This window comes from Primulina eburnea, chromosome 1, assembly GCF_022965805.1.
Source record: "Primulina eburnea isolate SZY01 chromosome 1, ASM2296580v1, whole genome shotgun sequence".
Taxonomy (NCBI): Eukaryota; Viridiplantae; Streptophyta; class Magnoliopsida; order Lamiales; family Gesneriaceae; genus Primulina; species Primulina eburnea.
The window spans coordinates 1,501,498-1,561,387 of record NC_133101.1 but is presented as its reverse complement, the minus strand read 5'-3'; the positions used below and the strand labels follow the sequence as shown (position 1 = coordinate 1,561,387).

The following is a 59,890-nucleotide window of genomic DNA, read 5'->3' as shown; positions in this document are numbered from 1 at the left end:
AAATCAACCTCATAAAATTAATCAGTAAGATGATCTCACAAAAAAAAATTGTATAATAATAATGCTCCCATCGGATTCAGCTGTGAAATTAAGTTTGCATGTTATGATTTTAATATTTCAATTGAAGTTCTGTTGCTACGAAATTTAATAAAAGATCTTCGTTACAATTATAAGCTCACCAACACAAAAAGCAGGAAAACAATCAATATAATTTCTAATTTTTATAATAATAATAATTTATGACTCTCACCAATACAAAACCAAAACAGTCAATACAATTTATAAATAATACTAATTTACACCAACACCAAAACAATCAATACAATTTATTTATTTATAACCATACATCACCAATAAAATAAATAAATACAATTTCTGTATAACAATCATTTATAACCATCATTAATACAAAATGTCAAAAGCTACCGATGGAATTTCTAATTTTTTTTAGTAATGTATATAAAAACAACCGACTTTAATTACATGCACATGCAGAGTACTATTACTCATTTACTTTATTTTCATGATCAATTATTCTCATTTATTACCAAAAATATCCTTATTTTATTTAATATTAAATTATAAAGAACCTCTATTTTTGTAAATTCATTAGCATACAAACCTAGCTAAATTTTTTCAGATTTAAATAAACATATCAGTTTTCATCTAAAAAGTTATTCTAAATGCATTAAAATTTTATTACAAACATTATAAAATATATGTCTATCTACAATATTATTAGAAAAGTATAATTTGAATGTATGCATTGTGTGCCAAGAAATACTAGTTTATATTACATTCAGAAATTCTTAAAATTTTCATTATATTTAAACAAAAATCTTTAATCAATAGATTATATTTTGAATTAGTTATTCAATTTTTTTTAGTACAACTCGGGTTGGGTTGGGGTGGATGTGGGTTGTTCGGGATTTGATTATATTAGATGGTACAATTTAAATAAGCTTTCAAAATTTATTTTCAAATCAATTAATGTCAAAAGTATCTTTAAAGTTTAACAAGAATCTTACTAGAATTATGAAACCCAGCCCACTTTTTTGGTCAAGATTTGTGCCAAAGTTTTACATTTAAATCCATCCCATTTGAGTATGACATTCGTACAATTCCTAGTTAATTAGACAGATAGAATATGAACTTGTGGTTCGACGAGTGCCATGGATAGTTGCACATGACATACATAGACTCGAGCGTCTTATATTTTCAGATATTCATTTCAATCCTAGGTATACAATCATCTCTTTAGAGTGTAAAATCAAAAGTTTGTACTTTATGAAATATTATAATTAATAGCAAACGTATAATTCTAATATTTTGAATCATAGAACCACTTAACATGAAAATGGAAATCGTAACTTTGACTTTGATACAAAGTATTTGCTTACAATAGCCTAAACATGAATGTTTAATCGCTTTTATAGATAATTATTACACCAAAACAATTTTTTTCATATCTTTGTTATCCATGAAAATCGAACATATGATCAACTTAATTCTGATATCAATTATTCTAAAAAACAGTAGGCGGATGGTTACCCACGACCTAGCGCCTAGCTGCTAGACGGTTTTTTAAGTTAACTTTTGTAATATTTAATAGCATTATATATTAATAACTTTAAGTTATTTTTTGTAGAACCGAGTGCCTACCGTTTTACTAAAAGCGGTAGCTGGCCGGTGGTAATTATGCAACTCAAATCTTTTAAACCGCACAGCAGCATAAACACCACGATTCGCTCTACCAAGCAAGGACAATTATTACGCCCAACATTCTCCCTCCCAATAATTACACTTTTAACAATTAATGAAAATCGAACCCATGACCTTTACTCTGATACTAATTGTAGGACCGAGCGTTTGCCGCTTTACCAAAAGTTATAGCTGGTGGTAATTGTGCAACTCAAATCTTTTAAATCGCATAGCAGTACAAGCACCACGATTCGATCGCTCTACCAAGCAGAGATAATTATTGCACTCAACATTTTTTATTTAATTTTTATTTAAGAATCTTAAATTGTTTGATAATGTAGTGACCCGTTCCAGAATCACCTACTAGTCAAAAACTAAGCATGCAAATAACCTAATCAACAATAATCAGAGATAACAGCGGAAAAAGTCGACAACTATAATTATACAACCCAATCGAAGTCTAGAATAACTCAAAATAAAATATCCAATACAACCATATCGAATCAAAACAATACCGATAAACTAAACCAACCAGCTACTCAACGTCCTCCTCCTGCTCCTCCTGAGCTGTCCAACCTGAGGCCTGCCCCGTGGGAATGGGGTGTCCAAGAATAAACAAAACCGAGGACGTGAGCGATAAGAACGCCCAGTACAAAAGTATGAGTATACAAACCTATATGAAATGCACATGCTATGATATGATACCAGGGTAGTCAAGAAACAGGAATCACAAAGGATCTCAAAATGCTCAGTCTAGAGGCGCCAAGTGGATAGTGCCGCGCGGTACACCTCTGGGTCACTGCATCCACTACAAGACAGACGTGGACCTAAAATGTCCCGGACCACCGAAGCCCTCCCGACCCGTCGGCCACTGTGTACTCTCGGTGTCCATGCGTCCACAAGACAGGGCTGAGCGGCCCCAAGATATAGCTTATCTCGAAAGAGATACAGCTCAACAGTAAAGGCTATCTCGAAGGAGAATACGGCTCAACATGAAATGCAACGTGCAGTAATAAACGTGACATAATAGCATGCATCATATGACATATATCAATGCACCACATAATCATGCAACACATATAAGAATGTATACTCAACCAGGATATCTCGGATAGTACTTTCGTACCTCTATCACAGCAATCCTAATCCACTGGAACCACCAGACAACAGGTCTAATCCAAGCCTATTCATCAAGTGAAAACCATCACTAAACTTATCTACCAGACTTGACTAGATAATCCTGAGATAAATACTGATAAAATTCCAAACCTTCGTCCGTCGCTAGCCCGCTGATGCCGCTAGCTCCCAACTAGAGCACAGCTCTGCTACAAGACCAGCAGCTCCCCGCTAGTGCCCAAATCTCGGAACAAGACTAGAACCTGTCAGAAACGACTGAAATGCTATGGAATTCTCTGAATTGGCGAGTCAAAATGAGGAAATCCGACCACTATTTATAGGCCATGTTCGGATCCTCCGAACACCACTTCGGAACGTCCGAATCATCGAACCCACTTCGGACCTTCCGAACTCTTCGGTGCTTCCGAACCATCTTCGGTCCGTCCGATCATGACTCGGTCAAAATTACACATTAAACCTTCTTAATCACCAATACTCCGTTAATTACCCAATTTGGAATTCGGGCTACTACAGATAAAGGTGAGTAACACCACTAATAGAAAATAAAATGAAGGTTTTATTTTAGGATATTAATCATTGTTTAAATTAACTCAATAGCATTGTTGGACATTCCTCCTATTTGGATTCAAAATTATCCTCGTGAGTGGTTACCACTCTATATTGCATACGATGATAAAATTGATGTTTTAGAACAAACAAATAAATTATATTTTTTGTTGGACTTTCATTTAGGGTCTATAAGAAATGACCTTTAGTTTTTTTAATTAATCTTAAAAGACCAAAAACCTTTTAAAACAAAAACAAAAAAGCCTTAATCACCTAGGACCGTCCAGGACCGCCTAGGTAGTCTTGTCGCCTAGGCTGGCCGACTAACATCTCCCCATTTTCTTAGGTGGTCGGCCACTGCCCCGCATCTAGGCTCCGACTAGATCGATTTTTAGAACAATGATTATAAGATGATGTGTTTGTTATTGTATCAGAAAATATAATTTATGATAATGGTGCAACTCTAATTTTAAATTTTACAATTATCAAAACACTACGATTAGATCACTATCTGAATCAGAGCAATTATCACACCCCCACAAATATCAAAACAATAACACCCCCAATCTACCTAATGGATGGGAAAATACAACGAGACCGTAGTAAGGTTACCTAGGCGGATATTTGACCTCTCTCCTTAAAATGAAACTTTAGACCCTTTAAAGTGATTGGCATGAATAAACGAATGAATTAAATTACGTACATTATTTCTTAAACATACACAAAATTTCAAGTTTATATATCAAAATTCAATTCATAGCCTATTTTTTTTATTTTCCTTCTTAATTTTTGACGACGTCGACGTTTGTTTTTTGTTTTTTAAATATTTAGTAGAGCATGAGTTAACCAATACACGCATGAAATAACCCTTTAGGATCGGGAAGGCCAGCTGATTACATAATAATTTGATATTAAATGTTATAATGTCTTAAATGATCTCAAATTGTTTTTATAAAATTGTTTAAATTTAAATATAGAATTAGTTAAATAACAATGGTCACAAAATTAAACTTCGTCGAAAGTCCTTACATAGAAAAGTCGATCATACTAAGGTTATCCAAGCATTATTATTACCGGTCTTTGCTATTAGTCAATTATTCTCAAGTCAACTTTTGAATTATTATTACACATTTATGAAGTTTTTTTTTTTTTGTAAAAAAGACTTCGTGAAATAAAATAAAATGCATATTTATATTATATTAATTTTTTTCTAGCTTATTACTAAGAACATGAGATTAGAGGATTAATAATTTTTATTTTTAAACACATTTTGCTTCCCAAAATACAATAAAAATCAATTTATTATAGAATAAAGTTATTATCATTTCGCAATAAAAAAAATATTGTTTCTTGAATTGTTTGCAAAATTATTGTATACAGAGCATTGACTCGATTGATATTAATTTTAGCTCTTATTTTCATTGTATCTATATTTTAACATTTAATTTATGGAGACCAATTTTTTAACCATTATTTTTGGTAAACCATAATATTAATTATGTTCCTAGAGGTATTAAATATACTTCTTTCTTCTCTTAAATAATTATGCCTGTACAAAGTGAGATTTGGACTAGGGATGAGAACAAATACCGAATTTTTGGTATACCGAAGATTTCGATACAGTACGGTAGATAACAATACCGAATTTTTCGGTACGATAACGGTATACAATTTGAAAATTTCGATATGTACCGGAATACCTATATAAAAAATTTAGAATATATAACATTTTAAAACAATAAATTTATAAAATTTTAAAAATATAAAGTTTTTCGGTATAAAATAATATATCGTACCTAAATTTTTGGTATATCGTGTAATTTTGGTATAATCTGTGCGCTGATTAAAAGGACATGAGGTTAGAAAAACTCCTTTCAAATAGTGAAACATTATTTACTTCCAAAATCATTATTTCAAATTTGTATACATGATACACATATTGTTATACATTTAATATTTTTAAAAAATAAAATGAATTTAAAATAATATAAATATAGAACATGAGACTCATGAAGACAGATAATATAAAGTATATATTAAACTATACAGTGGGTATTAATTTGTGGTGGTTAATAGTTAGCGCTAGCTACAAACAATTTTAATATTTCCAAATAAATTATTAAAAATCATAAAAATTTAATTTCAAAATTTGTAATAATACTTTTACCCCCCCAAAAAAATATATCAACTGAACATGGATACATTCAATGTGTGCATTTGGGGATAATATAATAGAGTAGGTCTCTTGTGAGACGGTCTCACGAATCTTTATCTGTAAGATGGATCAACCCTATCGATATTCAAAATAAAAATTAATATTCTTAGCATAAAAAGTAATACATTTTCATGGATGACCCAAATAACCGATATTCACAATAAAAAGTAATATTCTCAGCATCAAAAGTAATATTTTTTCATGGACGACCCAAATAAGATATCCGTCTTACAAAATAAGACTCGTGAGACCGTCTCACACAATTTTTTGTCAATATAATAATAATAATAATAATATTTGTGTAAGCTTGTACCCTTAGGTCCCTTACTGGGAACGGAAAAAAAAAATATTTAACATCTTCTGTGAAATGTTTTGTTTAAAATAAAACTATTTTAAATTTATAATAAGCACATGATTTCAAAGTCATACGCTTTATTGGAAAAAAAATATATATATTTCTATCCTTTTATTTTAAACCAGAAAACTCGTTCGTATATATAGTAAACAATCGAGTCTTCCTCGTAACTTTATCTCCACTCAAAAACTATTACTGTTTAAAAATTAGTATTTATTCTTCTTCTAATATTAACATTTAACACTAACCCACCAACAACTTAAAAGGTTAAAAAAAGCATTAAAATACAACAACATTATTCAATTCCAAAATCATTCTTAATAATTTATAATTAAAGTAAGCGTAATGTTCCATGCTTATAAATTAATATCTTAAAAACATAAAACAAATAAAATGAAATTACTATAATAAATATTACAATTTAATACATTTACAATAATAAGTAATGACTTATACGGCCGATGGGCAATCGAAGTCATTAATGCTTTATTTTTATATAAAAACACTTCTTGCTTATGAACCTTCTCTCATATTTTAGTTAATAAAGCTAAATTCGTCGAAATAATTATAAAATCGAGAAATAATTCATTTATAACCAGTGGTACCTTACGTGTTGCATATGCATAATGTTTTTTAGTTCGATTCCTTTGGCTAATTCAAACAACTTAACATGATTCGCCTCAACCATTTTTATACTAATTTATTAGATTTTTTTTATTTTTCAAAATACTTTTCATATGTTTTCTTCCATGCTTGATAAAATGAAATTAATGAGTTTATGTGAGAAAGAAATTAGTTTTTCTACTTTTTTGTTGTTATTTTAGAAGGGTATTTACGGAATTCTAAATTTGGTTTCATCATCCGTAACAAGGTATTTTCTGTATGTCAGTCTCAATTAATATATTAAGAATTAGCGGTTCGTGACAGTAAGGTGTGATCCGTAGACAAAAAAGGAATTAGTTTTTTTTTTTTTTTAAAAAAAATAAAATAAAATGAAAGTTATTAATTTTTTTAATTAAAAGAATAGAAGGTAATATATGATTATAAGATGACAAGAAATATATGAGATAAAATTATGAAAAACTTCACCGATATATTTTTTAATATAAGATATTTAACTTCATTTAATTTAACAGAATGCTCAAATATTATAAAATAGTATAGATAAATAAATATCATTTAGGTAACGATTATTGGTGCTACATGCGTGTCTTACCTTAAATTCCTGATAATTGCATAAATTTTTTTTTTACGTATTTTTAAATTTGTAAATTAATGTTTCCCTATTAATAAAGCTCTATATTCGGCATATGTATTTCATATGTCTGTTAATGAAGTTTACCGTGTTTAGAATATTCGAAATCGATTATGTTTCCCTTGTTCTAAGGTATGTCAAAATTTTTACGAGGAGATTGTAAGAAAATTGTCGTCAAAAAAATAAAAATAGAGGAAGAAAATATTATTATATTTTGTTACACTCGAAAAACATTTTCGACTTCGAATAATCTAATATTGGTATAATTTGATATATTTTAAGTTCTTGACACAATTAAAATAACATCACTTCACTTAAAAATTCCACATGAAAAATTTGAATTGTATATATGTATATATAAATTAAATAAAACACACCCAATAAACTTTTTTTTATAATATTTATAATGGAGATAATAAATGTAAAAAAACTTAGGAAGTGGCTCGTCTCTCCCACCCACCAGAAGCGATGGTGATGAGCTAGAGCCCGCCATCTCCATTTTCACGCAGTTAGGCACATCTAACATCCCACGTCTAACCCAATTAATTAATGCTAGCTCCTTTCGTCAATTCTCTTCTCCATATTTTGTTTTTTTTTATTGTTCTTCCTTCACTTTCTACTATATATATGATTTATTCCACCAATTAATACGCTCGCCAACCATCGATGTATTGTGAAGAATTTCTTCTTCTTTTGATTGTTTCTCATATCCCGTTTCAGATTCATCGTCATCATGGATTATAAATGAAGGGTTTATGTCCATCTGTCGCATTTCTTTTGGTAGATGCTTAACTGAATTTTATTGTTTAACCACCGCCCAACTTCCAGTTAATTAATTCGTAGGATATAGTCATGGGGAACTGCCAGACAGCGGAGGCGGCGACGACGACGGTGGTGATACAGCATCCGGGGAACGATAAGGTGGAGAGGATTTACTCGCCTGTGTGTGCCAACCAGGTCATGAATTCGAACCCCGGGCACTACGTGGCGCTTATCCGTGAAAGCGTAGGTGCTCCTCCGGGGAGGCAGCTGAAGCTTCTCCGGCCTGATGATATCTTGCTTCTTGGACAGGTTTACAGGCTTGTCAGCTTTGAAGGTTGGTTGATTATCCATTTCGAGTTAGTTTATTTGGTATTGAGTTTCCGGGTTTGGTTTCTTTTGATCAAGTCTTCGGCTTTCTTGAACGTGAATGTACAGATGTGCTGAAAGGGTTTGCTGCAAAGAAATGCGTCGAAGTAAGAAAGCCGTTGCAGGAGGGAGGAGCATTTAATGCGGGGCAAAAGAAAACCAATTCAAACTCCAATCTAAAATCGGCAAATTCTTGTTCCAAGAAGGTAGCTTCATTCTCTTTAATTGAGGCGAATCGTTGACTTTAGTTCAGAAGTTAATTTTCACTATGCCAGATACTTTTTCAGACGGAACACCAAGATGTACACCACCTCGGCAGTAGCAGTGGCGGAGCAATCATCGGGAGCGGCCTGGGAAGGTATCAGGCCAGCGGAGGCCAGTGGAGACCATCTTTACAGAGTATAGCTGAACTCGGAACTTGACTGACTGATTCAATAATAGTAACAGCTTTCTCGCCTTCCCACAGTCCCTTATTTTCTTGCCTTGCATGTTACATGTAAAAAAACACTTCTTTGTTGTCGAGTGATTTGGAAAAGTTAGAATTAATAAAGTGGGTTATTAAGTACTGGATGTGATTCTAACGCATGTGAATCATGATCAGACATCAAATTAAATTATAAAAATCCACTAGTACTGATTTTATAATTGTGTCTATTTACAAAAATGATCAAATTCAAATTACACAAAGAGCTCATAACTCCAATAGCTTCAAGCAGAAATCCGAAGAATCCACCCTAAGCTTTCCTATTATCCTTCCAAGATGCCAGAATCTCATATGCAGAAGGCATGCCCAATTCTTGAGAATCATCTCCTCTCTTAGGTATTACAAGTTCAAAGTTGAACTCACCGACATTTGACAGGATCTCTCCATTTCCAGCATGTTAAGATTCTTGGTCATCATAATCTGACAGTACCTCTCCATTTTCTACATGTTCCAATTCTTGGTCATTATTATCTGATTCTGATATGTCCCATTCCGGATCATCGTCCAAAAACTGCTCAACAAGTTCTGTTACACCGGCACTCTCTTCCGTTTCTTGATCCTCCCTGTTAAAGCTTGTTTTGGCACAACGCATCCTATCGTTTGAGTCTCCCTGACGAGTATAATCATTGTCTGCTAAATCTGGACCGGCAATATTATTGCAAAAGTTAAGAAGGATTGTGCTTTCACTGCTATCTGATTCTCCATCACAGCTATCTGAAGCAACTTTACCTATCATTGAACCATGGTCGTGAGATCTGCATATGTATCGCAATACTCTGGACAAATTTAAGTCAGTAGCTTCTTGCGCTAAACCTCGACTGATAAGGGTTTCTTGAATCTCATTTAGATTGGCACGATCAATCATATCCGCATTTTTCTCAAAGAGATTGACCCACTGTTCAAAACCAACTTGAAATGGAGCATATAGTGGGCCATTGAGTTGATAATACTCACAGCTCGTTTATAGTCACATCGAGCAGTGGCTTGACATACCTTTCACTGAAATGAAAAATGAAACAGGAGGTATCTCACCAGCTTCTAAGATTGTGTCAAACGAGTGCTCCAGTAAATGCCACTGTATCAGAAAATTAAAACCTCTTTACCACCACTGGTCCTATTCTAGGTAGCAGAAAAATTTGATCAGAAATAAGATAGAGATAGGTGAGTAAACTAGTAGAGTACCTTTCCAGCTAGGGATGCTTCCCATAATTACGCAGAATGTTTGGCAAAATCTATATTTTCACCTGCGAGGGTCATCTCTTTATACGCATAGTCAAAGAACTCCCACTAGTGAGCACAGGCCTCAAGCATAGAACCAAAAGTGTATACATCGTTTTTGGGGGAAGAAACATGACCTTTGACACTTGTATCTAAATCTAAACTAATTTTCCTTGTCTCCTCGAATAGTTATTTAGCTTCATGAAACATATCATTCTGACCACAAACTTTCAACGTGGCATTGATGATTTCATTATCAGGAGCCAAGAGGGTCTTGCAGTGCTCAAAGATGGATACGCAATCTTGAGCGTGCCCACCATTCACGGCAGACAATCTAATGTCTGAGAAAGTTATTGCCAAAAGTAGAGCAGGATGAAGCATTCTTAGCTTCTCAATCTGCAGAAATTTTCACAAGAATTGAATTTATGAAAAATGAAGTTAGAGATTAACATAGAAAAAAATATTGGATTTTATTTTTTTTGGTCATAGAAGCAACGTTCAGGTGTCAAGAAGTCCACAGAGTTTCTTGAAAGAGCTCAAGACATGGTAATGATGTTTTTTCATAAAATTGAAGTACAAATTATCGCTTCTACTAAAATGCCTCAAAAGGGCCATCTTTGTCAAGAACAGAATCGTTACCAAATATCGTGACTTTTTCCATAAAAAAAAAATATACCTGCTCTCATACTGTCTAAAATCCTTCAAGTTATAAAGCCATTCCACCACAGACAATGCATGCCTCCACTGTCCTCTATACCCTAGCCCTTCTACAATCTACTATCATCAGTATCCGCCCTTCTGTAAACTGCAACCCTGTCTGTCTGACTGTCTCATCATACGTGAGAATTTCCAATCTTTCATTCTCAATTCTGTTTCACTTAGCCTAAAGTAGCAATCCCAATAAGCAGCAAGAAAATCAATGGAAATGACAAATGACTAAGCAAGAAACAGAAACCTATTTATCAGAAACTTGATCTATTCAGCGTCGCTGCGCTTACGCGGGACCCAACCTCTGCAATTTTTCTCAAACAATCCATCTTCAATCTCGACATCATCATCCAAAAGCCAAGAGAATTTATCCCTTTCACATTCAATTATATCACTCAGCTCCCTAAAACGCTCAGGCTTCAACTTGTCACCACCACACTCCAAATTCTGATTCGCCAGCTCTCTCAACCGGAGCTTCTCCAACCCCTCCCAAGGCATGCCCATCATTTTATTGTTTTCTTTCATGGATTTCGCGAACTTCTTGTACTCATACTTGATTATCTGGAAATTGTTTCTTCTGCAATCTCCAGTTTTTGCGCATCCGTAAGGGGTAGGGGCTGCTTCGAGACTTCTTTGGCGAGCCGCCGGTTGGATTTTTTGAGTTTTGGGAGTTGGTTGAATTCCATGTTTCAAAAGTTTCTGCTTTGTGGCTTCGAGATTAGGTTGCGGTCGGGGATTTGGAAGGTTTGGAGGTGCTGAGGCCTCCATGAAAGAAACCATTCAAGATTATCTTCCCTTCTCTATTTTTTTTTCAGAAAATTTTATTATTCTTATTTATTCTTCCCATAAATAAATTTAAAAAAAAAACACATTAAGACGTGAATTTTGATTATTATTATTACAAAAATCGAGTTTCTATACAAACATGATATAATTTGCTAAATAAAAATATTTATAATCATAAAATTTGTCGTATGTATCTAATGATATTCAATTAATTCAAATTCTATTATGGGATTGTTTTAACTTAGTTTGGTTAAATTAAACCTTAGGTGTGTTTGGTTGGGTGGATTAAATAAGGATAGATTAATAGTCCAATATTTATCGTTAAATTTAAGTTGTTTAATAATCATTTTGACCCGGTTTAAGATCTAATTTTATGGATAACTATTTGATTAATAAAATTGGATCTTAAACCGGGTCAAAATGATTATTAAAACATCTTAAAATTTTAACGATAAATATTGGACTATTAATCTATCCTTATTTAATCCACCCAACCAAACACACCCTTAGGTATAGATAGGTAAGGATAAGTGATGGAATGATAAATAATTATTTTTATTTTATTTTTGGTATTTTTTTAAAAAGTTTATGATAATATCATGAGTCTTTGATAAATAATTTTTTAGAAGGATAAAATGTCCTTTCTATTATGTGTGATAATTTTAATTTAATAATAAAATACGCCACAAATAATTTAATTATCCTCAATTTATAAAAATCTTAAACCCTATCCTTTGATCTGGAAACCCTGGTTTGGAACGCATTGGATTTTTAATTTGTTAATTGTAGTAATTTTGGTTTTTTAGAAAATAACCAATATTAGTTTATTGTTTTTCAAAATTTTTGAGTACTTTGTTTGTTTTATGAGTGTCACATGTAGTTCTAAATTTAATAAAGTACATGATTATTTTTTTTATTTTTCTTTCTTTTTTGCCATAAATTTATAAAAATAATATGATATTTAAATTGTCAAATAAATTTTTTAAAATTGTAACGCTGATTTTGAAATTGTAATTGTAAAATTTATTATGAACATATAATTATAAATTCAAGCAACAACTTTGAAATTATAAAATTTATTATGATAAGATTAATTTTGTCATTACAATTTAATATATAAGTTTAATCACTCTTGTTAAAATCATACCAAACATTAAATATAATATCATACATCTTATTTATCATTAATTTATCTTTATGTGGAGCAATTAATTAATCTTTATATTATATATCACATGTTTATCCTAACATATGTATCAAACTAGTTTGAAATTTAGTTCAAATAAATTGAAAGGTAAAACACTGAAAATAAAAAAACAAATATAAAAGAAATGTTATGCATCATTCCTCGCAAGCTTGCACTTGCAAAGGAAATATTCCAACACAAATATGTTTCCGCCGACAATTCAAGTAGAGAATGAATTTTATCCTAAAGCCAAATGAAACTATTCTGTGGTAAGAATCGAACGTAACTAAATATACATAACACTGCCAACTTTGAAGAAAGCAGCAAGCCAATTAGACAAAAAAGAAATCAAGAATGTACAGATTCTGTATCAACGAGAAAAACGATAGAAATCCATTATGGAACTCATACTCAGCTCCTCAACCTCGAGTGCTTCACTAGCCAATCAATAACCTGGTCGATATTGGTCGAGTTCTTGCACGAGATCATATAGCAACATACCTCTCGCCCTGTTAGAGATTTCAAATCCCTGCACGACATTATCCTACTTTTAGATTACGCAAAACAGACTATGTAAGAAAAGTACACCCAACACACACTGCCACTCACATTTGATCAGTTAACTCCTGTTTAGACACGACTTGAGGATTGTCGATCTTGTTTCCTACTACCAGCAAAGGAATACCGCTGAGTGATTGTTTACTCAGTAAATCATGAAGCTCTTGTTTAGAGATATTGATGTTGCCTTGATCGGCAGCATCAACTACGTATCTGCACCAGAAGATGTTCAAGAATCGGATTAAGTCAAGAAACATTATTCCAGTCTTAAATTAACATAGTAAGTGGCGAGTTTCATTCAAAATGAATGCCCTTAAAATAATATATGAGTTTCATTTAAAATGAATGCCCTCCAAATACTAAAAGCACTTGTATAAGAAACTGAAGATGGCGTGAGTAGCGTACACAATGGCAGAAACCGCGCGACAGTATCTCTCCCACATACTGCGAAATCTTGGTTGACCTCCAAGATCCCACAGTTTCATTGTGACATTTCCTTTAACGACTTTTCGCATATTAAATCCCACCTGAAAAATAAAAGATTCTCTAAACAGATATTTTGAAATACATCTATAATCCAGAATAGAATCACAGGTAACTGAATTTTAAAAATTTCAGACCACACAGAACCGAAGGAAACTAACCGTTGGGATCATGTCTTCACTGTATCCACCAGTCTAGGAAAATATTAAAATGCAAAGCTCGGTTCATTGATGAAGTTAATGAAAAATTTATGCTAAACTTGCAAACTGGTGTATGAAAAGATAATATATATTAACTTACAGCGATAACATTAACGAGCGAAGTTTTTCCTGCATTCTGAAGACCAATTAAAGACAGTTCCATTTCTTGCTTGAAGAAGAGGCTGCAACCACAAAAGCAAAATGCGTTCTTGTAAATTCAAAAACAAAATCTTCTTTTAAATAACTCTTCCAAACAAAATTAAATATTCCATCAGGTTCAAAATTTTGTGTTTTGGTGGGCTTCTTTCTTTTGAATTGGGGTGACTGATCCATCATTCAGTGCCGCACTTGTCCTTTTCCCAAGATACTCCAAACAAAATCCTTAGCATCAAGCAATATATGTAGCTATCATAGTAAATTTTAAGGGAGTCGAAGCCATGCTTTCGTTAATGTATCATGCATAAAAAGTTATGAATCTATAAAAATATTAAAAACGGAGGCGGCAACTGCTCCTGCTACCCCCTTGGGCCCCGCTACCTCCATTCATCTCAACCTCTAATGGTGTTTAGTAAAAAATGGAAGCAATTTGAAAATCCATCACAGATGATAAGATAGCCTTTTGAGTCAAAGATGTATGGTCTAAGGAGCATTTATGATAACATCCAACCCATTTAACCTAAAAACCACAAAACTTTATCCTCCAAATCACATATCCTTGAATCCCACACGAATCTCAAACATAAATCAAAAGCTCCACGCACACAAAGCATACGCCAATCTTCTTATCATTTCAGTAAATCAAACAAAAAAAAAGTAACAAAAACAGCACCGAAACACACCACTACGCAAAACCTTCAAAAAACATATCATTCTCCATTTATGATATACAAACACCAGAAACAGGGGTCGACCCAGAATCCAACCCAGTACATCTTCACCCAATTCGCTAAAAACTAATCATATTACAAACTTATGCATAGCTTTCGAAAATATTTCAGATACCCGGCAATGAATCACCATGAAAGATTCGATTTTCATTCAATATAAAGGCATTGCACGCGAAAAAAAGAAACGAGCAGAGACCTTCTCAGCCAATTGAGAAAAGCATCCAAGAGACCCATTGCTACGATCGATTCGCGCCACTGGGAAACGTGACGGATCTCTCCTCTGTCTTCTCCCAATTGACCTCTCAAAATTTTTCTTTTTGCCAGACCAGTCTCAGCAGCTGATTGATTCGATTATATATGGTACGATGATGTACACCCATTAGGAATCAAATACCTGTAACAGTATTGGGCCCAGTGTTACGATGAAATTACGGCTTTGGCCCGGGATTATCATCGAACAGTAATATGGACGGGGGAGAATTATGGAAAGACGAATCATACGCCGAGAAATTTGGGACAGCAACAAAAATTATCATATTATATTGTTTATTATAATGATATAATATTTAAATTTTAATACGGGAATTATTCAATCATAATTAGAAATATAATTTTTTATTTATAGGAATTTAATGTCTTTGTATTGTGATTGTTCACTAGGACAGTTATTTTTTTTTAGCTTAGAGTGATATTTATTATAAGTGAATTTGGAATCTAAGATTCTGTTTCAAATTTAGAATATGGATGACAATTTTTTCGAATCTGACGGAGAATCCGATACTCGATTCGAAAAGAGGAAGGTATATTAGTTAGATATAATGAAAAAAATATCGTATAAAATTATGCTATTTTGTTGGATAATGATGTTAAAATAAATTGTTTCAAATATTTTGTTATTTTATGTAATGTTTGATTTGCTATTTTTTTTTAAAAAAAAATCTTATTGTTCTCAACGATTTAGTAAGTATTTATAACTTACTCGAAATAATTTAAATTTGAGAAATATAAGTGGTTCAGATATTTGGTTAGGGTATGATATCGAATTTTCCGACGAATATGAAGCTGAAGATGAAATTGTGAAATCCAACTCAAACATGACTCGTTGACATGCCTAATTTAGAATCTTTATATCAAATGAGAGACGTCGAGCATAGTAAATTTTTCCCATATAATTGTTGATGAGTGAAGGTAGGCGAGCTCAAATATTTTGCCAATTATTTATTGTAAATGTACAATTATGGTAGAGTACGTCCCTTATATTGTAAGCTTACTGAAAATCATTTTTTCCTTTAACTAAAGTTGACTTTCAATTATATATATATATATATATATATATATATATATATATATATATATATATATATATAATATGGTTGTATCATCTCTTTTGATTTAAATTATATTTTAAAGATTATATAAAGTGATTCCGACGCCAATCCAAATAAATTTTGTAGTGATCCGATATCCATATGTATATGCATCTGTATATGTAATATAGTGACCGTGTTATGTATATTGCCGAAGTAAAAATAATAGCATATTATTTCAAAATTATATAAAATTTATATATATATTTTTAAAAAAATTGGACCCACTCGGACTTCAATATTCAAAATTTTATAGTCCAAATGAGGCAGTCTTGTCATCAAGCCATACAAACACAGTACGTAAAGGGCCATTTATGCTTATATTACAGTGTAAATTTGGACGTTTCCTTCCATGTAACTCTAGTTTCTTTTTTAATTTCCAGATACATGGTAAATCTTATGGTCGTTTCAGCCGACCTGGTGTCTTTATTTGCCGGATTAGGTGAGTTTTCGACAACTAATGCTTCATCGATTGTTGGGATTCAGACATATTATATGGTATATGTGTGACGAAAAACAACTTGAATTGGTTAGACTAATGGATTGCTGCTCTGGCTCAGTTCTACTCCCTTTGCAATATCGTTCCGTTCTTGTAGTGTAAGTGACACAAAGTTTGTACATCAGACCAAAAACGTGTTCATTATCAAGTGCTCTTTTTGCTGCGTTTAAGATTAATCTTTTCTTGTTGGATTCTAACAACGATGAGCTGGATTCTAACTGGTATCGATTTGGTCCTCGATATGTAGGCGATTGTGAACTTCATTGTACGCAATTGCTTTACTGTATCATTTTTCTGCATAGATGCTAATGGATTGAATTTTGTTCACTTTCATTTGCGACACCTGTTCAAGTTTGAAGGAATTTGGGCAAACCCCACAAAACAACAGCTTAGCAGACACGCTTCCATGCCCAAAATCCGCATTTTCCGACCGAACCTTAATACAGATTGGCTACACAGTTCACAATTTCAAAACTCAGTTGCCTAGAAAATTTTGAAGTAAAAGTCAAGTTTCATTCTCGACACCGCTTACATATTCGTTTTTCTCATTTTTCCCTGGTCATGAACAAAGATAAACTTAAAGATTTCGGATCTGCGCATGCGTGAAGTGTTCGTAAAGAACGAGAGTAATGAAGATCGAGAAATCCAGGGAGTTTGTGACCCTTTTTCCGGTGCACCTAATTACACCTATTCACCAGAAAATTGAGGAAACAATTGTACTCAAGTAGTAGATTTAAGGAGAGTGATAAAAAGAAAAAAAAATTGGAGATTTACCTACTGTAGGTATTTTATACATGCTTTTTTTTTATTTTGTTCGTCAAAAACCTCAAGCTAACAATAGGCGGGCTATGCATAAGAGTGCCCAACAAAAAAGGGGAGTTACATACTACTAGCTTTTCAAAATGTACCATTTCAAGAAACATTCCAAGTCACAACTAAAATACACGAATCCTCACTTCTATCGCGCAGATTATGTCAAGATTCGTCTGTTTCGAAGCCAATTCATCAGGAAATTGCGAAATAGATGGAAGATTAATCCTCCCGGTAGGAATATATTCCATGACTCTGGCTTATTGCCAATCAGTATAGTACCTAAGGAACATATACCTGGATTTATCGAAACTGGTGAGTTGTTCATATGTCCAAGAAGCATTCTCAGACATTGTTTTGCACAAATGTGGTCCAATGAAACTGCAAACTAAAGTACTATGGTCAGCAATGCTAAGCCTCTCCATTTTCATGGTGATTTTGGTGTGAAAAAGCCATTCAAGATAGAGGAAGATGCTACAGTAGGTGGTCCATTTTCCCTTAGGCCAGTGTAAATATTAAGTACAAAAGTTGCCCACAAAATAAATTTGCAGGAAAATCACCGACTTATGGGACACAAAAATTATGTAATGAGGTTGGAACTTGTACACTGTAGGAGTTGGAAATTTGGGGACAAGTGTTGTACAATTAAAAAAGGTTTCGCATTCTCATGTACATTTACACTGATAAATAAATATAGTTTGGTAGGACGTTTTAGTTTTGCATTCAGTATTTATTTTTCAAGTGGAATGTATAGAAATTATTGAGTTAACTATATGTTATACCTAGAATAATACACTCTCTATATTTTAATATGATATATTCAAATGATCATAAACTTCATGTATTTTTATTTTGAATTTAAATTATGGATGGAACATATTATATTAAAACATAAAAAATATTCTAACCATATAATAGAAAAATACATACTCTAAATATATGATAGAATAATATGAATAAATAAGTAGAAATGGAAAACAAAAATACAATCGTGAGTATTTTGATTGATTTCCGAGCAGTAAATCTGGAAACCAAAGCATCCACCAGTAATTGGAATGCCCAAATTCACATAAAGATTCGAGTAATTAATACGCTCGTAATTTAATTGTTCCATGGACCATCTACAGTTAAAGTTCCAAAATTTAGTTTCCTTGTTGCAATAACTAATGATCTTATCCAATCACCATTTTCTCAAAGAAAATTCAATCCAAATTTACCAAGTGCTAATCCACAATCCTAGAAGATAAATACTAGACTCATCTTCATAATTATCGCCGTAAAAACGGCAAGAGTTCCATTATAGGTTTCAAGTCATCATCGTCGTCGTTGTCGATCAACTCAAGATCCAACAAATAACCAGAACCCAGTTCAAAGTTCTGACTTTTTCTCTGTACTCATCAATTCCCTTCAAAATTATCTTGTTGTTCACGCTTTTAATTTCATCTGCTTAATTAAGAATAAAGTCTAAACGGGGTTTCTCCCGGAGGATACCGTGTCATTTGTTTGAGAAATTTAATGAAGGTATGCTCATGATATTGAGTGTTAGATATGATGAAAAGATTTAGGAGAGCTATCACCGCCAAGCCCTTGTCGAGAAAGTTCTTCCAGTTTCTGACTGCGGGTGAGCTTCTTTGACTTTCGGGTAGACCTCATGGTTCTCTAGTTCTTGCGTTTCTTGATTTTTCTACGTGATTGTCGTTATTTGGACTTTTGTTCGTGGTATTTTATTGGGGCTTTTCTCATATATTGATCGAGCTTTTCATGGATCTGTTTATGGGTTTCTGTTATGTGAAACTTGTGCCGCTGGTTGAGTTGAATCTTGCTTGCGAACGGGATTGTTGGGCTTTTTTATAATAATCTTGTTTTGTCGGGGATTTCCGAAAATCCTTCGTGGCTTAATTTTGAGGAAACCTTTAGTTATGTAATCTGAGTATTCTTCAGGATTTGTGATTCGAAGCTCAGTTTTTTAACGATGATAGTAGCGATATGAGACTTGCATTTACCCATGTTCTTTCAGTTCGCTGTTCATTGTGAAATGATCGTAATTAGTTAGACAATTTCGCTGCTATGAAACTTGTTTGACAAGATTGAAGCATGAGTTCATTCAGTCTTCAGAATTACCATTGTTGCACTTTAGTTTTATTAGGCTGTGTGTCGTGAAAAGCTATTTGGTTTCCTACGGTTTCACTGACCTTTTGGTGTGCTCACATGTTTTGATATTGCATAGAAAACCGTTCAACTATGTTCTAAACACAATGAGTTTTGTGACTTTAGTTTTGGACCTCCATGGGGTTGAATGTTCCAAATGCAGCATTATCCTGGACTACTGGAGAATGGAGATAGGAAAACGAAAAAAATGAGTATGAGGAACAAATATCGGAAACCAACTACTTTACATTGCAATGCAGGGAACAGATGGTCAATTTTAGTGTGGAGCCTTGTTGGTTTTCTTGTCATCCTTCATCTATACACTTTACTAGCGACACAGATGCATATAAACGACAGATACATAAAAGGGTGAGCCACTATCAGCTATTTCGCGAACTAGAAGAAGTCGAGGAGGAAAATATACAGATGCCTCCACCAAGGAGGCGATCCCCACGAGCTGCTAAAAGAAAACCTAGGCGCCCTACTACTTTGATTGATGAATTTCTCGATGAGTCTTCTCAAATAAGGCACCTCTTTTTTCCAAATATGGATACGGCTATGAATCCCATGAAGGATGCTGGCAACGAGAGTTTATACTACTATCCAGGGAGAATATGGCTCGACACCGAAGGAATTCCTATACAAGCCCATGGAGGTGGTATTTTGTATGATGATAAATCCCGGAATTACTATTGGTATGGTGAATATAAAGATGGTCCTACGTATCATGCCCACAGAAAAGGAGCAGCAAGGGTAAGTTCGGAATTTTCTTCTACGTGGAAAATGTTTTGTAACGCATTTGTTAGTTACTTAGCATTGGTGTGTGATCAAATGAAGATTACAACATGGCCATTAAATTTTACTCTTGCAAATCGCAGGGTCCAACTTTGGAAATGCATCAAGATTCAATCTTTACTTCGCTCATACTTGTTCTCATCCTTACAGGTGGATGTTATTGGTGTGGGATGTTACTCATCGAGTGATTTGTGGACATGGAAAAATGAAGGCATCGCCCTTGCAGCGGATGAGAAAAATGAGCCTCATGACCTTCACAAGTCAAACGTGCTGGAGAGGCCTAAAGTAATTTACAACGATAAGACCGGAAAGTATGTAATGTGGATGCACATAGACGATGCTAACTATACCAAAGCCTCTGTAGGAATTGCAATTAGTGACCATCCAACCGGTCCCTTCAGTTACCTCTACAGTATACGTCCCCATGGATTTGACAGCAGAGATATGACCATCTTCAAAGATGATGATGGTGTCGCTTATCTCATCTATTCATCTGATGACAATAGCGAGCTTCATATCGGTCCCCTCAACGAAGAGTATCTTGACGTCACACGAGTTGTGAGGCGAATTCTTGTGGGACAGCATCGAGAAGCACCAGCTCTGTTTAAGTACGATGGAACATACTACATGATCACCTCAGGATGTACGGGTTGGGCCCCAAATGAGGCTCTTGCCCACGCATCTGAATCGATAATGGGGCCGTGGGAGACAATGGGGAGCCCATGCCTCGGTGGGAACAAAATCTTTCGACTCACAACATTCTTTGCTCAGAGTACATTCGTTCTTCCTTTACCAGAATTACCCGGTTTTTTTATATTCATGGCCGACCGTTGGAATCCAGCCGACTTGAGGGATTCGAGATATGTATGGTTACCTTTAACCATAGGAGGAGCTGCAGATCATCCTCTTGATTACAATTTCGGGTTCCCGTTATGGTCTAGGGTGTCGATTTTTTGGCACAAGAGATGGAGGCTTCCTGCTGCGTGGAGGGGGACAAAATTCTGAAGATCTGGAGAGGCCAATTCTTGCATCACAACGCTGCCCACTCTGTTTTTATGTCGTGTTATTGTCTCCAATTTTCTTGGAATCTTCATGTTTACAGACTACAGTCATGAAAATTGGTGTATATTATTCATTCCCAGTTATGATGTGTATAGGGAGTATAGAATGAATTAATTTTGATTACTGATCATTTTCTTGTTGCACTATGTCATCGGCTCACAGTTTGATAAATTCATATCATTGGGCTTTAATAAATTTTATGGGCCAAAACTTCTACGCAGAAACTCAAAGGAGAATTGGGTCCATCAATCACACTACACACTACACAAATTCGTTTTTTTTTTAAAAAAATAAAAATTAACCTTTATTTGATAAAATAACCTTGTGCAATTGATGGTATCATGTTAATTAGTCTAAGAAAGTCATTTAAAAAAGAAATTGAAAGAAAGATTATAAATATTTGTAAAAATTACAAATTGTAGTCGGTTTATGTCCTTTGAAGTTTGGACAAATCTAGGTCTTCGGACCCCCAATCGATGGGGTTAATGTTACAACGAACGAGACACACATGATCAAATAATATTATATGAATACACTGTTCTTTATATATATATCTCTGTGTGTGTATTGTGTAAATTTTACATGGTATAATAACATTGATGCACATGGACCAGAGCTAAATAATTCAAAAGGTATAATAAGCAATTGCTGTCAGCTTGCACCTGGACTCCATCAACAGAATGGAAACAGCTAGTCTTCGTCAATGCTCATATCAAACAAAATCAAAGCTTTTGGAGAGAGCAAAGGATGAATGGAAATTTTTTTACTTTGTTTTATTTTATTTTTTTGTGTAAAAATTTATTAAAATCTTGAAATAAAGAGCACTGTATATTATTTTGGTAACATATTTTTAAATGAAAAGAGATGATAAAAGGTAGTGGGGGAATGTGTAATGTAAAGATGGAGGGAGCATGGCGAGTCTCATCAAAAGATAAAGATGTTAACCATTAAAAGAAGTTCCCACTCAAATATTTATTCCCTTTTGGTGGGCCTATTTGCCCTACATTATTATTATTATTAATACTATTATTATTGTTATTATTATTATTAAGATTTTATTATTTTTTATAACCCTTTTTTTTTTTACATAAATAGAATTTTTCATGAAAAAAAGGATTCTAAAAATGAAATAGGGGTATTTTTGGATTCTAAAAAAAACATTTCAACTCTTTTGAACTTTTATCTGGATACTCGCTTCAACTTTTATTTTGTTAATTAATTAGTTGATACAAATGATTTAATATGTTCGCGAGATCGAGTCATTTGAAAAATATTCAATAAACACTTTGTTTTTCCTCTCAAAATCAAATTAATCTATCGAATCCCGATATTGTAATGAACTTGGATTGAAGAATATCAAGTCAAAGATTTTTAAATTTATGATACGAATGCGCTTCATATAATTCAGATTCACACAAGATAGAATTATCTGAAATCCCACTATCAAATCTAAATAATTCCATCCAAACGTAACCTTCAATGTTAAAGAAAAGCATGACATGGGGGCCTATACTTTATTCGCTAATTAGTTGTTTTGAATCACCTTTGTAAATCTATGTATAATGAAATAAATATTTATATTAACTTCAATTTTGAGAAGGATCCATTATCAAATATAGATTAGATTGTCCGATGTAATAATTTATTTTTGTTCAATAGAATAATCGAAACACGACACTTGAGTTATTGTATTGTTTAAAAAATTTGATTTGTAGAGTTGTTACCAAATATATTTTTTGGTAAAACGACAAGTACTCAATCATATAGTCAGGCAAAAAGCACACGATAATATTTATTGAAAATGATTCCACGAGGAGACAACCATATTGCCACAAAAGACTAAACACTTTTAGATAGAATTAGATTTCCAAACAAGAGCCAACTCCATTGCCGTCCTAAATATTTTTCTATAAACTCATGAAAATGACTTCCTTTTTTAAGTTCGAGTGAATTTAGTGATTAACTACACTTTTTTTAGCTCTCAATATTCTTAGTGAAATCATCTTTAACCTAATACCAACTCCATTTAATTAAAGTAGTACATTATTAAAATTAATGTCAAATCAATTTACAAAAAAAATAATAATTAAAAGGATATGTGTGTAATCATCACTATTAATATATTGAAATAATTGTTTGCCTTGCAAATGGTGTTTGATTTAGTGTAGGTTGAGATATATTAATTATAATTGGAAAGAATTCATAACATATATTGCATTCTTGAAATTGGCAAGTAACATGTGGGAAATATTGCAAAATAATCACAAGTACTTGGGAACAAGATTACTAAAAAGTAGATTAATTCTATCCAAATCCAAATGGGAGAATGATAATTAAAACCCCTCAAAAAAAAAAATTATAGAGAACAATAATACCTTTTTTCATATTTTTCTCCAAGAAATTTCACCAATTTTTACACAAATTCTTTCCATGCACGTGCCAACTAAAACCCGAGACACACGTGTGGCTGGCTCCTCGTGAGCATTTTCTTGTGGGAAGTTCTCTCAATCATCAAGGCTTCCACGCACTAGCCCATACCACCAGCTGATCCTTCCAGGAAAGGAATATTCCGGTGGAATCTGAGCCCTGTATCATCGACCATCCATCCTTGTACCTCCTCAACAAGGCGCGCACATCATCGGATACCTCTTCGTTGAAAGAAACCGGTCTAAATCCGCCACCTTGCAGGCGGTTCGACCACCTCGCCGCCGTCTCCCTCCTCTCCACAGACTCATCTTGAGGGCACGCCACCAGGTCCACGATGGCGCACCCGGCTGCCCTTTCAAGCATCAAACGCTCATTGCTTGTTTTCGGGAAGCTCTCATCCAATGCCTCGAAGTAAACCCTAAACCATCTCAGACTTTCTTGAAAACCCCTAACGAATTCAAGCCCATCAACGCCGATATCAAGATCAGCTTCTTCTTCAACAACCGTCACGATTCTAGGCTGCATCCTCCTAAGAATGGATAGCAACAGATCCCTACGATTACCAACTGTTGCTACGGAATGCAATGCCCCCACACAATTTATGGCGAGTGCTTCGTCTTCTTTGATATCTAATTCAGCTAAATTCAGTTCAGATAAATCACCTGCATGGTGTATGACATTGAACTTAAAGGGCACGCCCATCAGTCTAGCAAACTTTTCCATCCTGCTGCCGATCTCTTTCATAACCTTTTGCACCCCCGCCGCGCCACCGTTTGCGCCTCCAGATTTTCTGACCAAGACGGTTGTGATCCTCAGATGTGGGGTTTCGTCACTACGAGTGGCTATGGCTTCGAGAAGAGTAGGCCATTGCGTGCAAAAGGTGTTGCTAATGTCAATTATGTGTAATTTGCTCTCACCTTCAAATGCTTCGATTATCGCACCGTTGCAAGCAACATGGCCGAACGTAGTCCACGGGCTAACTTCTTGAAATTTCAGCACCATTTTTCTAGTAGAGTCGAAAGAACAGTTCTTCTCGGACGCGGAGATCAGTGTCCGGTACGTGCGCTCGCCGGAATCCATCATGCGGCTAAACAAAGCTTGGAGAAAGTAAGAAGCAAGTTTCTGATCGATATCTCCGTAAAGCGATCCGAGCTCGTTGAGCATCCACATGAGTTGCTGTACGCGAGTACTGTTTCTGTCGGCTATCGCTTTCGCCGTTTCCAAGAGAATATCAGAAGCCCACCTGCTATTCTGCCCTGAAAGTGAGGCAGCGAATTCGAGGGTCACGTCACGTGCCGGAGAATAAGAGAATTGATCGGCAGACTGATCATAGACATGTTGGTGGGTCGGGGTGGCACTGCCGGTGGTGGTAGTGGTGGTGGGAGTGGGCGTATTCGAAGCAGTATGGTGCTGCTGCTGCTGGTGGAGTTGGTGGTGGGGATAGGGATTATAGTGTTTGGAAGAAGAAGAAGAGAAATCTTCATCATCCATGAAAATGTTGAAGCATTCTTCGTCTTCTTGCTGATAAGGGTTTTGCCTGGAGGATCTCGAGCTGCTGGAAGTTCTGCTGGAATTGAGAGACTGATCGGATTGGAGGCTTACGAGTCTAAACAAAGTATCCATCTAATCAAGAGGATACCCGCACATCAAATAAAAATTCAAACTTTGGCTTTGGTTTTGTGATTCTGTTGGAATATATAGTAATATTGTTGAGTGGAGAAATTAAAGGTGAGAAAGATGGAGTTGTATCTCTCTGTTTTTCCTTTTTTTATGTAAGTTTGGTGAGAAATAGGATACTGGGGAATTGAATTAAGTAAAGAGGAGAATCTTGAAATTGGAATTTCTCTACGTATAAAGCTTTTTGGGATTTTATTTCCCACTCTTTTATGGTGGAATCCATTGGAAGAAATGAAATGGAGTGGAATGGTGAGTTGGATAGATGGTTTTCAAAGTCTACTCAACATTTGATATTATACTACCACTAATATCATTGCGTACCACATGAAGAAGTACTACTCTTAAGGATTACAACACTCAAATTCAACATATAGTTATCCAAGTAGCTAGCTAGATTTATAAAGATGAAGAAAAATTTAAAAGTGACAAAAGCATTTGCATCAAGTGGCTCAATGGATGAGCTTTTCATAGACCCCTTGTAGTGTGTGTGTGTGTGTGTTGTGTGTGAAGGAAAGAGAAAAGTCACCCAAGACTGTGTATTTTTTTGTGGAGATTTACATATATAATATTGGTGGAATGAGTGAGTGGGAGTAGGCGTGACAATGGGTTGTGAAAGAGACACAAGAAAAAGCTGCCGGCGTGCAGTATCATCACCACCAACACAACAATTCACCCACATTCCCTGCCCCCCAATCCCTCTCCAAACTCTGCCAATAAATCTCCCACTTTAATCTCCTTTTTTATATATAATTATTACTACAAAAAAACCCATCATTCTTATATATTTGTTATCTCAATATATATCATTTCATATATTATATTGGTTTTCATATAAATCTCCCCAAAATCTAGGGCATGCTCTTCACTTTTTCACTCCACCCTATGTTGTATATTGATGGCTTATTTCCTCGAGCAAAGTTGCAAATATTATAGTGCGTGCAAAGTTGGTTCATCTACTTGATTTAGACTAAGACTCCCCAACGGTTTCGTGCGTTTGACCAATTCAATTGATATTTGATGTGCTATACTTTATGCAAATTTTGATTCAATTTTTAACAAAAAAAAATGTTATATTTTATAGATAAATATTGGTGATGGATATGAATATGCAAGTCTTACACCACAAGTTCGATTAAATTATTCCCTTAATTTTATTTTCCTCTATTCTTCCAATCATTGCACCAAATTCCTTCTTTGGACTATTGTTGTCTTCTTCGAGAAATGAGTAAAATACATAGTATTTCGTTTCAAATGGAGACAAAATGTGAAGTAAAAGGTTCCAAATTCTTCATCGGTCTATTTAGGCCGGTCAGGGTTTTTTAAGTCATTTTATTAAATTGGGTCCAAATAATTTCCCAAGAATTTTTCGTTGGAAATAGTCTCAAACTTTAAATTTAGGTACCAAACTCTTTTGGCCACAAATAAATACCAAGAAAACAAAAAATGGTGAATCGATGCTTCATGCATGGGTAGGTTTTTTCAATTCCGAAAATTTTCAACGAACCCCTCACTTTTTTACCCTAATTTTATTTACCACAGATTTAATGCGACGACAACTTCGTTCTTTCGATGTGAACACTTGATATAAGAAATAGAATTATATTCGATCATCTATTTATTTATTTTACATTAATCTTAGGAACATGATTTGTCCTTGAAACTAAAATTTGGAAGAACTTCCAAAAGTAAAATAAACAAAAAATTTCTAGGCCGAAAATGTCAAGAATGAAACCAAAAGGATGTAAATGCAAAATCACCAAACATTTAAGGTAGCCGATCGAACTCAACTTTCCACCTATCTCAACTATATTATATAATTAGAACTTAGAAGCATTGAGTTATAAAATAATATTATTATATTATATAATTATAAATTAGATGTCGTGTCATTAACCACCAATATATAATAAAAAAAATCTGGGAAAAAAAAAGATAAAAAAGAGAAGACGGCAATATGTGAAATATCTTTTGTTTGGAGAGTAACAACAAAACCTTATTAGAAAGTGCGTCAAAATGACAATGAAAGCAAAAGTCTTCATCAGTTTAAATTTATATTTTAGGCATTTAAAATTCCACACGAAATGCAAATAATTTATTATTGGAAGCATTAAAAAATTTTGATCAAAAGACTGGTTGATCATGTATTTTTTTTAAAAAATTACATTTTATGAAATATATGATATTTTTGTCCATATACTAACCATTAGAATAAATAAAAAATAAAAAATTCCATTTTTTTATGTTTGTTGTTTTTGGATCCATGGAGTTGATGGAGCTTATTAATTTTTAAAATCCAAAACTCTAATTCTTCAATATATAGCTACAAAAGTAGCTAAAGACTCTGAAATTATCCTTTCTATCTTTTCTTTATATATTTTTTGAAGGCAATTTGAGATTCTTTAAGACCGTTCATGATCGAACAAAATCCTTAGATTCACGCTGTAGTCTATCTTATATATAATTTATCCTATCCTAAAATCTACCCATTACCCTTTATTCGATCTATTTCTAACCAAACAAAACCTCATAAATTTAGCTACACGAGGCATCCACTTCCATAACTCATGATACAATTATTTATTGGTCCCCATTTGATGCTTGACCAAAATAGAATGATAAGAAGAACAAGAATAATAAGTGACATCAAACTTTTTACCCCATTTTCGCTCAAAAGACACTCATATTTATGTTCCAATATTTTCATGTATAAAGTAATAGATCAAAATCTCTTCATATGTTTAAAAATACATAACTTTTATGTACAATATTTTCAAAATTTTAGAATTACAACGTAACACTTTCATCGGTTAACATATCGCACACAACGTCAAAATCGAATTTTTTTGACTTCGGTGCCTACCAGAAGGGATTGTTAGATTATTGATATTTGATATTAGGATAGAGTTGTCAAATCAAATGAGTCAAACCGTCGGATTGATACAAACCATCAAAATTCGGGTTGAGTTAAGATTTTAACAACCCTTTTGGTAGTGGATGGATTGGTCCGCCTGACCCACAACCCGAGTTGGACACATTCACACAGGTTTTTCTAGCCCACCAGATTGGTAGGTCATCCCGCACCGACGTATGGCGGCTCAATACCGTTTCAACATCTCTAGAATTTACAGTTAGTTTCCTAAATTAGTAATCCCCGATCTCCGTAGTCCTTGAGCTTCTCTTTTTCTGGATTGTACAATTACCACCTCAATGGTTTTGCTTGGTTTGTCAAGTCTTATACCCATCTTAGTTTGTCAAGTCATGTACCCATACAGACGAAGATTATGATAAAATTCGAGAGCAAATATTGTCAATATTACATTAGATCATTGGAGAGGAACCATAATATCAAAAGATATGGTAAGAAAATTTGTTCAGAATCTGATTCAGCACATTGAATGGTCGGAAATAATCGTACTACAATACACGAAATATATTTAGCACGACACTGAAGAACCAAATCAAATACAACAAACGCTTTATTTTGCTTAATGAACCACAATCAATCTGAGGATTGATTGATCAAGACAGATAATTCAATCTATTACAATTCATAAGTACGCAAGATAAAAAAATAAAATTATAAAAAATTACAGGCGAACTAGTTTCTAATCAATAACTAGTATAGATTATTCACAGACTAAACATTGATGCACCTTTCAGAAGTTGGAAATTATTTGCTCCTCAGTTGATTGATCAATCAACTGTGCGCTTTCACTGACAACGAACATATTTAAATAAGATAAATTTGTTGATGGAACACATAACACACACAGAACATGCACAAATAGACTGGGGATTCACTCATCAGGCATGAGAGGTTGAGGCTATCAGGCCTCGAGGTGACCTTTTCTTTCCAAGAACGAAACAATGACTTCAGCCAAAACAGTTGGAGAATCACACTTCTCTTCGCTTTGCTGCAGCACTATCTGGAAGAAAAAGAAAAAGAGATCGCTTTTGAAAACCATGTTCTATAATTTTCTTTCATAAGGCATTATATTGTAAAATCGAGGATCATGTTTTAGAACAAAAGAAACTTGTTATGAAAAGCTAATTGAACATAATTAATCATGGTAACACTGAACCAACACAATATTAATGTGGTAACATAGTAGCTTCAAAAGCACAAGACGTATCATGTCACATGGCTATCTTAGAATGAGAAAAGACTTTAGCGTGTAAACATTTGTTATTGAATCTAGAAAAGTACATACCTCAGCATTCAAAGGTGGCTCATATGGATCATCAACACCGGTGAAACCTGTTAAGAGCAAGGAAGTTGATTTCTCGGAAAATATAAATGCAATGGAGGGGCTTCAATAAATCACAGGAAACATACGGCTTTGGTTTCTTCCTCTTTAACAGTAGAAGAAGCTAATTTAATTTCAAGGCCCTTAAAAATAACAACATGAACAATTCCCCGAAGGGTAGTTGAAGCCAGAGTAGATAGTGCTTTCATAAGGCACACTCGCTCGAAGAGATCAAACAAAAAATCACATGATATTTTGTAAACGGGATTGGAGAAGAGTGGAAAGAAAAAACAATATTTAGTTGCATCCTTCAAACACCAGAACACCTGTAGTGGTGGTTCAGTGGGTGGTTCGTGACGTCTTTTTAGAAATAAGATTTTTCCAATTTCCATAAAGTATGAGATTAGGCATAATTCAGCTCATTCAAGTGTCAGATATAAACGTTAAATAACTTTGTGATCTTGTGATTCTTGTATGACTCATGAGAGGAGTCTTTACTAATATAGTAGTCATGCACTACTCCCATCGTTTCCCATGACAATCAAGAATACTTCTTCGTGTACCAATCATTTTTGAAACTTAAGATTCTGTAACTGTATACCATGCTGAAAATACTGATTAAATGTACCAAAAAATAATAATAATGAGTCAGGGAACCGCTGTAGCTTATTCGCTCTTATGTGCCTTAGATGTATGCCATGTGGAAGTGGGTCGGGTCCAGTCTCCCAGCAGACCAAGTGCTTGTAGCTTGATACTTGCTTTCTTGAACCAAAATTTGTTCAATGCATTTATAAATAAGGCATAAGTGCGAAGAAGCTAGAGAAGAAATTGGCCAGGGAACAGCTACGCAAGGACTTTAATCTCTAGGACATAATGACAAAGTAATGAACTATGGTAGATAAGAGAAACCATTAATATTTTTAGAATCACAATCTTCAGCTATACAACACATACCTTTGATTTTTCCAGCTCTTGCAAGTTTGTACAATCCCTTCGGATCCCTATTCTCACACACTTGTACAGGAACATCCATATATACCTGCATATCATCGTACTTATATTCAGTAATTCGAGCTATCATTTTCACAACTTTGCTTGCCTGCCCATAGAAACCGGAGGCAAATCAAATCAGCGGAACAAGTTTCCAAAGACAATACCAACCTCAATAAAATCTCCTTCAGGAAGTAAAGCTCGACAGGCATCCCGGTCCTTTCTGAAGGGAGATATTAAACTTGCAATGCTAATGACTCCAGCATCCACAAAGAGCTTTGCTACCTCTCCTGATGAAGTAAATCAATAAGCATTTCAAATTGAAAGAAACGAAAAGTTGTTTGAAAAGAATAATCATAGAAACCAACCGATCCTTCTAATGTTCTCAGCACGGTCTTCAGCTTTAAAACTAAGATCGCGGTTAAGACCATGCCTGCAATTATCCCCATCAAGGATATAGGAGAGCTTTCCTCTACTGTGTAAGGAACGACTTAAAGCGCATGCCAGAGTACTCTTTCCTGAAGTAAGAGATTGTGTAAAATAAAATAAAATACAACCACCTACTTCCTGCTGCCAAAACCACCAGCACATAAAGGCCAAGCATGGCAAAAACATGTGAGAAGTTACCAGTAATGATGAACCGTATTTATATCTAGAACATAAAAGAAAGACAAGAGAGGAATTTTAAGGCAAGAAGAAGAAGAACAATTTATAACACAAAAACTAGAAGATCATTTGCTGCACGAAAAAACAAGAAAATAATCACGCTGGACCACAACATGCATATGTACCATGGGATGAATTTTTCTGGAGACTGAGGAATTCTAAAGAATAAAGTCACAGTCTTAAAATTTTCCTTTTGAGAAATTTCAGCCTCTGCTGACGATTTGATATGACAAATAAAATTACTACACAGTTCACAAGACTCGAGAATTTAGGAAAAAGTCAATATAATCGATATTCCCCTTATTAGCTAAATCCCTGTTGGAGTTAAGTCAAAGAAATGCTCCAAGAAACCGTCTTTTATCATCTTCAAGTCAACATCTTCAGAGCACACACTCAAGAATAACGTGGGACTATTTTAATCATTCCCATACCCAACAAGTAAAAACATAGAAACAATCTCTTGATCACATGAAAATAGTGCAGCCACACATATCATGGATCGATCAAGAACGTAATAAGCTTCCAAAAACACTAATGTCAGCGGATGCTAAAGTGCCAATCCCATTGCTATACAAACCTGAACCACTTAATCCCGTGATCCAAATGACACAGCCTTTCTGATTAAGCAAGTGCTGCCTATCAATCTTGCTAACAGGACAATTGTGCCACACAATATTTGATGAATTTCCAATCGTTGACATCTCGAGCGTGCTTTTATCTGTGCATATAATTATCAAACAAATTAATTAGGCGAAAAAGATTCCAAAAATATCTCAAACAATAATTCCCACGACCTAAACGATCCTAAGGTGGAAAAAGGAATAAAACGGCAAAAATAACGAAATACCCGTGAAACCGCTGCAGTCCTTGGTAAGAACATCGCCGGCTGAATCGCGTTCGACCCCCTTCGCCTGGCCATTGGCATACGTCATCGGCTTGGAAGCTTCCATCGCCTTAATTGGCGCCAAAAGGCTTGATCTTCCAGCTGCTTTGTAAATCCCCAATTTCTTACCTTTTCCGTTGCACACCGCCACCTTCACAGGCGTCAACCTGGTGTATAATGCCTCGGGAGAGTTCAAATCTCCCATTTTACCCAAATTCAACTTTTGACAATTAACCGCGGTCATTTTTTCCACTTTTAACATTAATAAAAATACACAGAAAGCACCGCTAATTTATATCTCGTAATGCAGCGGAGAGTAACACGTGAAAGAACACTCGCATTGCATCGCATTAAATCGGAAGCACCACTGAATCACTCAAGAAACAATTCGAAACACAAGAGCATCTAGAATTCAAATAATTTTGTAGAATATCTCAGGAAAATTGGATTTTCTCTGTAACCGAATCAAGAAACAGAGAAGGAAAGGCAGAATTTATAGTGATGTTGACATTGGTGGGAGAGATTGAGAGGGAATCAGCAAACGAATGCTTTATATACAGCTTGAACCATGCAATTTCATACCACAAATATAGAATTGACATTTCTTTGAAGAAAAATATAATAAAATATTAATCTCACAAATTCACATAACAAATTATCTTAAATGAGTTTTTTTAAATTATATTATATTATATTATATTATATTCATTGGCTAATCTAATATATTTACGGTATGAAAAACCTATATCGTATATCACAAGCGATTGGGATTTTGTGGTGAATTTTTTGTTTTAGTTATAAAATTAAATATGACATAAAATTTAGTAAGAATAATTTGTTAACATTATTGATGACGTCACAACATATGTTGCTAAAAGAACATTGCCATCTTATCTTAAAATTATTTATGTTGTGTTTGAATAGAAGGATTTAGATTTGTGATGATGATTTGAAATGTGTGAGTTTCAAATGAACTAGGCTGAAAAATCAATTTGACTTTGAGATATATCTATAGTTTTACCATGTTGCACACTTGTAAGCACCGATAAGAGGCGAGCATCGAATGTATACAACATAACAAAATTTTATATTTTATATACACACACTTGTGCAACACAAGAAATTTAAATTCTTTTAATTTGTGTTTGAATTGAACAGATATTTGAATGGAGGATTTCAAATGACTGAAACACATCTCAATGACTCAAAATAAAAATTAAGTGAGATTTGAAATTTATTCTCAAGTGTATTTTGTCAAACAAACTATTAAATTTATTAATTAGTATTATGTATTTTAAATCTAACCTCAAATATTATTCATCCATATGTAATTTTGAACCTAAATTTATATATTAGATTTGAGGATTCTGTGCGCTCACCCATAAGGACCCCGATTCTTCAAGCCCAATATAAAGTAGCCCAGCCCAACTATTTATGATAAATTCTACAACCCTAACCCTCGACACGGCCCGCAGCAGCAGCCCCGCTCTGAGAGAGGAAGGAGAAGGAACCATCCGAAAACCCTAAATGAAATTCAACCCCCGAGTCTCCTCTTCCCGGCGCAAGAGCCGCAAGGCTCACTTCACTGCGCCTTCGAGCGTCCGCCGCGTTCTGATGAGCGCTCCGCTCTCGGCTGACCTCCGTACGAAGCACAATGCCCGGTCCATGCCGGTCCGAAAGGATGACGAGGTGCAGGTTGTTCGAGGGACGTACAAGGGCCGCGAAGGTAAGGTGGTACAAGTGTACCGCAAGAAATGGGTTATCCACGTGGAGCGAATCACCCGTGAGAAGGTGAACGGATCCACTGTCAACGTTGGCATTCACCCTTCGAAGGTTGTCATCACCAAGCTTCGCATCGATAAGGATCGCAAGTCCCTCCTCGATCGCAAAGCTAAGGGACGTGCCGCCGCTGACAAGGACAAGGGAACTAAGTTCACCGCCGAGGATATCATGCAGACCATCGATTAAGAGGTTCTGCTATGATTGTTGGGTTTCTTTTAGGACAATCATGTCATTCTATTCAGCTTTAATGTTACTTAATTTTGCTCACTTTCGGATCTCATGTCAATGCTGATAGTTTTTGTGTCTTAGTTACTGAACTAAATGTCTACTTTTCTTTGAAATCATCGCTTGCTGAAGTTATATCTTGTTTGTTAATGTTGTCTATAAAGCTGGATTTTTTTCGGCATTGACAGCTTTCTTGAAAACGTTTTGCTACCCACTGTTGCATCTCCAATCTTGTGAGTTTCTTTGCTTATTGTGATTTATTTTTCATGTACTAGTTGTAGAAGAGACATCGATGATGACAGAAATTCTTTGTCCATTTAAATTACCCTGTAGTGGGAAGATAATTAAAGATTATTGATTGTGTCATTCCTTTGGGATTTGAACAGTAAGGTGCATATTGGGTTTTTCAAAGACTGAGCGTATTAATGAAATTTCAGGGTGGCGATTCATAACACTACCAACTTTAGACATACAAGTGAGAAAACTGGCTTGAGGTTGGGGCTAGATTATGAGCCAGAGAAGAGAGAATGTGTATGGTTTTAATGATATGATTTTCTATGAGATGATATGGTCGTGAAAACCATTCTTAGCTACTTCTTGAAAACTTAACCTTCTAGTTCTAGCTGTCACTGCATAGAAAGAGCAAGTTAAAATTTTTGACCCCTGACCTTTGGGGATCTTCATTTCGGGCACAATTGAAATGAAAGCGAGAAAATTATTGACTTTTATAAGCAATTTTATTGGTGAATTGAAAATATAAATCGGGCTGCTAAGTTTTATGTTAATTGTTTACATGCTTATCATCTTCTTTGTTGAAAGCAAATCTCGCTGTTGATTTTACCAGAGCTGTGTTACCACACTGAATGATGGCCCGATTGTTTTTGTGCTGAAATATTTTCTTCATTCAAATTGTTGGTAGAATGTGAATATCTACAGTATCGTTGATTTGATATTAGCTTTGTAATGGACTCTATTATCGATACTTGTAATCCAATGGAAGCCGAATTTCAAAATTTCACGCAGATATGAACTTGTCCACGTCAAGGATCTATCCATGCCAGTATCATTTGAAGTCATGCTCAAACAACATATTTTTATACTTTTAGCTGGAAATGGATAATTTGGCTAATTGCTTCCTACAAATTGAATTATGTATGTAAACTCGAATATTTTTCGAAACTGAATATGTAATTTGGCAGCCTTCTACGCTTGCTTTTAGAGAACAAATTTAAATTTTAGCTACCAAACTTGCATATGGTTAGAATATTTTAATTAGGTCATTTGGAACTTTAGAGACAATCGGTTTATGTGCTTCAATCCGCATGTGAGTGACCAAACTCATTTTCAATTCATGCGGCATATGTACCTCATCACACTCAACAGTTGCATAATATATCCCAACAAAGGTAGCCTTGTGCTTGAACACAATGCAGGATGATCAAAATTGACATCTCCTAATCATGCATACTGTGTTCTATCCAAATGTTTAGAAATTTATATGTGAAAAATCTTTAATTTTGTCCATTAGAATGGAGACCTGAAAATTGAACAAAATGCCTGACATCACACGGTATATTTCTAGGAAACAATGCAAGTTATGCTCAATAGCTGGGGATCTCATTAACCCAGTGGCCTTTTAACGAATTATTTCAATATTCATGCCTAAATGACGCTCTACATTGAAAAACAGAAAGTACTGGTTCCTACGTGCAACATTCTAGGCAAGAGGATATAGTTACGAAGGCTCTACGATTGATTATGTGCTGCAAAACAGTTGCTAGTTTTCTTGGGGCGAGGCCGTCAAGAGCATATGATATTCCCACTGCAAATGTGATCTTCTGTAGATAATTCTCTGGTGATCTCATTCTCCCCTCCAGCATCACTTCTCTTCAGTTGATCTATATAGTGTGTGCATATGATGCCTTCACAGTGTATCCTTCGTCACCCCAAAGAGACGAACAAGAGGAGTAGTTTGACATCTTTCATGACTAAAATAAGGTGCAATGTTCTTTTAGCAATATATGTTGTGTCGTAACGGCCTCAGCGCGCCCAAAGCAACTATATAGGTACGCCAGTGGTAACTTAAACCATGATTGGTTGGGGTTCGTTTCAGACGAATGGCTGCAGTAATGGATCCATGCGGGTGGAAGAATTTAAATTCTAGCTGCATGAAGAGGGAAAAAAAGGACAACTGCAATTAAAGCGGTTGTAAGAATTTGACAGTTTTGTTTATGTTACCAAATAAATATATTGTTATCCACTCAACACATGGTATGTGTGTTGAATGTATAAATCATAGTTACTCGTTCAATTATGATATATATATGAGTGATCATGATTCATCTATCAGCACATATGATATCAAGTCGAATTTGGCATAACAGCATAGTTACATACATTACCGGAGTTTTTGGGGAAAATTTTTGATAATTATGGGGACGTTCACCTATATTTCTTCTCCTCGTTGCTATAGGTAATTGGATAATGTGGATCCTACATGTTTGATGAAGGATCCACGGCTATTTTAAGCATCCAAGGGCCTATATCTTGCCACATTACATGAGAATTTCGTCACGTATGACCCTGGCTATTAACCTCTTATAAGAACAAACTGATGCCATAGAAACTCCAATCTCCACAGTTCAAATCCAATTGAACCCACCAATCAACGGCAATATGTTAGTTTCTTTACAATCAGAAGAGCACACAACGTACAAGAGATACCCAACGTGGGACATTGACCAAGAAAAATAATGAATTGATGCACGGCAACATACAAATAACCGAGGGCTATGTTATAATTATCATTAATCCAAATATATGAGGTCCGTACTTATACCTGAAGATACTATACTTTAGGGTTAGCAAGCACTAAACCTGATTCCAGGGGCCCCCGCTTAATTTATTTTGCGACGGTTTTCTCAACAACCGTCGCTATATGGCGACGGTTATAAGAAACCGTCGCGGATTTTGCGACGGTTTTCGTCACAACCGTCGCTAAGCCAAAAAAAAAAAGAGGGATCAGGTTTCGAAATCGGGCGGAGCAAACGTTATAATTGGCTTTAGCCACTGAGATACATGGACGTATCATTCATTTTGGGGGGCCATGTATATATATATCTGTTTATATATTTAGTTTAAAAAAAATTAATATATACTAAAAAAATTTAAATTTTTTGGGGGGGCCGTGGCCCCCGTTCGCCCTACACTAAATTCGCCTCTGCCTGATTCATGAGTTGTCATCTTCTCGACAAAACCTAAACCATAGGTTTGATGTGATTTTTATATTATTTTTTCCTTTGGGGAGTACAAAATTTCGTTGGCAAATATTGATATAACTGTGTGTATAAAACTAATACTAATATTTTGATTAATAAAATTATTGTGGAAATTATTTATTTTAGATTTTTAGAATTTAGAAAGAATTTAATCTCAAACTTGTTCTAGATGCTCAAAACTTTTGTGGACTTGGGCTCTGATTCTAATGACTTATGATATCATTGTAAAATCCATACCCGACATAGGTACGCCCACCAGTGGACAACGTGGGTTTCAAAACTTGTGTCGTTTTTTGGATATAAATTACAAATTTTATCCCAAAAATTAAGGAAACGATTTCTTTCCATTAAGATTTCGGGAATATCATTATTTAGATGGTGAAATCATACTTTGTATGGCTTGAAAAAGTAAGGGCAAAAAAATAAAGAAACTGCGGAGATAATGTCTGTGATTTCACCAACGTAAAGTGATTTTTCCTTTTAACATTTGGGCAAGGGGATGGGTCGATGGGAATCAAAACTTTACGAAAATTATTGGTGATATTTATGATAAAATCAAAATTCACACAGAGTTTGAACTTATGTTCTTCGATAAAAATGTTAAATCACGATATCAAAGTCGGGTTTCATGTTGCATCCGGTTATCTACTCTCGAAATAGCTCCCACTCTAGGATTGGTTGGCCTTCGAAAACAAATATTTTGTTTGATATATGGTGTATTGTCCTTGGATGATCTGCGATTGCAAGCATGTAAGCCAATTGCCGAGGGTTATTAGATATAGGTTTTCTAGGGGTGCATAGGGCCATTGAAATAATGGTTGTGGAAAATTGTGTGTTCATTAGTGTATGTTTGTGTCTTTGCGATTTTGATATTCAATATTGTTGAATTTCGGTCGTGGTCAGCTATCTTTATTTATTTATTTTTTTTGCTGCATTTTTTGTCTTTTTTCCTATGTGATACTTATATGGCACAAATGAAATATTGATATGCGCGCACTTATGCATGTAGTGTCCTATTATCACTACTGATAAAAATGATTAAAAATGTCAAAAATCGAAAAATAAATAATTTAAACAGAAATTTATAAATATTGAAGAAGAAAATCACAAAATGTCCAAATTGCATGCAATTTTCTCTTATTTGTCCCATCTCCCTAAAGAATGGACTAGTTTTTACTTGACAGTTGTTTATTACAATCGCGACACCTAATATCATTTCTTTCACTCGTTTTCACTAATCCCAGGAGAGAAATTTTGCCTTCAAAGACAGCAAGAAATTGCAGGCCAGTTATATATATATATATATATATATATATATATATATATATATATATATATATATATATATATATACACACACACACACACACATTCTTGACAAGGAATCTTGGCTGGGCATCGTTGTTATTATTATGTAATAACTGATGGACCACAACAGAAGACCAACACAGCAGGCTGCAGAATGAGACTATGGGTTATTTAATGGTTAGCTGCAAATATAGAAAGTACGTTTACAGACTGGACAAACTATGCACTGGATCCAAGCATGTGATCGAGAGGTAGTCCCCCTGCAGAGTACTTGCACCATCATTCAAGCTTTTACATGGACAATATAGAAATAAATCTACCACGATTAAGAGTGTGTTTACATGGCCCAAATAGAAATAAATCTTCTGGGTGGAGGTGTTTCGGGTGTGCGTGAAAACCAACTACTGCGCTTCAATTTTTATAACTTTTAACCAAAATTGAAAGCAAGATTGAGAAGTTTTTTTTCTAGCTTATGCGTTTTGTTAATGGCTTAAAGTTTGAATTCTTAAAAAACTTATCATATTCCACTATTATTCTGAATTTTTATTAAATATTTTTGGATTTTTTTAAAAATGTTAATTTTATTTATATACGAGTCTTTAAGAGTTTCAAATGAAATTCATAAAATTCAAAATCATATTTTATTACAAGATCGATTTGATGTTTTAAAAATCATTTTTTATAATATACATTTTCATGTTGTTTTTTTTACATATCTTGTGCATATTTATAAAAATTTTTCATTTTTTATTTTTATTAAATCTTATATAAATTTTCAAACATCCATGTTATAAAAAGATAAAAATAATTTTCGATACAAAATATCCAAAATTTAATAGTAATTATATAAATATGTTGTTTATAGTGATAGTGTGAGTGTCAAATTTAAATAATTAAAAAAAGACAAATATTATGTAGGTTAAAGATATTATTGTAATTTTACCCAAAAAAAAAATTCTGGAAGCAATTTTTCTCCAAACACTCGAACTTTGGCTTGTATTAGTTTTGGCATTTTATTTCCAAACACTCTCTATGTTCGCTTCTCGCGTAATTTCAAAAAATCTCTAATAGAATCACTTTAGAATAAACAAAAACTCTATCAATCACTCCTTGAATAAATATGTATTGCAACTTATAGCTTCAATAGATATTGTAAAATAAATTTCACCGCTGATAGTAACTATAACTTTCAATGTAATATACGAGTGCCAGACCGAGTACTAAGAGCAATTGCTGGCGCTTGGATCCAACAGATGGCAAAAAAAAAAAAGGCACAGTACAAGCATGGACCATCAAGCTTATCAAATGCTCTTTATTATTACAACTAAATCTTGAACTATAACCCTGACACACAAAAATCGAAGGGCAATCTTTAGGAGCCCTCCATTTACACCCAAGATTTTTAAATGCATGGAACTTCAGGAATCATTGTCCCAAACACATAAAGATATCAACAAGTGAAAAAGAAACTGAGCCAAGCATTCAAAAGCCAGCAGTATTCGACTTCCAGTGCTTTTACTGAATGGAAATGTAGCATAGAGACATCACATCAAACAATAACAATTTATCATCCCTCATTCCCCATTCACGCTTTTTAAGCCTCCCCAAACACATTAGAAAGAATCTTAAGTCTTCCCCTTCAATATGTAGGGCATACACCAAAGTCTTTTGAATCATGTGCAACAAATCAAAGTTATAAAGAAAGAAGGGAATAATGAATAAACAATAAGGTTTTCAAAAAAGTGATATGCACTAGTAGCATTCATTAAAACCAAACACTACTACTACTACTAAAAATGACCTTCCACAGGCTTTAATGGAGCCTTTGGACAGTTCTTTGGCTCTCACTCCCTCAACAACTGGCTTTTTTTCGCCTACTTTACTTAGCTTCTTACTCGTCACTTCCAAGCTAAAGGTATACTTTTCTTTATTTATCCAAATTCCTCCTTTCACTGTTTGCTTGGTTGTCACTACTCGAGAGTTTTCTAAAATTCTTGAAAATGGAGCGCCCCCCACCCCCCTATCAAACTTCAAACCATACCATATGTTGGAACTTTAGCCTCTCATTAAATATCACAATCAATATCAAGAAAACCAAGCAATCTTCGTAACACTTTATTGTCACACTCACTCCTTAAGATTTAGGAACCTTATGCAGAGGGCAATGTAGATCACCATCAGTATACGTTAGTCTCCGTTTCGTGCCAATCCCGGTTGTCGTATCATCGAGGACATCGATGGAGCTTGAATTAGTGGATAACAAATTTCGGGGAATGTTAGATATGGGGGTCTTGGATTTCAACGTTACAATCTCTTGTAGTAGATTATAACATGAAAATGTATGCTCCTGCCAAAATAAAGAAATCCAAGATAATCGTGGATAGAGAGAACAGCTGAGTCTTTATTTTATCAGTAATTAACAAAAAAAATGCAAGCCATTTGTAAAGTAAGGGAACTCACTTTTTCTAGGTATCCCCATGAAGGGATTGCATTAATCTTCAGTGTCAAACAACTTTTTCGTCAATTGATTATCATAAGCGGCTAAAACCGCCGCCGCATGCGACAACGGAAGGTCGATGCTCAGATACGTCAATCTCTGCATCAAAGAAGTCAAAAATTCAGAAATAAGTTTCTTATAGACACATCGAAGTACAAACCATGTAAATGTATCTAGTTTACCTTCCATTACGGTCAAGATTAAATCAGCAGCTCGAGTTACCAGTTCTTTATGCCTCAATTCCTCACAAAACTTGGTGGTGAAATAATTGAGATAAGCAAAAGGAGTGGCATAACTCATTCTCCATTCCAACGTATTAAGAACGAATAACTCCATTTTTTTAATCACAGTTCCTTCGAAATTGTATTCATCTACATGATATTCGGATAATCCCGGTACCTCACGTTCCTCCATTTTTGCAGCAATGGATAAACTTGCAACTGATAATAAGCGAATAGCCCACAATTTTTCCTCCTATCAACATCAAGAAAGTCCCCAAGTCACATAACAAACAGAATGATAAAATCCAAAAATCCCGTCTCAAGAAATGTCTATATCAGAGATTTTAACGAAAGGGATTAATAAAAAAATCAAACTATTAATTAAATCCACACTTACATCGATCCACCTTCTTGAAAAGAACCGATCTAAATAAATCATTGACAGATAGGCTGTACTTAAGTGAAATCCAAACCGACCTTTTGCCTGTATACACACAAAAATCCAATAAAACCATAAATAATCAAACAAAAAGTGAAGCATAATAGTACCAAGTAACACAAAAGAAAAGGCAAAAAAATACATCAAGAATCCATTTAATGGCATCCAAACGGGCGCATTTGAACCAGCTTCTTTTATCCTTCACCGAATAGTCACTCCCACTTGCTTGAAAACTGGTCTCCCTCTGTATTAGATTTTCAATATAATCACAATCGGATTCCGAAACAGGATAAAGCTCAAAGTTTTCATCTTTCTGATTATACTGCTCTTCCAAACAGGACTCATTTTCGTTACACAAAAGATTAGATAATGGAGTTTCAAAATCCTCCATCTCGATTTTTCTCCGGCCTGCGCAAAAATACTGAGCGATCCCGGTATAGAAAAGAGTAGAATTACTATAAATAACAGTATCGAAAATTAAAGGGCTGGGGTTGAACTGGCGTTGAATGGTGGAGAGATTGAGGAAATCTTGATTCCAGAAAGCAAGAATTAAGGTTGTAAGGTCGAGGAGTGGTTTTCTGGTGCCGCCAAATTTAGCGCATGGAACATATTATAGAGTTTTTATTGTATGATAAATGATTTTTTTATATGATTCTCAAAATAATTATTTTTCTATTCAATTAACTCAAGAATTTAAATTCGTCATTTGATTCCACGAATTGTATCCAATTAGCAAATCTTTTCCATAAGTTATTGAGAGCACATAAATGCTGATTGGGAAATGAATGTGGTCAGAATTATTTATTAATTGAAAAGAAACAAAAAAATAAAATAAATGTATTATAGACAAATCAAACAAGAAGAAAATTATGCTTCGTATATGGTTATTTCGTGTAAGTCAAAGAATAGATGTTTATCTTTATTTTTAATTTATATAATACTTTATGAACCAAATTCAAAACAGTGTCTAAATGTATTCTCAAAAATAGATGAATTGTCTCTCCTTTGTGTCATTTTGGTTCATTAAAATAAATACCAATGAGAAAATATAGGATGTGAAATGCATGTATTGGTTAGTATATTTTAGGGAAAAAATTGGGAAAGTAAAGCACAAATAAAGATTTAACCTTAGAAATCGTACTCATGCATCCTACATGTTCTTTTATCCCACAAATTTTTTGATTAATACGTTAAATTAACTAAAATTAATTAATAAATTTTATAAGACGACAAAAGCTACTATTCCTACTAAAATCCCAATAAAATAAGCAGGTTTTAAAGTTATGATATATATATTTTTTTTAAAGGAAGGGATAAATCATTATTTTATCATGTACACACACACACACACACACACACACACACACACACACACACACACACACACACATATATATATATATATATATATATATATATATATATATATATATATATATATATATATATATATATATCGACCATTTCTAATGTGATATAATCACTCCGCCATTGGACACAAGATCCAAAGACTGGATAATTTATGATATCCAATTGGTGGGAATGGAGTTATATAAAATTGCATTAAAATTCTATAAGCTATTATTCATCGAGTGTAAGAAAATATGAAGTACAGTGTATACATGTCAATTTTTTTTTAGTCAACATACCATTTAATACATATATATACATATATATGTATGTATGTGTGTGTGTGTGAACATTTGTTTTTCTAATATATGCATATTAATTATGTGATCCTCTTTATGATATAAAAAAACAATAATTATTAATGGTGTACCAGTCCAGTACCGTTACTCTTATAAATTGAAGAGGATGAAAGAAATGAAGATCAAGAGATTAATAATTTGAATAACACAAAAAATCATGTGAGACGGTCTCATTGGTCAATTGTGTGAGACATATATTCTATTTGAATCACCTGTTAAAATGTAATACTTTTTATTGTAAATATGAGTAAGGATGTCTCATCTCCCGAATAAAGATATGCGAGAACGTCTCGTACTACATATTATTTGAAGAAATGCAAGAACGAAAATATTATGCATGGAAATTCATAATGGATTAGATAAAATTAAATTCAAGATTGATTATGTACCAATAAAATTATTTAGTTTATTAGAATATATGAATAGCTTTGTTGTTATGAGCCTGATCCAAATCGTATATTATTATTTGTTTTGTATGAATTTAGTATATATGTGGTATTAGTAAAAAATTATCATATTTGATGCTCGTTTACCATCTTTAGGCAGGTTGTTTTTGTATAAATATGCATTTCAAGTAATATATTTGTTATAAATAAATAAATAACGATATTGTTGAGTATTCTCCAACTTATTGAGAAATTAATGATTCTCTTGTTAATTTCTTTAACTTACCGTGGTGTTATCTTTGTAGCATCCGAAATACTGACGACTTATAATTACTTTGTACTTCGTTTCTGTGTAGTGTAGCGTCTTCAAATCCATCTCAATAAAGTTATTTAGAACATTGGCTTTCGAACGGTGACACACCAGACTCGTATCATATACTTAATGAGTTTGTGACATTTTATTTTTGTCGTGAATTAGCATGTTGACATTTTTAATCATACAATTAACTATCGTTTTTCTTTCATTTTTTTCGAGATTAATGGGATGTTACATTTATAGCAGTACCTCAAATGTACATGTAATAAGGAATTTATTAGTAGCTGGAATGTTATAATTGGTGATGGGTAGGAGCGGGTTCAGCGAGCCAGAAGCTGGACCACCCCACCGGCCTGCATGAGCTGGGAATTATCATAATTCATGCCATTACGTTCCTCTTCTTCTCTTATTTATTCAATCATAATAATGTATATATATCGTCTATTATTTATGATAAATAAAACAACTAAGGGAATTAGATTTTTATTTTTTTTAATTTTTTACGAAATCGGACCAAAAAAATATGAGAGGATAAATTTTCAGGATTAAATGGGGAATATATTTAAAAAAATTCGTGAATATATTTTTTAAAATAAAAAAAAAAGAGAAGATTATTTTCGAGATGGCATTATCCAGACCAATTTTAGACAGGTTATTATTATGGAGAAGTTATTTAAAAATCCCCAATCATAATATTTTTTTGCATTCACTCCCTACCCACAAAATTGTGGTACTATTTCATACAAAATGTGGTACACTTCATGTGGAAATGTGGTACTAAAAAAGTACCTAGGGACTGAAAACAAAGAAAAAAGACGGCTGGGGACTGAAGCCAAATTTCTCGTATTATTATTTATGCCGCATGGGACTGTGTGCAAAGATTCTGATTTCTGAACTTTGACTGAGAATTACCTAAACAAGACCCCTATTCCCAATTTTGACTGATTATTATATTTGTGTTTCTTTATTTTATTATATGTAAACATATACATATATGTGTTGTATGTATGTATGTATGTATGTATGTATTATGTATTGTAGCTGCTTCCATTATATACAATAACAAAGTTTAATGTGAAAACTATTTTTCATCTTATTATATTATAGTTATAATTTATGCAATATTTTATTTTTTTTATTGATTTAAAGACAATATCATCTCGAAATGTAACGCATGCCCAATAAAGAAACTAATTGGAGTACATTATATTTAATCAGTTGGCGAATTATATTCTGAATTCTCCCAACAAAATTTTTTATTCGGTTGGTTGAAAATTGAAATATATCTAAAAATTTCATATTCTCTAATCAATTTTTCTTTAAATTTTTTCAAAGTTTAGATGAAATGTACTTCATGCTACTCATTCTTATAAGATGTGAAAAAAAAAACTATTATTTTTTTAGCAGTTAAAATTGATGAGTGAAATGAAATTAATGAAATTCAATTTTCTCTGGCTCGGCCTTTTCTTGTGGGAGTTAGTTGAGATTTGATTTGACTCATCATGTTTTCTTTAATAAATTATTTTCTTGAAATGAAACATCTCCATATTTTCAATATCTATAATATATTAAAAATAATCATTCTCAAAAAAAAAAAAAAATGAGCTGATGAAGATTATTTTACAAATTTTTCATATTATAAATGTGTTTTAAAAAGATTTCTCATATTCTAAACATCGTCACCCCTTCCTTTATAATTATAATAATAATAATTATTATTATTGTTATTATTATTTGTTTTAATTATTTTTAAAGTAGGTGTCTTGTGAAACGGTCTCACGAATATTTATCTGTGATACGAGTCAATCCTACCAATATTTACAATAAAAAGTAATACTTTTAGTATAAAAAGTATAGTAGGTCTCTTGTGATATGATATAACGGATCATTATCTGTAAGACGGGTCAACCCTACTGATATTCACAATAAAAAGTAATGGATGATCCAAATAAGATATTCGTCTCACAAAATACGACATGTGAGACCGTCTCACACAATTTTTCGCCTAAAAAGTAATATTTTTTCATGGATTACTCAAATAAGAGATTAGTCTCACACAATACGACTCGTGAGACCGTCTCAGACAAATTTTTATTAGCATCAAATCAGATGTCTATTATTGGTCTATCAAAATAACATGTCGACTGATGGAACATGTTATACATACATATTCATATATATAATTTTCATTTTAATGAAAAACTTTTTCTTTTTTCCTTTTAAAAAAAAGTTAATGGGTAACAATCTAATTCTTGTTTCATTTTCATTGTTAATGGGCAAGCGAAGCCCAATACGTTCCTATTATACCCAACCTTAAGGTCCGAGGCTACGAGGCTTATAAGGCCCACATAGGAATAAACTTTTCTTAATCTATATTCATATTAGTCCTATTTTATCTTTTTTAAAAGCGACTTATTTTTACCTAAATTATATTTATTATATAAGTTTACACAAAAAAACTTTTGTGAGACGATCAATTTTCATAAATTCAGAAGCAGTGATGACACATGCAAAAAGATGATATATATCAATAAATTTAATTTGACAAGAAACATAGAAACATTCCAAGGAAATAAAGAAGGTATTAAAGAAAATATAATATGTGGCCTTGAGATTTAGATAAATTCATGTGCAAGTACTTAGTGTACTTTTTTTTTATCTATTGGATGGAGTCACCAATTACAATGTATCTATTTTATTATCACTTTCCGACATATGCTCGATCCAAGTCTGTCTTCTTCCATAATCTCTTTCAGTCTTGTCGGAGGGTCCTCGATCATGCTCCAGCCTCTATCATGTTAGTGTACTTTATATTCAGAAATTCATGAATTTTACCAATCTATTACAATTAGATTCGTCTCAAAGTTATACAACGAAATACTTTATAAAAATATACGAATCCTGCAATCATATTTATTGAGTATTAGAAAAACGATTAAATATGTCCTCTCGAAATATTTAAGTTTCACAATTTTCATCAAACACACTTGAACTACCATAGTTAAAAAATTTGAGATATACAATTATCATCGATTATAATATGTCCAGGCCGTTTCAAAAGAGTCATTCGACTTGGGTCTATTTTTTCATGGCCATAATGTTTTTAAAAAAACTTATTATATAATAGTGTAAATTGGTTTAATATAAAATTATTATTCATAGATATTTTTTCTTCCCTATCACAAAAATTTATTTTTCATATGCCAGTATAAATTTGTTTTATGATTTATGAGCCTTTATTATTTATAGGTTGTTTGATTATTTTTTTCAATATAAATTTATTTTTCTCGAGACCAATATAATCGAATGTCCCATTTTTTAAACTTCGTTCAAACGCAGAAACATGTATCTTCCCCTTGTTAGTTGTTATAAATATTGGTTCCATATTATCTCTCAAATTCTCCTTCTTTTTTAGTTAAATTTCTCTCACTCTCTCTTTTGTAAATAATATAATAGCCAATCATCCCACTATCAAAAGATTGTTGATTAGCTTTCTTATTTACCAGGAGAATTGGCATTCTGGGATTCTTGAAAATATTGCAGGTTTATTGAAATAAGTAGTGTTGTTGCTTCAAAATCACAATTTCCATAAGATATTGTTACGGAACTTGAAAGGTAATGTGGGATTTCCTTAACTTCAACTTTTGTTGGAATCTTGGCTTAGATTTATTGAAAAACGTGGCTGAAATGGTTTGTTCATCATACAGAGAAAAATCCTTAGACTTGGTGACAAAAATGGGACCTGGAAATGAGGAATCTCGGTCGAATTTGGAGAGAAAAATGTTGCCTCTCTAATACGAGGTTTTATCACAGAGGCCTTTCCACATCAGGATAAAAAAACAGAGGCCATTGTTGTTCCTCTAATTCGATGAACGATCCAATGGATCGTCTCTTTGACAAAGCTTACAGAGCAGACGTTTCGATTTTAACCGATGATGGCGGTGTGTAAGTTTCTTGTCCCATGTATTTGACATTTTTGGAAAATGGGCATCTGCAAAGAACTATTTTTTTTATTGTGTTTTAAAAATGTAATTTAATCTATCCAGGGTAATGCTTCTCCGGTTTTCAGAAGCATGTTAAAGCAACAGAAAGGCCGAACACGAGGCAAACGCCCTCGTTCGATCTCGATCCGAGGAGTTCAACCCGAGGCAGCTCGAATTTTCATTCGATTCCTATATTCTTCTTGGTAATTATCATCATTCAACACCAAGATGCCAAGATCTGTTTCTTCTGTAATTCGACATACAATTTGATACATTCTGCATTTGCAGCTACGAAGAAGGAAAAATGAAAGAATTTGCAATGCCATTGCTGGTTTTATCCCACGCATACATGGTTCCTCAGCTTAAACAAGTATGCGAATCTTGGCTCGAGCAAAGATTGTTATCCATCGAAAACGCAGTGGATATTTTCCAGCTTTCGCTTCTGTGCGACGCCTCTCGCCTCAGCTTAATCTGCCATCGTTTCGTTTTGAAGAATTTCAAATCCGTTTTGGCCACCGAAGGGTGGAATGCCATGAAAGAGAGCCATCCTGTACTGGAGAAGGAAGTACTCACCTCTATAATTGACGAGGACTTTGTAAGTAAATATAGTTATATTTATACTTAGACGAGAAGAATACTATAAATTCATTTCCTTTACATGGGATATTGTTTCTGATTCTCCAGAGGCAAAAGGAGAGGACGAGGAAGGCGAATGAGAGGAAAATTTACGAGCAACTATACGAGGCAATGGAGGCTCTGGTTCACATATGTAAAGATGGTTGTCGGACCATCGGTCCGTTTAACAAAACCGTGAGAGACGATCGTGAACCTTGTGAATACATGGCTTGTAAAAGGTTGAAAGCGCTTGTTCGACACTTCGCCAGATGTAAGCTGAGAGGTCCCGGTGGATGCGTCCATTGCAAGAGAATGTGGCAAATTTTGGAATTGCATTCTAGGCTTTGTGTTGATTCAGATGCTTGTGGAGTTCCCTTGTGCAGGTGATGTCTTGTTAAAGAACTAATATATATACATACATTGCCGAGGAGGGCGGGGCTAACTGTTGAAATGTGTTATTTTACAGGAACTTTAGGCAGAGGAGAAGGAAACAGAACAAGAAAGAGGACCTGAGATGGAGAACCTTGGTGAAAAAGATAGTGAGATCCAAGAGTGTAAATGGAGCTCCATTCTTTGTGTTGGAATCAACATAGTTCAAAGCTTCCTTTATTGCTTCTAATTGGAAAATATCAACTTTGTCCATATGTATATATATCATACTACTTTGTACTATGAAGACAAAGGATCCATTTTTTAGAAAGAGATTATCCCAGATCTTTAACTCATTTCAATGAAGTCGAATATTTATATATACTAAGAATGTTCACGTGTGACACATACGTTGGTGACTAATAATTAAACATATAACCACAAGATTTAGATTATTTTAAAATCATTGGAATAACATATTGTCTATAAGTATTTATCAACCTAAATACATGAAAACACAATAAATAAAAATAAATCATGACAATAAATCATGTTCATATAACATTTTCAATCCGCGTGATTATAATATAATTATAGCTTTCTCAAATCAGCAACTATATTATATAGTTTGGATGTGAGAGGACTCAAAATAACCATCAAAATAAATTTTACTAATTAATTACCCGTCTGAAAAAAACAAGAAGAAACCATGTAAAACTGCGAAAGTGGAAAAAAAATAAGAACAAATTAAATGTATTCAATGAATATCAATGCCCATATATATATAATTCGGAAAATGAGAATTTAAAATTACTATCAAAATAAATAATTGGAGACTAATATAAACTCATAATTGTGTGAAAAGGATAAGTATATTATATAAATTAACCGAACGATAAAAAAGATGAAGAAAAATAAATGGAAACAAAACACGAACCATCGATAAAAATTACACTAATTAATAAATCAAGGAAACAAGCATAACATCAAATAATTAAGTAAGTAAACTCATAGAAGGAGAAAAATAGACAATCACTAAAATAAAATGAAACCATAAAAGATTCAATGCATTAAACAAATTAATGTAATAAAATTAAAATAAATATAGACCAATATATAGTTCGGATGATGTGAGCTCAAAATAAATCATTCGAATTCGAGATGTAAACTTCAAATTTTGTGAGAAGTGACAAATATATTTTGCTAATTAATTAACTGAACTCCGAAAAAAATGCTACGTAGAACTGCAAGGGAGAAAAATAGGATTAAATTCAATGTACTCAATGAATATTCTCATATAAAAAAACAACTTGCTAAGTATTACGTAGAGATGTGGAGAGCATTTCAATTCATTAACACTGAATGAGAAGAATGAAGTTATTTGTTATCTCTCTTTACAAGAAATACGTATAAAGATAACTAACTGTTAACTTATATCTGATACTAAGCTAAATAGAGAAGACCAAATATGAAAAATTCACGACTAGAAGCGATATACTTATATGCAAATAAATAAGTAGATAGATACCTATTAATTTGATGGCATTGTAGGCCTTAGAGAGGAACCAAATGGAAAGCCAAATCGGTCAACTATTTTTCGGTCGGTTTCTACGTTTATTTATTTTTTCAAGATTCTTTCCGGTAAAAATTCTCAAAACTGACATGAAGTACCTAATCAGTCAAAACTAATTTTTATATTATCACAAGATTTAAATATAATTAACTCATCCGTTCCAATGACCTTTTTTTTCTTCAATTATTCTTAATATATAATTCAGTTTCTACATTTAATATCATTTTTCTTGCTTTATACTAACTATTAAGAATCACACATCGTGTTCATATTAGTTTAATTATAAGAGAGAAAAAAACATCAAATCAACTAACAGAAAATACTTCTAGCAAAATCCAAAAAAGAAAAAGTTCTGATTCCATATGATGGGGTGCTTAGTACAAGCCCAGACATAAAACAATTATATTTTAAGGTTTAATCACGTCTTTAATGCCTTGCTTTGCACTTCATTAACATACCCTTTTCCTTTTTCATGCTTTCTGAATAACAACACAGTGGAATCCTTAAAAAAAATTTAAAAAATCAGTACAATTGGTCTTTTCTAGCTCTGTAAAAATGACAGAATATGAGACTCAGTGATACACAGAGAGGATTTCAGCCTTTGTCCCCCACCCCATCTTCATTCACTTCTTGTGTGGAAGATCGACTATGGCTTGGTTGCTTTCTATTTTCACCCTCGCCTTATACCTAACTGGTAATAGTTTTAACCCAAAGATTTCATCTTTAAATAATACTCTTGCATTTTCATTTTTTAAAATATTTCTGTTTTCTAATGTGCAGCAACTAGTCAGGAATCGGTGGAGTTCTTGGCTCTCCATGATTCAACTCCACAAAATCTTGAAGCTTCATCTGCAAATGGGGTTCCCATGGCTGTTCAAATAGATAATGAGCACCTCAAGAATGTGTCAGAAAGTGTTTTAATGGCTGAATCTTGGGTTAGGGCTAATGTTCTTGCAAATTACCCAGCCATTAATGTGAGCACTATTGTAATTGGTAACACCATTTTATGCAACAAAGATCAAGAAGAGAAGTTGATTTTGATTTCACCATCAATCAAGAACATTCACTATTCACTCACTAGGTGGGGTTTGCAGAATGAGATTAAAGTGTCTGCTTCTTTGTCCTCCAATTGTTTGGAATCGAACTTTGAAAACTACAGAGTTGATTTGGCCCAAAAGTACATCAAACCTCTACTTGAACTCTTGCAAGAAATAGGTTCACCTTATGTTGTGAATCCCCCTCCACATTTGGTTGATTTGTCTGATGAAACCTTGAGTATGCTAAAATCCCACTCAAAATCCATTCAAAGTCTAGGGGTTCTTCACTTCAAAAACACTCGAATAATTCTCAGTAGCCCAAGAAAAGAGAGACCGTTCACCAGAAAGCTATCATTCATGGATTTATACAGCAGGATAGTTCCATTTCCACCGAGGCCTACTCCTATATCCCCTTTTAGAAGTCCTCTTCCTCCATTAGTTGGAACAGTTTCACCTCCACCAAATTTTCTTCCTTTTGGTCCTTCACAGCCTCCACTAACTAACCCAACACCCCATCCATTTTTACCCCATTTGGCACCAATGGCTAACCCACCTAGCCCTCCATTTGGGCTGCCCCATTTGCCTCCATGCAACCCATCTGGTTCTGTGGGTGCACCAGTGGCAGGGGTCCACCATGGACTGTGGTGTGTGGCAAAGCCTAATGTGCCAGCTGGCACGCTGCAAGAAGCTCTAGACTATGCCTGTGGAGAAGGTGGTGCTGATTGTGAAGCCATTAAGCCACAGGGGGCATGCTTTTTCCCTGATACTGTTGTGGCTCATGCTTCTTATGCTTTCAACAATTACTGGCAGAAGACTAAGAGGCATGGCGGCACTTGTAGCTTTGGAGGCACTGCTATGCTCATTAATACTGACCCCAGTAAGAATATCTTTTGCTTCTTAATTTATGAATTTTATGGAATGCCTCACATATATTATATTTTGGAACCTTAAGCCTTTAGGTATGACCTTAAAACAGTTTTTTCACTTTTCCATCTACCCCATTAGCTCTGACATGCCTCTGATTTCCAGATTCTCATTTTAACAACATTAAATTTGTTATTGCAGGTTACGGTCACTGTGGATTCGTTCTTACTTAGTATGATTAATTGCAGGGATTATTGTCATTTGGGGTTAGGTTTGTTTTTGTTTTTTTTATGTAAAATAAGAAACCAAGACACTTGACTCAGGCGAACCATTTCTTTTTTCTTTCTTCGGTCTTTGGTTAAGTTGTAATCTAAAGTAGAAGCATTTGGGATTCCATGCTAAATAAGAAAAGCTCTTCTGACTATATGTTGCTATTAATTGAGATGGTACCAAGATTGTGTAGCGTTTGGAATCTGGATGGCCAAATTACCATTCAGGATATGCATTTTGCTGTCATGTTTCGGTATTTCGCACTGCATTTTTTGGAATTTTTAGGCTTCTTGACTCAAGCAAGAGGTGCAATCAAGTCGGGATAATTTTTTCTGACCGCTATACTAAAGTTGGACGCAAAGAATATTCCCAACTCAAGCTCCATTGAGCATTGACTTTCAAGTTCGATCATGATTTCAGCAATTATTAACTTACATAAAATCTTGATTTCTCAGTATCGATAAAGTTATAACATTCTATGGACAAAAGTATGCATCCTAAATCAAACAACCATTAAGAAATTTCAAATGTGGAAGTCAGACTACATAACTCGATAGAGTTTCAAAATAAAAACCAATTTTCGAAAACAAAGGGACCATATGAGTATTTCATTTTTACTTTACTACACCCTCACTTGAGGGTGCTTCGACCATGCAGTGTACCCCACTGCAGGAGGAATCTGCATGGGAATGGCCGAGATTTGGCCCCTCGTGAATTGGTCAAATCTTGAACATTGATTCTACAGATATGGTAGTACCTCATCTGTAGGATCGAATTTCTCCTCACTTGAGGTGTTACTTGATTTATTTTTTAAAAAAAATACATTCACGCCCCCCACATGTGACGTGATTTGCTAATTTTTTTTATATATATAAAAAAACTAATATTTGAAGTTACGTCCTTGGTTAGCGCGACCAATAAAAGTCACACCAATATTGTCTCGTCCTACTTCTGAGCGAGATAACCCATTTTCCACACTTTCAAAGTTTTCAACAATTCTAGAAACCTCGATTGGAAGTTTGGAATCGAACTTCAAAGGGCCAGCCTACGATATAAAAAGAGTGTTACCGAGGATATAAAATTTGTGCTACCAAAATTTAAAGGAGGGTTGTTTACTAAGTCGTCCCCCTTCTTTTATTCCATTCTACATGACCGTTAATGGGATTTCTCTTCGTGCTGGTACATGTGCCCATGAAATTCTTTATCCATATAATTCCTTTGAGATTGCGTCCAAGGAGAACAGTTGTGAACTAAATTTTCAGAAGTAAAAGCAAGACTGACTAAAAGAAAGTTAATATCTTAGCACAAGACCAGAATTTACATTGAACGGATTAATAATTAGTAGAGGAATAAGCAACTAGCTGAGAGAACTGCCCCAATATGATTCTTACTATACGGAATGATATTTCATGACTATTCTTGGTTGGTCCCATTATCAATCCTCCTTGATCAGTCCTTCTTGTTGCTTGTTACGTTATCTTATCGTTCTATCTGTAAAAAGAATAGCAGGAGATTAATGAAACTCCATTCTTAACTTTTTGGTAGCCATTATCTTGTGTTGGTTCATTTTTTTAGTCTTCAGACCCTGTTATGATGGAAAGGACTCAATATATGTATTGTGTAAGAATATCTGAAAAGGGGGTAAGAATCTGGCATGATCAAGATTGTACGTGACCATAATACCTTTCGCTGCTTCATATATATGAAAATTAAATTAGGAAAAATATAATCGAATAAAATTTTTATATATTTATAAATTAATTTCATATATTTTTATTATTTTCAATTATTTTAAAAAAACAATAATATTGTAATTATCACTAAAATTTATTTAACAATAAAATTAATATTTAAATACTATTACTATTTTAATTATTAAAGTAAAGGCATATTTACAAATATTTTTAATAAGTATATTTAAATTAAAATTAATAAATATAAATTATAATTATAAATATTTAATTATCTATCCAATTATTTTAAGAATATATATTTAATTAGTATTTGGGGCATTTTGGTCATTACAATAAAATTTACAAAATTAATCCATCATTTTAAAATCATACCAAACACCATGTTATTTATCCCACCATACTATTAATTTATATCTCTCATTTTTTAATCACTCTAATTATTAATCATTTACTTATACTATCGTACATACTAAACGGAGCCACAAGGTAATGCTAATGAAACTGGACAGTGATCAGTTAGGGGAATAAAACAAAGTACCACTTGGCCTACTAAATCATTTTGGTAATTGGTACATGACAAGAATGCACCAAATAAAATTGAAACAACACAAACAAAATACGCTTTAAGTTAATATCAGCATTTGAATCACAAATCACTAGATGCATAAAAGAAGAACAATTTATGTCCCAGTTCACTAAACTAGAGCTTGTGAAGAGTTCTTGCCTTGAATGAACCAGTAAAATCATGATCTTTCAACGTCAACTTAAGCATAAAAATCTCCACGACATAGCTTTAATATAAAGATGCAACACCTACGAATGAGGATGAGACACACCTTCTCGATTAACCCTTGAGCAGCCATGTACTCGTAATACTTGCGCATTAGCATTTCTTCCACTACCTACAATTCCCACAATAATTCAGAACCTCCACATTTAAGTGAAAATGCAATACACCCCATTTCAAATCGTTAGATGAAGCAGCAAAGTGAAGCCTTTAGCAATAGATGACATCCAAACACTTGTACTAATTTTCTTGAAATCAATTGTATCTATGCTACCTTGTGTATAAACAAGGAATATGGAGAAAATCCAGAAAATTTAGGCGGACATCAAAAAACAATTATCCGGATAAACAAACTAAAAAACCTCAAGAAACCTCATTTATGTTCAATCTAGATAAGATTAAAGGAAATCCAATATCAAACAGATCAAAACAAAAAACTTGGAGTCTATGCAATTCATGGGACATCGACCTGTATGCGTCCATTAGAAGGTCATTCTGCTTCTCCAAGTGGTCTGCATACAATCATTTAGATAAAACTCGAACTGGGTTTCCCAGAAATAAGTTCTATTATCCATATGCAGAAATAAAGATAGACTCGATTTACTTGAACATATCGAGTGCTTGGGATCCATGCTGGTCAAGTGCCGAAGGGATCAACAAAAATATATTCAGGAAAAAGTCCCAACTTCAAATTTCGGCATTCACCAACACCGGGAGTCAATCAAAAAGGGGAAAAAAGTTCGACTCCGGAATTCGAACCGCTCAATTTCTCGGCAAACAGCGAACAGAAGTTCTTGAAATATAGACAGCAGGGTAAGATTGGGCTTGGGTAATACCAAATTCGATTCCGAACCATTTAAAAGCCCATTTAGTTATTGAAAACAGTAACCCAAAGCCCGAAATAAAAATATCCAGTTGCTTTATGTTATAGTGACCCAATCGATGGCGAGCACAAATGTAATTGTGTTAATAATTAATGAAATCTACATTTGGAAAATTATAAAATATATTTAAATGAATATTTTCCTTTAAATTTCGTCACTTTAAGTTTTTATTTTCTTGGTAACTCGTGTATGATATTTTATTTGATTATTTTGCGTTACAAATTTTCTTCTCCACATGATCAATCATTCGATCGGTCGTATTTTCATGAGTAGCCCACAATGTGTTTGGCGAAAATTGTTTGATAAGACTGAAGATATTTGTAGAAAAATTTAAAATCTCATCAAGTGTCGAGTGTGTGATTTATTCATAAATTTGGAGTTTATGTAATTTTTTAGAAGATATTATTCCAAACTTTAGTGATGATTCTCCATGAGAGCGATGGATGAATATCTGTCATTTTTTCTCTAGAAGATGAGAAAGGCATTATGGCTTTTGAGGATGCAATTTTCTCTTTTTCTCGCTTTATTTTATTTGTATTTATGCCATACAATTTTCATTTTTTTTATTACTATTATAAAATTGTTTTAAAATAAATTCCTTTGAAAATCGAATTGAGTTCCAACCCATGAAACTCCCATAAAAAATAAGGAGGAATTCCGACAAATTCTAGTGACAGAATCTTTTGACAAGATGTGTCGAAAAACTTAATTATTATAAAATTTCCAGAGCATCGATTTAAACTTTACAAAAATTCTTTTGAAATTATCTATCGATCTATTTTGTAAAATAAAATTCTTATTGGAAAAATATTTATATCAAAATATTATATTTTTCTCTAAATAAAAATAATCCTGATAAAAACAATTGAAAAAATAAAATATTAATTGCACATATTTCTCTCTTTGAGGCAAAAATTTGTGTGAGACGGTATCATAATTCGTATTTTGTGAGACATATATCTTATTTGGGTCATCTATGAAAAAGTATTACTTTTTATGCTAAAAGTATTAATTTTTATTGTGAATATCAGTAGGATTGATCCGTCTCACAAAAAACCTACTATTCTCCTAAAATTTACTATCATTAAAAAACACAATTAACATTAAAAATTACATACATTTTTCTTCAAATTTGTATCAAACTTACATTTACTCTCCTTAACTTTAGAATATTTACAACCCTCCAGGTTTTTATAGCCCTTGCAATTATCACCTCTAATTCATAATATTAAATAATATAAACATTAAAAAATTAATTTAAAAAAGGGGGAAAATATCATAAAAAATTTAAACAAAAAAATTTATTTTGATTTTGGTTATTATTATTATTTAGAATTAATAAAAAGGGAAAGTTTTTAAAATAAACTGCACATATCCTGTGATGTCTACAAACGAGGAGAATAAGGTCGCACAAATTAACAAAAAAAAAGTAATATTTATGGAATTTTGATGACATCGGATTTGGGGCAAAGCATGTGATGTTTAGAACTAATATAAATAAAAAAATCGTAGATTGGGGGAAAAGGAATGTGGCCACAATTTGTCCACTGGGAGATGTTCCCAATTTTTTCTTTTTTGAAAAAAAAAAGTAATTATTTTTTATTGGACCAGTCAATAATTTACTGATGGACCACATTAAATTTTCTTTTTTGCCAGGTGTCCAAGCTTTTCTCAAGTAATCTTGGAAGTGTGGATCTTTTCTTTATACAAAACATGTATGAGATGATTTCACGGATCATATTTTATTAGACAAATATCTTATTTAAGTAATATATGAAAAAATATTATTTTTTATACTAAGAGTATTACTTTTTATTATGAATATCGGTATGGTTAAGCTCTCATAGATAAAGATTCGTGTGATCGTCTTACAAGAGATTTACTTAGATTATTTTCAGCTCAATTGACCCCTTATCACAAGTTTCTAACTCAATAATTGGAATAGTTTGGTTATAAAAATATTTTAAAAAAATAAATTGTCGGAATTTGATCGTCAAATTTTTTTACACCTATCTTAAACTGCATTTTAAGATACTCACGAATCACGGATACTTATGAAAGTGCATGGGATAAAACAAAACAAAAACAAAAAACTATGATGTTGAATTATATAATCCAAAACACATCATAACATAATTTAGTTTCCAATTAGCTACTTCAAGAAATATTAGATTAAATATATTATGTATATATTTGAACTTTTTTTATTCACTAACAAAGGAAAAAAAAATAATCTAAATATCATCCCTGGAAAATATAAAATAGTCTAAAATGATTTTATGGAGGAGTGACGTTCTTCTTACTTATCCAGTTATCCTTTACATCGTAACAAAGTATTCTCTTGTCGATGAATTTGATGTAAAAATTTAGCATAAAATACAGATAGAGTTGGATGCAATTAATATCAAAGTAGTTGAGGAAGTTGGATTGGTCCATTTTTCCTGCCAAATGTTAGTAAGAGTAATTGTTTTTGTATCTTTATGATTTGTACTTTTGAAAATATTTTTTTATAATTTATTTTTTGATAGAGTAGAATAAATTTGCTTTTCTATTTTAAAATGAAAAATCTTGTAAATCTTTAGTTCTACACTCCTACTCTTCTGATCATGAATCTCGAGCTCTATATTAAAAACATGTTCTTTTCAAGAAAAGCATGATAAAAGGGAGAAAATATGGTCAGCTTGGCGTGCCTCTCTGTATACCTTTGTTTTTATTTCATACTTAATTCTGTTGATTGTAAAAAAGATTGAGATTTGAGGGGTCCCCTTTGTCTACAAGCGAAAAAGATGGCACCCACTTTTGCAGTTGCAGCTGGAATACGGAAAAAAAGAATTTTGATACCAAAGTACAGCCAATTTTTGTTATAATTTTAGTAGTCTACAGCAACTTTTGGTCAATTATATTATTTACATTTTCTTGGGAAAGATAAAGTCTTTGTGTTCTCATATACGGTATAAAGATAGAGAAGAAGCAGAGTATGGAGTGGAAAGGGGTATGGTGGTGGTGGGGACGGCGGTGCTGATTCTGAAGAGATAGATGAGGGTGTGGAAACATTCTGAGCTTGATTTTTGCGATAACATAGTGTCGCGGTAGTGACTGGCAAAGATTAGGGACAACTCATCTTTTTGGTGGCTTGGTTTTTTCTGTTTTTTGGTGGCTGATCCCTTTCTGATTTAGTGGTTGTGGGGTTTGTTTTCTTGTTTTTGTTCTTCAAAATATTGGTACTTGGTACTCC

At 33.5% G+C, this 59,890-nt stretch overlaps 8 protein-coding genes, 1 long non-coding RNA gene and 2 pseudogenes across 11 annotated transcripts; 5 read left to right on the top strand and 6 right to left on the bottom strand.

The window, feature by feature from the left end:
* The first annotated feature begins 7,664 nt into the window (after positions 1-7,664).
* Positions 7,665-8,902, top strand: LOC140841007 (uncharacterized). Of its 2 annotated transcripts, none has more exons than XM_073208199.1 (3): positions 7,665-8,305; positions 8,407-8,543; positions 8,613-8,902. In XM_073208199.1, the coding sequence occupies exons 1-3, from the start codon at positions 8,062-8,064 to the stop codon at positions 8,757-8,759; spliced, it is 528 nt and encodes a 175-aa protein (XP_073064300.1). In that variant the 5' UTR covers positions 7,665-8,061; the 3' UTR covers positions 8,760-8,902. The 2 variants fall into 2 exon arrangements, with proteins under 2 accessions (XP_073064300.1, XP_073064378.1); XM_073208277.1 differs by having other exon boundaries at positions 7,666-8,305; positions 8,625-8,902.
* Positions 8,903-9,015: 113 nt separating this feature from the next.
* LOC140814693 (pentatricopeptide repeat-containing protein At5g67570, chloroplastic-like) lies at positions 9,016-11,552 on the bottom strand (annotated as a pseudogene).
* A 1,304-nt stretch (positions 11,553-12,856) lies between these two features.
* On the bottom strand, positions 12,857-15,299 carry LOC140840921 (ADP-ribosylation factor-like protein 8a). Its single transcript, XM_073208090.1, has 6 exons — positions 15,044-15,299; positions 14,061-14,142; positions 13,922-13,954; positions 13,683-13,804; positions 13,329-13,490; positions 12,857-13,248 (listed from the first exon to the last, which is right to left on the bottom strand). The coding sequence occupies exons 1-6, from the start codon at positions 15,079-15,081 to the stop codon at positions 13,131-13,133; spliced, it is 555 nt and encodes a 184-aa protein (XP_073064191.1). The 5' UTR covers positions 15,082-15,299; the 3' UTR covers positions 12,857-13,130.
* A 4,508-nt stretch (positions 15,300-19,807) lies between these two features.
* LOC140840845 (uncharacterized) lies at positions 19,808-21,664 on the top strand (annotated as a pseudogene).
* Positions 21,665-23,756: 2,092 nt separating this feature from the next.
* On the bottom strand, positions 23,757-26,121 carry LOC140840788 (protein SHORT-ROOT-like). The gene has a single exon (XM_073207973.1). It carries the CDS (start codon positions 25,576-25,578, stop codon positions 24,040-24,042), a length of 1,539 nt encoding a protein of 512 aa, XP_073064074.1. The 5' UTR covers positions 25,579-26,121; the 3' UTR covers positions 23,757-24,039.
* Positions 26,122-29,082: 2,961 nt separating this feature from the next.
* LOC140840727 (adenylyl-sulfate kinase 3-like) lies at positions 29,083-32,935 on the bottom strand. Its single transcript, XM_073207913.1, has 8 exons — positions 32,383-32,935; positions 32,113-32,253; positions 31,238-31,387; positions 31,041-31,159; positions 30,834-30,918; positions 29,844-29,890; positions 29,477-29,558; positions 29,083-29,346 (listed from the first exon to the last, which is right to left on the bottom strand). Exons 1-8 carry the CDS (start codon positions 32,678-32,680, stop codon positions 29,330-29,332), a joined length of 939 nt encoding a protein of 312 aa, XP_073064014.1. The 5' UTR covers positions 32,681-32,935; the 3' UTR covers positions 29,083-29,329.
* Positions 32,936-33,870: 935 nt separating this feature from the next.
* On the top strand, positions 33,871-34,575 carry LOC140840658 (large ribosomal subunit protein uL24z-like). The gene has a single exon (XM_073207851.1). It carries the CDS (start codon positions 33,946-33,948, stop codon positions 34,384-34,386), a length of 441 nt encoding a protein of 146 aa, XP_073063952.1. The 5' UTR covers positions 33,871-33,945; the 3' UTR covers positions 34,387-34,575.
* Positions 34,576-40,275: 5,700 nt separating this feature from the next.
* LOC140810071 (cyclin-D5-1-like) lies at positions 40,276-42,757 on the bottom strand. The gene is given in 7 exon segments (XM_073167886.1): positions 40,276-41,358; positions 41,472-41,519; positions 41,521-41,568; positions 41,570-41,607; positions 41,691-41,982; positions 42,127-42,213; positions 42,311-42,757. Coding segments are annotated over 7 exon segments (975 nt in total). The 5' UTR covers positions 42,560-42,757; the 3' UTR covers positions 40,276-41,145.
* Positions 42,758-48,588: 5,831 nt separating this feature from the next.
* Positions 48,589-49,887, top strand: LOC140810061 (BTB/POZ and TAZ domain-containing protein 4-like). Its single transcript, XM_073167874.1, has 4 exons — positions 48,589-48,765; positions 48,851-49,157; positions 49,247-49,560; positions 49,644-49,887. Exons 1-4 carry the CDS (start codon positions 48,653-48,655, stop codon positions 49,768-49,770), a joined length of 861 nt encoding a protein of 286 aa, XP_073023975.1. The 5' UTR covers positions 48,589-48,652; the 3' UTR covers positions 49,771-49,887.
* Positions 49,888-51,468: 1,581 nt separating this feature from the next.
* LOC140840430 (glucan endo-1,3-beta-glucosidase 12-like) lies at positions 51,469-54,761 on the top strand. 2 transcript variants are annotated; one of them, XM_073207709.1, is made up of 3 exons: positions 51,470-51,813; positions 51,900-53,033; positions 53,222-54,761. In XM_073207709.1, exons 1-3 carry the CDS (start codon positions 51,768-51,770, stop codon positions 53,251-53,253), a joined length of 1,212 nt encoding a protein of 403 aa, XP_073063810.1. In that variant the 5' UTR covers positions 51,470-51,767; the 3' UTR covers positions 53,254-54,761. The 2 variants fall into 2 exon arrangements, with proteins under 2 accessions (XP_073063751.1, XP_073063810.1); XM_073207650.1 differs by lacking the exon at positions 53,222-54,761 and having other exon boundaries at positions 51,469-51,813; positions 51,900-53,215.
* A 720-nt stretch (positions 54,762-55,481) lies between these two features.
* LOC140840596 (uncharacterized) lies at positions 55,482-56,586 on the bottom strand. The gene is made up of 3 exons (XR_012120033.1): positions 56,376-56,586; positions 56,210-56,283; positions 55,482-55,886 (listed from the first exon to the last, which is right to left on the bottom strand). It is a non-coding gene; the product is annotated as an uncharacterized lncRNA (long non-coding RNA).
* Positions 56,587-59,890: the final 3,304 nt, after the last annotated feature.

What these genes read in the sequence shown, in the direction of transcription:
- LOC140841007 (XM_073208199.1), top strand. Translation starts at nt 8,062, where the DNA reads ATGGGGAACTGCCAGACAGCGGAGGCGGCGACGACGACGGTGGTGATA. An exon ending in CAGGCTTGTCAGCTTTGAAG is followed by an intron (nt 8,306 to 8,406) that starts GTTGGTTGATTA and finishes GTGAATGTACAG; the next exon opens with ATGTGCTGAAAGGGTTTGCT. An exon ending in CAAATTCTTGTTCCAAGAAG is followed by an intron (nt 8,544 to 8,612) that starts GTAGCTTCATTC and finishes TCACTATGCCAG; the next exon opens with ATACTTTTTCAGACGGAACA.
- LOC140840921 (XM_073208090.1), bottom strand. Translation starts at nt 15,081, where the DNA reads ATGGGTCTCTTGGATGCTTTTCTCAATTGGCTGAGAAG. An exon ending in CGCTCGTTAATGTTATCGCT is followed by an intron (nt 13,955 to 14,060) that starts GTAAGTTAATAT and finishes ATATTTTCCTAG; the next exon opens with ACTGGTGGATACAGTGAAGA. An exon ending in CGCGCGGTTTCTGCCATTGT is followed by an intron (nt 13,491 to 13,682) that starts GTACGCTACTCA and finishes CTTCTGGTGCAG; the next exon opens with ATACGTAGTTGATGCTGCCG.
- LOC140840788 (XM_073207973.1), bottom strand. Translation starts at nt 25,578, where the DNA reads ATGGATACTTTGTTTAGACTCGTAAGCCTCCAATCCGATCAGTCTCTC.
- LOC140840727 (XM_073207913.1), bottom strand. Translation starts at nt 32,680, where the DNA reads ATGTTAAAAGTGGAAAAAATGACCGCGGTTAATTGTCAAAAGTTGAAT. An exon ending in CACGGGATTAAGTGGTTCAG is followed by an intron (nt 31,388 to 32,112) that starts GTTTGTATAGCA and finishes CTCTTACTTCAG; the next exon opens with GAAAGAGTACTCTGGCATGC. An exon ending in AGCCACCTTTGAATGCTGAG is followed by an intron (nt 29,559 to 29,843) that starts GTATGTACTTTT and finishes TTTTTCTTCCAG; the next exon opens with ATAGTGCTGCAGCAAAGCGA.
- LOC140840658 (XM_073207851.1), top strand. Translation starts at nt 33,946, where the DNA reads ATGAAATTCAACCCCCGAGTCTCCTCTTCCCGGCGCAAGAGCCGCAAG.
- LOC140810061 (XM_073167874.1), top strand. Translation starts at nt 48,653, where the DNA reads ATGTTAAAGCAACAGAAAGGCCGAACACGAGGCAAACGCCCTCGTTCG. An exon ending in CTATAATTGACGAGGACTTT is followed by an intron (nt 49,158 to 49,246) that starts GTAAGTAAATAT and finishes CTGATTCTCCAG; the next exon opens with AGGCAAAAGGAGAGGACGAG. An exon ending in TGTGGAGTTCCCTTGTGCAG is followed by an intron (nt 49,561 to 49,643) that starts GTGATGTCTTGT and finishes GTTATTTTACAG; the next exon opens with GAACTTTAGGCAGAGGAGAA.
- LOC140840430 (XM_073207650.1), top strand. Translation starts at nt 51,768, where the DNA reads ATGGCTTGGTTGCTTTCTATTTTCACCCTCGCCTTATACCTAACTG. An exon ending in CCTCGCCTTATACCTAACTG is followed by an intron (nt 51,814 to 51,899) that starts GTAATAGTTTTA and finishes TCTAATGTGCAG; the next exon opens with CAACTAGTCAGGAATCGGTG.